Source organism: Typha latifolia, chromosome 9 (assembly GCF_019914945.1).
Source record: "Typha latifolia isolate L0001 chromosome 9, TyphaL0001v2, whole genome shotgun sequence".
NCBI classification, from domain to species: Eukaryota; Viridiplantae; Streptophyta; class Magnoliopsida; order Poales; family Typhaceae; genus Typha; species Typha latifolia.
The window spans coordinates 11,689,227-11,746,726 of NC_133094.1; the positions used below are offsets into that span (position 1 = coordinate 11,689,227).

At 38.8% G+C, this 57,500-nt stretch overlaps 7 protein-coding genes and 1 long non-coding RNA gene across 11 annotated transcripts; 5 read left to right on the plus strand and 3 right to left on the minus strand.

The window, feature by feature from the left end:
- Positions 1-8,087: 8,087 nt before the first annotated feature.
- Positions 8,088-14,647, plus strand: LOC140794814 (glucomannan 4-beta-mannosyltransferase 9-like). Its single transcript, XM_073147038.1, has 9 exons — positions 8,088-8,574; positions 8,732-8,830; positions 9,265-9,517; positions 12,143-12,253; positions 12,509-12,645; positions 12,924-13,037; positions 13,133-13,332; positions 13,549-13,746; positions 13,927-14,647. The coding sequence occupies exons 1-9, from the start codon at positions 8,245-8,247 to the stop codon at positions 14,087-14,089; spliced, it is 1,605 nt and encodes a 534-aa protein (XP_073003139.1). The 5' UTR covers positions 8,088-8,244; the 3' UTR covers positions 14,090-14,647.
- Positions 14,648-15,770: 1,123 nt separating this feature from the next.
- LOC140795670 (uncharacterized) lies at positions 15,771-18,276 on the plus strand. The gene is made up of 2 exons (XR_012110335.1): positions 15,771-15,995; positions 17,899-18,276. It is a non-coding gene; the product is annotated as an uncharacterized lncRNA (long non-coding RNA).
- Positions 18,277-18,876: 600 nt separating this feature from the next.
- Positions 18,877-19,795, minus strand: LOC140794776 (uncharacterized). Its single transcript, XM_073146951.1, has one exon. The coding sequence runs from the start codon at positions 19,563-19,565 to the stop codon at positions 19,134-19,136; it is 432 nt and encodes a 143-aa protein (XP_073003052.1). The 5' UTR covers positions 19,566-19,795; the 3' UTR covers positions 18,877-19,133.
- Positions 19,796-20,997: 1,202 nt separating this feature from the next.
- LOC140794777 (BTB/POZ domain-containing protein At3g44820-like) lies at positions 20,998-29,096 on the minus strand. 3 transcript variants are annotated; one of them, XM_073146954.1, is made up of 4 exons: positions 28,769-29,096; positions 27,805-27,874; positions 25,443-26,631; positions 20,998-24,901 (listed from the first exon to the last, which is right to left on the minus strand). In XM_073146954.1, the coding sequence occupies exons 2-4, from the start codon at positions 27,828-27,830 to the stop codon at positions 24,395-24,397; spliced, it is 1,722 nt and encodes a 573-aa protein (XP_073003055.1). In that variant the 5' UTR covers positions 27,831-27,874; positions 28,769-29,096; the 3' UTR covers positions 20,998-24,394. The 3 variants fall into 3 exon arrangements, with proteins under 3 accessions (XP_073003055.1, XP_073003053.1, XP_073003054.1); XM_073146952.1 differs by having other exon boundaries at positions 25,443-26,648; XM_073146953.1 differs by lacking the exon at positions 28,769-29,096 and adding an exon at positions 28,062-28,638.
- Positions 21,152-23,533, plus strand: LOC140794779 (leucine-rich repeat receptor-like protein kinase PXC1). 2 transcript variants are annotated; one of them, XM_073146956.1, is made up of 3 exons: positions 21,152-22,002; positions 22,046-22,629; positions 22,709-23,533. In XM_073146956.1, exons 1-3 carry the CDS (start codon positions 21,152-21,154, stop codon positions 23,425-23,427), a joined length of 2,154 nt encoding a protein of 717 aa, XP_073003057.1. In that variant the 3' UTR covers positions 23,428-23,533. The 2 variants fall into 2 exon arrangements, with proteins under 2 accessions (XP_073003057.1, XP_073003056.1); XM_073146955.1 differs by having other exon boundaries at positions 21,152-21,966; positions 22,031-22,629.
- A 526-nt stretch (positions 29,097-29,622) lies between the features above and the next one.
- On the minus strand, positions 29,623-40,386 carry LOC140795541 (uncharacterized). Its single transcript, XM_073148176.1, has 2 exons — positions 40,057-40,386; positions 29,623-29,962 (listed from the first exon to the last, which is right to left on the minus strand). The coding sequence occupies exons 1-2, from the start codon at positions 40,228-40,230 to the stop codon at positions 29,864-29,866; spliced, it is 273 nt and encodes a 90-aa protein (XP_073004277.1). The 5' UTR covers positions 40,231-40,386; the 3' UTR covers positions 29,623-29,863.
- A 2,049-nt stretch (positions 40,387-42,435) lies between these two features.
- LOC140794865 (pyruvate kinase 1, cytosolic) lies at positions 42,436-51,718 on the plus strand. The gene is made up of 16 exons (XM_073147128.1): positions 42,436-42,833; positions 43,001-43,097; positions 43,209-43,306; positions 43,573-43,728; positions 44,351-44,428; positions 44,725-44,856; positions 45,609-45,689; positions 45,822-45,893; positions 45,988-46,077; positions 48,276-48,420; positions 48,584-48,672; positions 49,356-49,451; positions 49,597-49,664; positions 49,789-49,888; positions 50,369-50,428; positions 51,434-51,718. The coding sequence occupies exons 1-16, from the start codon at positions 42,765-42,767 to the stop codon at positions 51,584-51,586; spliced, it is 1,584 nt and encodes a 527-aa protein (XP_073003229.1). The 5' UTR covers positions 42,436-42,764; the 3' UTR covers positions 51,587-51,718.
- Positions 51,719-52,188: 470 nt separating this feature from the next.
- On the plus strand, positions 52,189-54,749 carry LOC140794867 (uncharacterized). The gene is made up of 4 exons (XM_073147129.1): positions 52,189-52,771; positions 52,855-52,974; positions 53,066-53,296; positions 54,189-54,749. The coding sequence occupies exons 1-4, from the start codon at positions 52,583-52,585 to the stop codon at positions 54,654-54,656; spliced, it is 1,008 nt and encodes a 335-aa protein (XP_073003230.1). The 5' UTR covers positions 52,189-52,582; the 3' UTR covers positions 54,657-54,749.
- Positions 54,750-57,500: the final 2,751 nt, after the last annotated feature.

Sequence of the window (57,500 nt, forward strand, 5' to 3'; positions counted from 1 at the left end):
CTCTGGCTCTTTTAAGAGAAATTAAGTAGGTAAAAAATTGGTAAATAAAGCGGATAGCCCACGGTTTATGAGCTACAGAATGATATATACATGTGGGCTACTAAATGCCATGCCACCTCACTCACCTGCTGCCTGCCATCCTATTGGTATTGGTATGCATATGTAGTCGTAGTGTCGTCCTCACCGACGTCTCTCTGGATAGTAAGAAAATAGACTTCAAAAGTAGAAAAAAGAAAAATAAAATACAAGAAAAAGTGATAAAAGGAAGATCAAAGCTGTATATTTATCCAAATACATACACATATATTAGAGACATGATAGTTTCGAAAGGATTCTCAAAATACATACACACATTTTTCGCTGCTTTGTTAATTATTATTAAAGCGGAATTTTCTTATTCCAATACCAAACAATAACAATGGAGACACCAATTCCGTCTCTTTGGATTACTGCTCACAATTTTAAAGGCGCCCTACAAAATATTTAATAGACATTTAATGATTTGCAAATTGAGATTACCCAGGAACTATTTTGAAATAAAGTATAGATCAAGAAAAGGTAAATGATCAGATCTTGAAAGGATACGGATTAAATTTTCAATAAATAATGACCTTTTTTTAAGACAATTAACACTATTAATAGTTTTAAAAAAGTATTTTTTTTTGCATGTCAAATATATATATATATAAAGATTTTTTTAAAGAAAAAAATTATTATTTGAGACTTGCTTTCATGGTTATAAAAAGTCTCATTGAGATCTGAGGCATATAAAAGTTTCAACCCATGTACACTTGAAGCCTTGGGAGCGGCCAAGATTTGCAAGTCAATTTGATGCCCTATTAGCCTCGCGGAACACATGGGATATTTTGTTAGGTTGGTAATTTTTTTTTAAGCAAGAGAATGATATTTTCGGTAATGACTTTTATAGTCCAGGAGGGTCCTGTAGTTTCAAGCAACATGTTGACAAGGAGTGAATAGTCCATTTCAATCTAGACTTGGTCCATTGATATTGGTATAATGGCTCCAAAAGCATCAAGCATTGTCATTGCTTCAACTAGAAGAGTTGATCTATACCTTCCACAAAGGTCACTTACAATCAAGAGGCCCTTGTTATGCTACCGAGCAACAAAGCCTGTTCCACCTTTATCCTGCACACCGATGAAAGAACCACCAGTGCTAACCTTTATCTAGCCTAGAGGCAAAGGCTCCCACTGAATGGTAGGATTAGTAGGACGAGGCTATGCCAACATCAAGGCTTTCTGATTATGATATTCCTTTCATAATCGAAGGGTGCGAGCGCAAACCTTATCAATCAGCTCAACTATATTATTAAAGCATATCTCATTATGGTGCTTCCAAATGTGCCAATGAACAACGACCATGGTAATAAGAGCTAAGTTGTGAAGAGGTCCAAAGTGGGCATCGAGAACGTGAACCCATTAACTATAGTCCAAGGAGGTCAAATTAGATATCTCAAGACCGAACTCGACCTCCAAAGAGGCCCAAATAGTCGTGACAAAAGAGCAAGAGTAGAACAGGATGACCAATGTGTTAGGTTTTATTGTTGGCAGTTGTGAACAAAATATTCTATGTGTTTTTATACATATATATGAGCATTTATACAAGTCTAAAAAGTATTTGTTTTGAAGAATTGCAAGATTAATGGAGAAGAGTTTACGAGTTCACATCGCGTTTACACCGCGTTCACAGGGCGTTCACACAGACAGAGAGCAGCGTTCACAAGCGCGTTCGAATGCGAGCGCATGTGTTCGCACAGACAGTAACACTGCGTTCACAAGCGCGTTCAAACGCGAGTGCACGCGTTCGCACAGACAGTAACACCGTGTTCACAAGCACATTCGAACGCGAGCTCACACGTTCGCACAGACAGTAACATCGCGTTCACAAGTGTGTTCGAACGCGAGTGCAGACGTTCGCACGGATAGTAAGTGTTGTTTCTGCGCGAGTTCGAACGCATCCTTGGCCGTTCGAACATAACCTATGAAAATCAAGCCGCTGCATTCGAACACATTTGGGCCCATTTGAACACACCTAAGATCAAGTCAGGCCGTTAGAACGCACTTGGGCCGCGTTCGAACGCACCTACGAAGTTTGTAATTTTTGGACTTTTCGTGAGTTCGAATAAAACTTGGATTTGACTCTATCTTGGAGATCTTATATAAGTATAGTGATGCCCTAACTCTATGGTGGTTGGTGAAGCAATTTGAAGGTCAACTGTTGAGGCTACATCGTTTCTTCAACTAACAAGGTCCTACTCTTCTATAAAACTTAATCTTTCGTCTTAAGGGCTATTTAGACGAAAGATCAATCTCAAGGGCTACTGAGGTTGAATATCAATCACGAGAACCGGTGAATCGTGGGTTCTAGCGAGCAAGACTGAGAGAAACAAAATTGTTTGGATCAACGGGTTGTTTTGTGAGTCAGTCTTGTAACAGCTACTATTCTGGTGATTGGTTTTAATCCGAGTTTGGATCCGTAATTTTTTACCGTTTGTGTTTTTCCACATTAAAATCTTGCCGTTCATCTTTGCTTTCAATTTTTAATATTTCTTCCAATTTTATTTAAGCAAACGAGTGATATCATTGCCTAGGATTTAGATACATATGTATGTCTATGTGTTTTTTTTCACAATGATTTTATTATGAAGACCATAATTTGGGCACATGCATGGTTTTAGGCCCAATATTCATTGAATAGAGAAGGGCAGAAGTGGGAAGGCTGCCCCGAACAAGCTTTCCATAGAAAAACTTTTATTTTGGGAGGAATATTAATTGCCTAGATTTTCTTCCAGCCAAGCTAAGGAGGATCAAGCTCAAAGCTTTTATGAAGGAAGGTGTTAAGATAGTTTTGAGGTCAAATGCCCCATGGGTGGGCATACCAGACCTAGTAATTAAGAAAAGCCATAGGTCCATGAGTAGGTTAGTGGATTTGCCATCTCTAGTAATTTTGAGGAGACTAATGCGAATGGCCCACATAGAATCCCAAATGATCCACCATCTCCAAGCCGAGTGCTTGGGCCGAGAGGTGGCTTAGGGATGCAAGCTTTCATATTTGGCCCTGACCAAGTAGACCCAAGGGGATTGGTCACAATTAAGAATCGAGAGAGCCTTTCTAGCCACAAGAGATAAGCAAACTGTATGGAGGTCCTTAACAGCCAAACCCCATATGTAACAACCTAGCCTTAAAAAAAATTAAGTTTTTTGCATGGGCACGACATTTTCTCTCTCCCTCTACCCCGACGTTGGCTTGCGACCGCCGCCGTCGCCACCTCCACTAACACGATGAGCCTCCTCTCTCTCTCTCACTCTCTCTCCCTTTCTCTCTCTCTCTCTCACTATCTCTTTCTCACTCTCTCTCTCACTATCTCTTTCTCACTCTCTCTCTCTCACACACACACTCTCTCTCTTTCTCTTTTTCTTACTTTGGGCTCAGGCCCGTCGGAGCCGAGCCGCCGACGAGAGGTCGACAGCTGGCTGGCCACCAGCTGCCGGTGCCCTCCCCGCCGGCCCGGGTCCACACCTCGATCCTCTTTCTTCCATTCTTCTCTTCTCTTCTTCTTCTTCCCTCTTCCTCCTTCTTTTCTTCGTCTTCTTCCTCAGCTGCTTCTTCTCTTTTTATTTTTCTGCAACAGTACTAGTGATCCATTATCCTTTTAATTTTATTATTTATTTATTTAGATATTTCTATCTTAATTAATACAATTAGATCTAGACATTATTTATTTTAATAATAATACATATTCATCATTATGATTATTGTTAATTAAAGTTTATTGATGATTAATTAGGTTATAAACTATTACACATAAATATAGGTAATACTTATATTTATTTATTTATTTACTTATATATATACTAGATTAATATATAGATTTGTAAATTATAATTATTAGATTTATATTCTAATATTCTTATGATATACATTTTAAGTAATTCTATTAATTTATTATATATTGTTATTTTTGTAACAAATAAAATACTAGGCTTATGTATTTATTTATTCTTTTATAAAGTAATCTTTAATTAATCAAGATATAATTATGGTTCGGTTTTATCTATATTTTTATTTTTTATCTGTAATTGAAAATCTAGCTAGTTATAAAGATAAGTAGAAATTCTAAAACCTTCTAAATCATCATATATAGATGATAGTTTATATAGGACTTGAGTTGTACCAATATTTGATATTTGTACTCTTTTGTATTAAACGATGAATTGTATAATACAGGTCGAATCATAGTGTACTCTTATATTAGTCATTTTAGTTGTATCTTGATAGTTTGTTGTAGCCTGTGTGGGTCCTGCTAGATTATATAGTGATTTAATGTATATTATTGTGGACTGGGATATTCATATGTTAACAGGTTTATTTGGTTAATAGTATGATTTATCTGGTGATGAATTACGTGATCATGAATAGGTTAGCAGGTTTTATTTGATGATGTTATGATTATATGTGCACAGGAGAGTATCTGTACGTGACGGGCCCCGCTCGACTTGTCGCGTGCGCCACGCGTGCCGTGTGGGCGCGTGGGCGCGTGGGCGTACACGTGCTCGTGCCGGGCGGAGGCGTTACACCACCACTAGACTGAGGCCACAACAATGGTTTAATTTATCCTAGATAAATTCTTAGATAGCTTGGAAATTTGGTCAAAGACAGCAAGCGAAGTCCATGAAGAGGACATCTGATATACTGGCATCGAGTTTAGGATCAGGTTAATGAGGGTAACCCATTCTTGGGACAGAGAAGCATGTTTCTAATCCGCTAACTTGGCCTCCACTCTAGCTACGAAGTCTTCACGCTCATGAATAAGCAAGCATTTAGGAGATAATCGAATCAAATTTTATAAATAATATAAAATACATTATTAATAATAATATAAATATTCACCTTTTGAATAAACAAAATAAAAAATTGCAAATCATTCAAAAACGATGTAGGTAAACGAATGTTCTATATCTATATTTGTATCTGAAAATTATATCCGACCCATATCATTATTCAGGTTTTTAAAATAAAATTTTGTATCCGAGTATTTTTTTTTTTTCAAAACGCCCACCCGTATCCGAGTTAGGTAGGAAGTTTTTACCCGAATTCCTTACGAATTAGGTTAGATAGTGAGTCTGTTCGGAGTCAATCTCACCTATTTTCACTCCTAGTAAGGTACCATTGTTCTATTATTCATTCAATATTTCTATAAAAGAAAACATCTCATTGATAGTTTTCTGATCCTTTTTGTTAGAGATATTTCAATTTCTAGTCGTCCCATATCTACTGCATTATGTTTTAGTATTTAGGATTAAATCCGTGTATAGGTTTTCAATGGATCTTTAGGATTTGATATCACTCAGTAGTTTTCCCAATCATATTATTTGTTTGTGAGGATATATATATATATATATATAGTTTATTAATTACACACGTACAGACGTACTAGAATAAGTGGGGAACTGCATATAGGAACTTTTTTTAAAAAATACATAGATAAATAGTTGATTAATGCATATCTCATTTTTTCACTATTTATTTTTCGCATATTATTATTGATAGCGTGTAATAGATTTTATTTTTAAGAGATATTTATTACGTTTTGTTAGGTTTTTTAATTGTTGGTAATTGTGTACAAAATATTCTAAATGAATTTATACATGTATATGAGCTTTTATACAAGTCTAGAAAATTTCTAGTTTGAATAATTGCAAGATTATTAGAGAAAAGTTTATGAGTTCACATTCCGTTCACACCGCGTTCACAGTACGTTCTCATGCGTTCACACAGATAGAAAGCTGCATTCATAAGCGCGTTCAAACGCAGGCTCACGCGTCCACAAAGATCGAGAGCTGCGTTCACAAGTGCGTTCGAACGCAGGTACATGCGTTCACACAGATCGAGAGCAGCATTCACAAACGCGTTCGAACGCACTTAGGCCCGTTCGAACGCACTTAGGCCCGTTCGAACGCACTTGAGATCAAATCAGGCCGTTCGAATGCACCCGGACCGCGTTCGAACGCACCAACAAAGTTTGAAATTCTTGAACTTTCGTAAGTTCGGATAATACTTGGATTTGTCTTTCGTCTTAAGGGCTATATAGACGAAAGATCAATCTCGAGGGCTACTGAGGTTGGATATCAATCACGAGAAGCAGTGAATCGTGGGTTCTAGCGAGCAAGACTGAGAGGAACAAAGTCGTTTGGATCGACGGATTGTTTTGTGAGTCAGTCTTGTAACTGCTATTATCCTAATGATTAGTTTTGATCCGAGTTTTGATTCGTGGTTTTTTTTCGTTTGAGTTTTTCTACGTTAAAATCTTGGCGTTTATCTCTGCTTTCGTTTTTAATATTTTTTCAGACTTTTATTTAATCGAATGAGTGATATCATTGTCTAATATTTAGATACATACTTATATTTATGAGGTTTTCATATTTTTTTAATTAATATAATAGCATACCTAAGCATTAGTAAGTACTAATTTTTTCAGCGACGAAAGAGGAGTTTGGTCGACGAGAGTAGTCAACCACAATCTATATGGATCCTCGTAAGACTCCTCCTATGCCACCAACAACAGATCCTGCCCCTAGTGACACGACCAGAGAGAGAAGACAGATGATTAGGATCACGATGATGATGAAAGCTAGTGACGATGGGATGATAGACTAGCTAGTGGTAAGGCGGGGAGGGAGAAAGAACGAAAGAGAGAGGAGGGAGAGGAGGAGGAAAGCTTTGATCATAAATGAGAAGGGAAGCATCTTCCGTCCCTTGCCCATTGGGCTAGAGGATGGGAGAAGGGAAAAGCTCGGTGATGACGAGGAACCCTGTAGAGAGGAAAGCAATAGCTCAAACAGTAGGAATTATTTAATATTGTGAATTGTTTCTCTTATAATTTTGTTGGCCGTTTACAAGAAGGGCCACGGCAATCGCCCACTTGTTTCAGAAGGCATTAAACGATTAATTGATGCATGTGCTACTCTATGTTTACTTTTCCTCTATAGTACCTAACACATTTGAATCCTTCCCCTTATTTTTATTTTTAATATATATATATAGAAGAACCATTTCTTTCTTCCCTCGTGGGGGCTATTTCATTCTTTTAGAGATTCTCTCTTCTTCTTCTTTTTCTTCCTTTTTCTTTCTTAGTACTATTCAAATCATAACACCCTAATTTTAGTTAAAAATAGTATTTACTGATCAAAATTAGCCTACCATGTTAGAAATTATTAAGGTACACCGAGATTTGGCCTCATTTTTGTTTGACCCATATATATTTTTTGAAAGAATTGTCCTAAATGCGAACTAATTTTTCTATTGTAAGGTGAGAGCCTACCTTCTTGTCTAGCATATGATAAGCTTAGAAGCTCATTAATGAGGAAAAGGAAAATTCAGTAACATAAGTGAAAAATAAAGAATTATTTAATTTCAATCATTTCAATGAGAACTGTTCGTTAGATAAATAGAAAAATAATGTTTGTTGGGTAATAAAAGTAAAAGACAAGTATTCAACTGTGAAGATAAAAATGACAATAAATATGAAAAGGTGGAGTAAAATTTAAAATCTGCCACCAACTCAACAAGGAAGTAAAATTATTTAAGTAGCTAAGGATTGGCAGTCAGTCTTTTATTTATAATAAATTACTATTATTATTATTATTTTTATTTTATCTGGTCGATAAATCACAAGTAAATTTGCTTCCACCGACAGGGTCAGTTCGTCGTAAGTGGCAAATGTTACGCCAATGTGCATCCTACGATCTCCCCTTTGGCACCTTCAATTTCTTCGATCCATTCTCAACAACCCAGGTCGTAGGAACTTCCCACTATCTGCACAAGTGGCAGCCTGTGCTGGCTGGACAATCCTTGCCATAATCTTCTCTTCTTAATTCAGCTAATCATTGAGTAATATTATAACTAACCAACTAACTTACGGCCAAGCAACCAATAGGGGAAAATTTTAAATGTCAGCCATTTAATTAGGTTGTATATGATTCGTCCGCCGTGGGTTGTATATAATCAGCATTAGAAGACTTATTTGTCAAGCTCTGCTGTCATATAAAAAAAACTTCCGGGAACACTTGGCATATTGGACTCACAAATTACTACCCACATCACTCCCCCTCCTCTCCTTTTCCTTCTCTCCTTTGCTGCAAAGAGAAGAAGCAAAGAGAGAGAGAGAGAGAGAGAGAGAGAGAGAGAGAGAGAGAGAGAGAGAGCTAATCAGAAGCAGCAGCAATGGATAGGCTCTCCTCGACGGCGCTTCTCCCAGAGACATTCCAGGGAGCGAGAGACGACATGACGGAGCAGATTGGTCTATTGTGGCAGCAGATCAAGGCGCCGGTGATCGTGCCGGTGCTCCGTTTGGCGGTGTTCTTGTGCTTAACGATGTCGGTAATGTTGGTGGTGGAGAAGGTCTATATGGCCATCGTCATCGTTCTCGTTAAGCTCTTCCGCCCGAGGCCAGAAAAGCGCTACCGTTGGGAGCCCATGCGGGACGACTTAGAGGTCGGGAATTCGGCATACCCCATGGTCCTCGTCCAGATCCCCATGTATAACGAAAAAGAAGTACTAGTCTCCATCGTCTCTCTCTTTTTCATTTCCCGACCGATTACTTTCCTTGTTCCGTATCAGCATTAATGCCAATGTGGATTTGGGTAAACTTATGTGCATATTATTCATGGTTGTTTTGACTTGGGTTTCTGGGCATTAAATGGATTACCAGGTCTACCAGCTGTCCATTGGCGCTGCGTGTGGGCTCTCATGGCCATCAGACCGCATCATTATACAAGTGCTGGACGATTCCACAGACCCGGTTATTAAGGTAATCCACAAAAACCATACCGTCATTGCAATATTACTTACATACAGTAACTATATAGCGAGTGATCTTTAATTCTTTATTCTCTTCTGTCTTAATTCTTTTACCTAGCTAGCTAGCTAGTTAGTTAATTTTATCGCCACGTATAGGATCTATGCATTAATTTCTTTCTCCAGTCATATATACATATTATATTAAATATTATATGCCGATTAAGCAGCTATATATTTATTTTAATCTCAATCTTTGTATCTTTTTCCTCTTAAGATTGGTATTCTCTCTGATCCGGGGTCTCGTCCTTTTCCCTTGAAAACCCATCTACCGAGGTGCAGCAGGCATCGATATTAATCTACATATATCAAGATCAAAACATTAATTAATTAAGTAATTAATGCTTAAACGTACATCATCCATGGGTCATTTAATTATTGGTGCAGGACCTGGTGGAACTTGAGTGCCAGAGGTGGGCGAGCAAAGGGATCAACATAAAGTACGAGATCAGGGATAACAGGAATGGGTACAAAGCAGGGGCGCTCAAGGAAGGGATGAAGCACAGCTACGTCAAGGAATGCGACTACGTCGCTATATTTGACGCCGACTTCCAACCCGAACCCGATTTCCTCTGGCGCACCATCCCTTTTCTCCTCCACAACCCCGATATTGGTCTGGTACAAGCCCGATGGAAATTTGGTACGTTCATTTATTCAATACTTACTGCATATATATATATATATATATATATATATATATACGTACAGAAAATGCCTCCTACCTCTCCCACCTCTTAAAGAATTAATTATCACTAGCTATAAATTAATTGCAACTTTCTCTAGTTATTAATGTAGCGCTTAATCATCCATAATAGAATAAATTGCACCATTATTTGAGCCACCAACCACAAATATTTGTTTCAATTAGAAATAGTCAACATGTTCAAAATCCGGATGGTCATGATCATGCATGTGTCAGCTAGCTAAATAATAATATTTATAATTAACAAGTGTCGGTGGAGTTCGTTCTTGCAGTTAATTCTTTTCTGTAACCACCACAAATATGTTCCCTTCTCACTTTGCTCCGGGGGTCCCTGCTAAGCTTTGCTTCATTGGCGGCATTAATTGTGGACTGAGAGTTCCAAGATAAATTTACCCGACCTCATCACACCTATCTCCTCTTAAATATATGTAATATATATTCACAGAGACACACGCAAACGAATCATATAAATAAATATCTGCCGACAAACAGTTTTCTTTTTCACCTCCTAATCATTTATTTATCTCTTCCTTTTTTTCAGTATTTTTTAATTTTGTCTTTCTTTCTTATCGGTCTAGGTCTAGTACAGTGGTGACTGTAAAAATAGGATGTCTAATTTGTTCCGGTGGCGGTAAATATGATGCAATCACGCCTATATATCCCCTGCTTTCGTCTTAAATTCCTAAACTATATATATATATGATGTAATCCAATCTGTTCTTAATTCTTCCATTAATTCCTTTTTATTCCAACTTCTCGGGCCCACGGGCCTCCATCTCTGACGACCGACGCTTGATGGGGCCCATGCTTCTCCTCGCCGACAAATAAGAGGGTCCCACCACGATGTGTGTCCTGTGGAGCCGACAAAGACCACCCGCCCCCTACTATTCCCCTTCCTTTTGCTTTTAGCTGATTGAGAAAAAAGAAAAGAAAAAGAAGTTCATATATATATATATATATATATATATATATATAATAATATACCACCTATTACGTAATTCTCCCTTCCTCTTACACTTACAATATTTGCATATGTTAATATTCATCGTCTTCTGATCTGAACGCCGTACTCCTTCTTTTCGTTTCACCTGATTTTTATAAATCACACTGTCATTGTCATTTGCATGAGTATTTTGTAATTCGAATCATTCTTTTTTTTTTTCATATTATTATTATTTAATATTTTAATTCTAGATTTATTTAGATGATATTATATTATAATATAAAATAATTTAAATTCTCATGTATTCTTCATACTTCTTTTTTCTTTCCAGAAAAAGATTGAAAAAAAAGGATGAGGGGAAGGGGACGGGGGAAGATGAGGAAAGGTAGCGGTAGATGAAGAAGATGATGGGGGATATAAAAAATGGGAGAAAATGATGAAAGTATTTTAGTAATTAACTTGGTCGACGTTGATTAGATGTTAAATAAAAATTATAGAAGAAAAAAAAGAGTCGGGTTATAAAATTTTTAAAGATAAGGTGCGAATCATAAAATATATAAAATATAAGGTATGTGATATTTAAAATTTCTTAATATTTTATTATTTAGTGTAATTGTAAAATATGCGACTACGTGTATGAGTTGCGTGCTCGATAGAAATTAATTAATTGGATAAACTCTTTATCCAACGAAACCTTTTGATGGAATTATTAGCTTTCACGGACAACACTACCTATCAGCGGTAAGTCTTGTTGCTTGCTTTGAGAAAATAAAGTGCACCATAAAACATAGATCATATTGATATAAGAAATAGATAATTAGTATTAACATGCGTAAATAAAGACCAAGGAGGTTTAACTGCCTTTCTTGTACTTTTGTCCACAGGCGGGGGTAGTTGTAGGAACTACGGAGAGTTTAATTATTATTATTAGAGGTTCCAACTGATGAGCAGTGCACTGGGGATTTCAATCACGAGCCACGTACACACACCACATCTCTCTCTCTCTCTCTCTCTCTCTCTCTCTGTTAGATGCGTGCAGCCAGCGAATGAGTCAGTGGTCCCTTTCCCAACCAACCTTGCTGTCCATTTTAAAGAAAACAATCTTCTACCCTTCTATTGTTACTCTTTACTACCATATCGCTTGCCACTTGCTAGCTAAATAGACTTCAAGAGATGTAAAAGATCCTGTCTAATCTCCTCATTAATTGTCCCGGATGATTCCAGAACACGATTCAGGCTCGTGTCCAAGGAGGGGGCCCCTTCGGTTGTCACAAGATATATAGTACTTACTTATTCCAACCACAAGAGGTTTCAAGTCGTTTTGTTCTGTTTAATTGGAAGGTTGATACTATTAGCTATTATTACAGTCTACAGATGCCAACGTGCTTGTTTCATTACTTCCACCATCTCTCTCTCTCTCTCTCTCTCTCTCTCTCATGTGCAATTATTCTGTTCATATCGGCGACTGCCTTTTGGCTTTAGCAAAGTTACTTAGACAGGCATGTCTCGTAGCTGTAATTAGCTTAGATATATACATATTACAGTAGTGTAAAAGTTCATGCTGCTGCGCTTGGTTACCCACTCCATGAATGCGTTAATCTGATGTGTGCTTGTTGCAGTGAACGCGGATGAATGCTTGATGACGAGAATGCAGGAGATGTCCCTTGATTACCACTTCACTGTAGAGCAAGAAGTGGGATCCTCCACTTATGCCTTCTTTGGCTTCAACGGTAAGCCCTGAATCCTCATCAGTTTCTGCACCCTCGCAAGGACTGGCAACTACTGAGAACGAGGACTACAAGACAAACTGTTCACGCGCAGTTCTGAGTTGGCCAACTTAATATGTTAATTTGCATACCATAAGCATCTTACAAATATTTTAAGATACCAACATTAGAAATTAATTATTAAAAAAAAAGGTAGATATATAACCCGAATGATTTTGGAATTTGCTTCATATATGTGATTAAAGTTGTACTATGCAGGGACTGCCGGGGTATGGCGCATATCCGCTCTTAACGAAGCAGGAGGATGGAAGGATCGGACAACGGTGGAGGACATGGATTTGGCTGTTCGAGCTAGCCTTAAGGGGTGGAAATTTGTATTCCTTGGAGATCTCAAGGTACTTCAGATTGGCCAGTTAATTTGTTCTTTCGTGTCATTCCAATTCCACATTACAACTGCACCTAACTAGCATATATTCTTTTATTAGTTTCCATCATTCCATCACTTTAACGACCTACCTAAGACTTTCCTAGCAGGTAGATTAAATAATGAAATTGTTACTATTTTAGGAATGAAACGACTGAATATAACGAATGGCACTAGGCTGCAGCCAACTGACACGGACTGATATATCGGATACATAAATTGTTCAATCAAAATTTTCATCATTCTCAGGTTAAAAATGAACTTCCAAGTACCCTCAAGGCTTATCGTTATCAGCAGCACAGATGGTCTTGTGGACCAGCAAACTTGTTCAGAAAGATGGTGATGGAGATCGCTAGAAACAAGGTCAGTGCAAATTAATGACAACAAAACCAATAAACAATTTTAATTTATGCGACAATTTCATCTTATCAGGCAATTCCTTTGTCCTATAAATGCAGAAAGTAACACTCTGGAAGAAGATTCATGTGATCTACAATTTCTTCTTAGTGCGGAAGATTGTAGCACATATCGTGACATTTGTTTTCTACTGCTTGGTGATCCCTGCAACTGTCTTGGTCCCTGAGGTAGAGATACCAAAGTGGGGAGCTGTCTATATTCCTTCCATGATCACACTTCTCAATGCTGTTGGAACTCCAAGGTTGAGAAATGGACTCCATTCACTCCGTTCGTTGCATTCAGTATATTTGTGCTTGATTCTTCAATTTGGTTTTACTGTTTCTGATAATACTATAGAGAAGAAAAAGAGAAGATCATCCAACTTACTCTTAACCCACTCCACTACTCATTCCACCATATATTACACTAGAAGCTCATGTTCCTCATTTAACTTTCAATTGTATATGCGCGCATGCAGGTCTCTTCACTTGCTCGTCTTTTGGATTCTTTTCGAGAATGTAATGTCTTTCCACCGAACAAAAGCCACATTTATCGGCCTGTTGGAAGCAGGGCGAGTGAACGAATGGGTGGTGACGGAAAAGTTGGGAGATGCTCTGAAGACAAAAGTGTCTAATAGCAAAGTTTCTAGGAAGCCACGGATCAGGATAGGGGAACGGTAAGTCCTTCCGTTTCAGAACTACTCATTTGCTTCTACTTCAACTATAAACTGCTCCATCTTAAAGGGGAGGACCGAAGGATCTGTCTCTGTTCCTCCAAATCAGATCAAAACCAAATGTCCCCTTGGCCGACTTGTTCCTTATATTATATTTGATCTATTAATTTACCTCAAAAACAGGTTACATCTGTTGGAGCTTGCGGTAGGAGCCTATCTGTTCTTCTGTGGATGCTACGATGTGGCCCTTGGGAAGAACCATTACTTCATCTACCTCTTCCTCCAAGCAATTGCTTTCTTCATTGTTGGGTTTGGCTACGTTGGCACCTTCGTCCCGTACACATAACTAAAGTTGGTTCCGCATACGCCTTGGATATACAGTTTCAGATCAGATCATTTTACTATTTTAGCTTCCCAGGATAAATGAAGTAGATATAAGCAGCCTCCTCCTTTCATATTTGTTTCTATAAAAGCTTGTATAAAGCACCATCAATCCCGCTAGTGGAAGATTTGTACCACATAGGTTTCTCCTGTAAACACACAGTTGCAGAAGAAGCTAGCAAGCAGAAGTAATGTTGCTTATAGGAACTATTAGATATAAAGGAGAAAAAAACCAAAAGAAAAAAAAGAGATCATGTTGTAGCAGGAAGTTTTTGGTCTCACCGATCATAAAAGCATGTCATGAGCAATGGCAGCAGCACTGTTGACAGCAGTCCGTGAAAGTTAATGATGTGTAAACAAGCATCGCTACTTGTTTTTTTTTTTCCTTTTCGACTGTAATTTCTTTGCAAGGTAGTATTTGAAAAGGAAAATAATGTGACGTCTAGAAAGTAAATTAAACATGAATTCCTTATTTCTTTCCTTTTTGTATTAGTCATTCCTTTGAAATAAGGAGATTACACAATCCCTGGCTTTTGTGTAAATTCTTTGACTACCTTCTTTTGATTTTCTATAATAAAATAAACTCGAACCTTTGTGACAAAAACTAGAGGAGTTATCTTGTATTATGTGTTTCAGTGTCATTTTCTGTTTCCTCCCAATAGAAATTCAATAGATACGTAAATGACAGAGTTCTAAAGCAGAAAAATATGAACCTCCAAGTAGGATGACTATCTTTGACGATTAATAAGATAATGATCTCAAGATATATATTCTTCATGCATGTACTGCAGCAAGATTGCCAAAAGCTTCACCTATTTTCCTCCCAACCACAGCCTTCGCCGAGTTTTAATTTGGACCATCTACTCTAGGTCTCGAGCTTTTTCTTAGACCTATGACTATGAGATATTTCAGAGCGAGGTTCAAAAACTTAAACAATGATGTAAAAAATGAGTCAGACTCGTCTTATACATCTCAGTGTCACTTTAGTTCAAGAATAATTCTGTAGCACATAGGATTGGCTACACCAACTTAAAACATCGCAAGAAAATTTCGACGATTGATTACAAAAGCACAAATCTGAAAGTAGGGGGACATATTGACGAATAAACACCTGTTTATGGAAATTGGCATATTCTTCTCCACTTAGAATCCAGTACAAAAAAATAGGAGCAAAATAAGTTCTTCTCAGTTAAACAATAGTTTACTAAATCAAAATACGATGCTCTTCCATTTATGACATTTATAGGTTTTATTTCATGCATAAGGCATATCAACCGTAACGAGAGAGTATCTTAATATAAATGCCAAACAAGAGGTGAGTTTTATTTATTTTCTTTTCCTAATAAAGAGTTAGTGCAAAACACCAACAATGGTAATCTATCCTGGTAATAAGATTTCAAAGCCATTTGATTCTAACCATCAAATATTGAGAAAGAATAGCTGGTTGAGTCCATTATATATGCTGAGGCACAAAACGGATGTTATCATGATACGTCGGCAAAGAATGATTAAGCGTAATCAACCAAGACTTTAAATTTGGCCCGGTAGCGAAGAAAGGTGTAGGCACTTGGTTTTGGGCCGCATTAAGGCCCATGTTATAATGAGAGCCAGCCTATTTAGGTTTGCAAGTTATTGGGGCCATGTCCATTCCGAAGGCCTCTCTGTCTCTGGAATCTCGAGTCTCGAGTCTGCCGAAGTTGCGGAATCTTTCCAGCTGTGGGTGGTCATCGGTCACCCAGCTGCTTCTCTTATTCTCTCGGAAGGGCGGACGGATCTTCTGATCTATCTATCGTCTTCTTGCCTTCTCCTTTATCCGGCGAAAAAGGCGGCGGATTCGAAGAGAGAGGCGCCACCGTAGCTCTTCACGAAAGGTCTCTTTTTCTCTCTCTCATGCTCTCTTTCTATGCTAGATCCGCATCTCAAACTCCGATAACCCACTTAATTACCGCTTCGATCTGGCTGTGTCCAGCAATTAATTCCCTCTTATTCTTCTTAAAACCTCGCAATAACGTTTGGTAATCCAATTGCCGTCTTTCTGCTCTTCCTTTCTTGTTGATATCTCTGAAGATGTCTCAGGGCTTTCATATCCTTCAGATCTGTTGATTAACGAGTACAATACATACGGAATCAACTGTAAAATATTGTCAATTTATAGCTTTTGGCTGTGTGAAGCGAATAACACCGTCCTTATTCCTAATGTTATTTAGTCTGTAGTTAGAATTGACCTCATCTATGAACAATTCATCATACTGTAACGAAGATGGGAGGAACTAGCTTCTAATAAGTCCGTTGCCTTCTCCTTGGTCCTTCTTGGGCAATCAGCTTGAGGTGGACAATATACCACTGCTAACAAGGTGATCATTTTGTACTTTGTTAAATGCTGCCTTGTCTTAGCCCTGGAAAGTGGTTTAGCGGGATATTTTGAAAAGCTAGTATTGAAAGTATACTAGCTTGATGTGCTTTTCATTGTCATCCTTGTTTACTTCTAGGTAGACATGCTATAAAGAAATGATCAGTTGCCCTTATTATTATGGTACAAATTTAGTTTCTTATTAAGACTTTTCAGAAGTAAGTTTTTATCATACGATGTGATCTTTTCGTTATGTATATAAACCGTTGGTTTTTCAAATTTAACAGCGTAGCTGGAAGGAGGAAAATTTAGTTTGAGACTTTGGGCTTTGAGTATATAAGCTTACTTGAAAAGTAAGAGTTCTGTCTTCCCTTTTGTAAATCTACGAAGTATTAAAAAAATTAAACAAGTAGGACAAGCAGAGTGTTGTGACTTTTGACCCATTAGTTGCATCATCTACATGAACCCTTTTCTTTTTCTTGCTAATTGATCAGTAAGTGAAATGGACGTAACTTGTGCATGTCCAGGTCTACTATATCACTTCCGTGAGTGTTGAAACTTGAAAAACTGTAAAATTGAAGGGATTAAAAAAACAATAATTAAATCAGAAGAACTTTGTTGGTTTCTAAGGGACCTCATAAGAAAAGTGGAGGATTCTGAACTAAAAAGAACTGTGGGTGCTCATAGTGTCAATTGGTATATGAATATAGGTTGATATCTTCTATTAATATGAAAAAGTGCAGTAGATCGATCATTTTTCTTTGATAAGAGTTAGTAAAATTTGCTAAAATATGATTGTTCACTAGCTTGCTCCTGCTTGTGTACTTATTTTATGCAGTTTCCTCATTTTCATAACTTCTAGGTAAACCAGGAATGTAAGAGCACCTAATGATATGTTGCTTCGAAAATCTCTGTCGTGGCTTGTGATCTCTTCTCTATGGATTCTATAGAACCTCTAAATAAGGCTAAGTATCTGTAATTTGCATAGGCAGTATCAACTCATGAAACAGGATTTCCAACTCTACACTCAGCTCAATATAAACTTCTGTTTTCATATTTCAATGATAGTAGATCTTGCTTCACTATCGGGCATTAAGCTTTTCTTTTTTAGCATCTAATTTGCTATTATCTGAAGATCCTTTGGCAAATCGTTAACTCAGCTCCAAATTTTGTAACCATGAAGTCATAAACATGATCAATGTTTTTTTTTTTTTGCATGTGAAAATCTGTAAAAGTTTTGCTTCATGCATCCAGAGTCTGGCCCACTTCTAGTATAGGCCATGCAAGATGGACACTACTTCTGAGCAATCCCGAACTTAGGCACAAGTTTTGTTTCTAGGATGTCCTTACACACTACTATTTGTGATATTGTCACCTCAATCTTTTTAACACTTTTCTTGGACCATGTGTGATAAGCAATACAGGAGGACAGTATGGCTAAAATCAAGCCTCAAGCATTGCTTGCACAGAGCAAGAAAAAGAAGGGCCCATCTCGAATCAGTATTACTACTATCATCACGTACCTCCTGATGACCATTTTGATAACAGTAGCTCTATATGCCATCTACAAGCGCTGGTATAACATCTGAGCATTTCCCACGAAGCATTCAGTTCAACCCATGTGATTTACAGTTGTTTGTATGACCAGCTTAATAGTCCTATTTTATGATGAGGCAGCAATTAGAGCCGAAAATTTATCTCTGAAAAGATGGTATTAGTAACTCAGTTGCTGTATTCTATTGTCTTGTAACTTGTTAGTTATCATTTTCTGGAATGACGATTTTTGTTGTTTGACCAGTCAAGATTTGGACTTAATTTAAACCTTACTCCTTGCAGTTTCTTTTGCTACCATCTCAATCTTGGTTTTGCTACTTCCATCTGCTAGTAGTAATCTTTTTCTACTATCGACTACTATTTAAATTTTTCATTGATATTCTGTTTCAATTTTAAACAAGGTCTGAAGCAATTGCTTGTACCTCTTTTTTTTTTTACTCTCTATTGTGCTCCGTTATTGAACTACTGAGAAACATCTGGAGAATCAAAATGATCCGATATAGTTTCCTATGTTAGTTCTTATACATGGTTCCAATGTATAGTTGCACCCTAGATTTAGTCCTCCTTATCCCAAGTCATCGTTGATGAACATGTAATTGAATGAATACATAGAAGCCGTCAGATCGCAGATACCGGTATTCTGATAGCTACTTAGTAGCATATCTGATTGGAATAAATCTCTCACTACAATTTCTATCATATTTCGAAATTGAGAAGCCGAACAGATTTCCAACGAGGAAACAGAGTGATGCCACCTGATGTGTGTATTACGGAACTGGAATACGTTTTAACAGCAACAAGCAACAAAAAAGAAAGGATAAATCGTTGAAAGTAACGATGAACAAAAGTTTTAGATTAACACGCACTTAATTAGTTTGATTGATGCCCAGTTTTACATATGGATCTAATTGGGCATTTAGAAAGGCTAATCCTCAAAGCATTCTTAGATGCGAAACGCCTCCTATGAGTATCTTTAGTTCACTAAACAAGCAAAACACAGTAAAATCAGATTCTGCAACCTAAGAAACATATCGTAGAGAGATGGGAGAATAGAGAGAAGGAAGGAAGGAAGGAAGGAAGGTGATGCGAGTGTGTAAAGTATTAATTAAGGCTGGAGAGGTGGTGGTAGGATGTCAATCCTGGAGACTCCTTCTTTGGCCTCCGCCACTTTTGCCACCTCCACTTCCCCGATCGGCTTCACCTCATCATCTCCTTCTTCATGCAGCCTATCTTCTTCTTCCTCTTCGACGTAGTTGGGATCGTCCGGATCGATGGCGGGAGGAACGGGCTCGAGATCACTTTCAACCAAGTCTTCTGGTCCCTCCCAGGTGAACTTACCACCATGCCCAGATTTGGGAGGAGGCATCCTGACGCCGCCGTAGCCATCGACGGGGTGGCGCTCCAACCTCTGGATTCCTTTGTCTACAAGCTTCTTCTGGAAGTGCCGAACGCTGTCCGGGTTCCGGGTCTTCGGGAGCCCCACCCGCACCACCTCCTTCTTCCTTTCCTCATCGGCGCTCACCGCTCTCACGTCCATCTATCTCTCGCTTTCGATCGATCTCTTGTGTGCTCAGGAATTAATGCTACGCGTCTAGAAAGTGACCGGAAGCTGGTAGAAGGTTTAGTAATGCCACGCGTCTCTCTATCTGTTCCTTTCATGTATCTAGATCGTGTCAACCAGTGTTTATCTGGAAAATGCTCGGGAAGTGGAAGGAGTAACATTACACTGATGTCTTATTATTATATATCCGGTGGAAATTAAGAAAAGAGAGTTACTACATTCAACTTGGAAAGGAAGTTCACGAAGGTTACCAACTATTGCTAATAAGTAATAACAAAAATGTTTGGGCTTGTCAGTTTAACAGAAAAATGTACTTAAGAGTTTCTTGCATCTTCTGGAAGGTGCCAAACTATCACTAGCCTGATCCTCTAATGCCATATACCAGTGGTTTGCGACCGTCCTTTCGTCTTCCAACTGTGGAGAGGTAATACTTTAAAGGGTTTTCTTCTCCTCGGCAAGGGCAAGTTTAGTGGCGGCAATGGATTTGATCATATGCTACCTAAGATAGCATTGCTTTAATTATTGAGGCACGGTGTGAGTAGTATAAATTAATAATAAGATAATCCTCCCTATGATAGGCTAGCGAGGCGGGGTCTGCTAATGTGAGCTGACAGCGGCATGCCCGGAGCTCTCTCTCGCTATAATCTATTGCTTCTTTTTCACGCTTATGTTTCCATGGACCTTCAGTCTCTCTGCACCTTTCGCTTTTTCTCCAGAAACCTGTCTCCTTGTGCTATGAATATGATCCACGGATTGGAGGATCTCCTTTTTTTCCCCCCCCTCTCTCTCTCTCTCTCTCTCTCTCTCTCTCTCTCTCATTGTCCGTGTGGGCCTTTCCTGACAGCTTTAAATTAATTAAGCGAGCAGTGAGTCCACCAATGTCTAACGGGATGGGTAGGTAGGAATGGCTCCGTTGCTCATCTTGCGATCCGATAAGATCATAAGAGGGTAAAAAGGAAAGTGCGCTGCCGTACATTATAACATTGGTTTCCGCCGGACTTGTAGTTGTTCAGCGCTATCTACGCTAAATTGGAAAGCTTTAATAAAGAACTTTTTCAGAGACCGCCTGATAAGTAATGGGACCGGTTTCTGCTTTAGTACGGATTATTTGGCACTATTAGTTAAAATATAGCTTCTATTGCCAGTGTGGCTATTATTCTCTGTTTTTGTTTGATGATATCTGACAACAGTTCATTTTGGCATAATCTTAATTATGCTGGGTTGGTGGGAGGTGTTAACTGTGTAAGAAATCATAAGGGTGGGAGTATTGGGTCTTATCATTTGAGCTACAATTAAAGTCCTCTTTATAAACAAAAGTGGCCAATCTCTCTCTTTTCGTCTCCGCTCTATGTAGTTTGTTACTAAGTCTGACCTGCGATGTGTTGTTATTATAAAAGCACATCAGGCAAGCGTCAATTCCAGTGCCTACTCCTTTTGTTTTGTCTTGTTGTTTTGAAACTTGAAAATAACACAAATTCCCGCCGATCAGCGTCTAGGGACAAAGAAAGGTAAGTCCTTTCGACGAGCAAGAACACTGCTGCCCTTGCTCTCGCCTCTCGACGATGGCTTCCTTCCTTCTGCTGCTCGTCCTGCTCCTGCTCCTGCAACAGCAGCAGCAAATCCCCTTCCAATGTTTTGCCAGCGACACCGACGCCCTCACCATTTTCCGCCAAGGGGCCGACGCTCATGGCAACCTGGTTGCCAATTGGAGCTCCCCCGACGCCTGCTCCGGCCGCTGGATCGGCGTCGAGTGCTCGGCCGGAAGGGTAACGTCCCTCTCCCTCCCTTCCCTTGATCTCCGTGGTCCTCTCGATCCACTCTCCCAGCTCGACCGCCTCCGCCTCCTTGACCTCCACGGCAACCGCCTCAACGGCACCCTACTCCCGTTCCTCTCAGCCTCCCTCCCCAACCTCAAGCTCCTCTACCTCTCCCGCAATGACCTCTCCGGCGGGATCCCTCCTTCCATTGGCCTCCTCGCACATCTCGTGCGTGCGGACCTCTCGGAAAACGATCTACGAGGGCCCATCCCAGGCGACGCGCTCGTTAACCTCACCAGACTCCTCACCCTCCGCCTACAGAACAACCTCCTCTCCGGGCCCCTCCCCGATCTGTCCGCTCCTCTGCCCCGACTCGCCGAGTTCAATGTCTCCAACAACCAGCTCTCCGGGAGGGTGCCGGACGGCATGCGTAACAGGTTCGGCGTGACCTCCTTCGGGGGGAATGCTGGCCTCTGTGGACCCACCCCTCCACTGCCGCTCTGCTCCTTCATCCCGCGGGATGCTTCTCCCTCGGCCTCCTCCTCTCAGTCGGTGGTGCCCTCTAATCCTAGCTCAATTTCTTCTTCTTCTTCTTCTTCTTCTTCTTCTTCTTCTTCTTCTTCTTCCTTCCTCCTCGGAGGCAGCAGGGGCCAATGGTGCAGGAGGAGGAGGTGCTAGGGCCAACAAGGAGGGATTGAGCACCGGCGCAATCACTGGGATTGCTACCGGGAACGTCCTCTTCTTACTGGTGCTTCTATCTTTACTGATAGTCTACTGCTGCTGCTGCACTGGTCCATCGTTGGGGGAGAAGGACGATGACAAGAGAAATGACGCTGCTGGTATGGGTGATTCTGAGCACGAGCATAAGGCGGAAATAGGCAGATACAGCGACGGTGGCGAGAGCGACGGAGTGGAGAACAAGCTGGTCTTCTTCGGGATCAAGGAGGAGGATGGAGTTAGCAACAGTGGCGGAGCCACGAGGAGGAAAGGAAGGACGAGGTTTGAGTTGGAGGACCTTCTGCGAGCTTCTGCGGAGATGGTGGGAAAAGGGAGCCTGGGAACTGTTTACAGGGCTTTGCTGGACGATGGGTGCATGGTGGCGGTGAAGAGGCTGAGGGACGCCAACCCCTGCACCCGAAAGGAGTTCCACAAGTACATGGATCTCATCGGCCGCCTCCGCCACCATAACCTCGTCCGTCTCAGGGCCTACTATTATGCCAAACAGGAGAAGCTCCTCATCTACGACTTCCTTCCCAACGGCAACCTTCACGCCCTCCTCCACGGTCTTCCTCCTCTTCTTCGTTACAGAAAATGATCACCCTTTTCATCACACGTCTCTCATGTTTGGTCCGATTGGAACAGGAAATCGAGGGGCGGGGCGGACCCCATTAGACTGGACCACGAGGATCGCGCTTGTGCTAGGCGGCGCTCGCGGGCTGGCGCGCATCCACAATGAGTACACTCCGTCTGGAATCCCACACGGCAACGTCAAGTCCTCCAACGTCCTACTCGACAAGAACGGCGTGGCCTGCGTTGCCGACTTCGGGCTCGCGCTGCTTCTTAGTCCAGCCCTCGCCATTGCACGCCTCGGAGGTTACATGGCCCCCGAGCAAGCCCACTCCAAGCGGCTCTCTCAGGAGGCCGATGTCTACGGCTTCGGTGTTCTCATCCTGGAGGTCCTCACCGGAAGAGCCCCCACCCAATATCCCCCTCCAAATCCTCCTTCCCATAAACATAGTAAGAAGAAGGGCGAGGAGCCCACAAGTACCATGATCGGGGTGAACCTCCCTGAGTGGGTGCGGTCTGTGGTGAGGGAAGAGTGGACGGCAGAGGTGTTCGACGCAGAGCTGCTGAGGTATAAGAACATAGAGGAGGAGATGGTTGCAATGCTACATGTGGGGCTCGCATGCGTGGCCCAGCAGCCGGAGCAGAGGCCCACCATGACGGAGGTGGTGAAGATGATCGAGGACATCAGGATGGAGCAATCGCCGCGCCCTGAAGAAGAAGAAGAAAACATGGATGATGACGAGTCTCGACATTCGGCTGCCACCACCACCGAGGACGGTCGCTTGAGCTACTAATTGATATGATATTCATATATACCTCCTCACTCAAAATATATGAATTTGAGTATTTCTTCCTTGTTTTATTAACTTGTTATTTTACTGCAAGTCTGCCTTTCTACCATAATTGCGTCTCCCAAGCTTACGTTCGCCGGTTGAGCAAAAATTATATATATATATATATATATATATATGCTCGTCTTTGAAAGGGGTCTCCAAGGACAGTGATCTAATGCTTTGACTTGCTGGCTAATAAGTGTAAGCACCGATAACGATAAACCGACCCAGTGGGAACTAAGAGGTACAGCACTGTGGCTTTGTCATTGAGGAGGAATCACCAGTCTTAGGTAAGGCCATGGTGTAGATGTGGAAGCTCTTCCAAACTGTACCCAACTAAGCAGCTGCTCCAAATCTGTTGTTCAACTCACCATTATCCACTTGAAAAAACTTCTATCATTCTATCCTTTCTGTACATGAATAGCTCAAGATCTGTCTTTAATCACCAACCATTAAAATTTCAAGAAATTCCACGAACACTGAAAGTATCTCTCCCCTTCCACCTGTTGCATTGGAGTTTCCATATCCCTGCCTCTCTTCTCACAGCATCTCCGCAACCTTGTTTGTTCAAAAGAAACCTCTTTCTCCAGCAAACAATGAAAATACCATGAGACAGGCAGACAGCCATATGAGCAACTCAAGAAGAAACAGAATCTGCTACACATGCGACACAGGTATTCACTATGGAACATCATCCTTTTGTATATCTTCAAAGAGATATGAATCGCTGAACATGCCAAATGTGCAAACGTAGAATTACTCACCACTAGCAGCACCCCTATTGGTAGAGCATCCATAGTTCACCAATGAACCAAACAGCAAAACGTTTTATAAGATTAAGCAATAGCCATTCGCAACATATCATGCAAGAATTGCAACATCATGTTATCTACAAGGAAAAAACACTCCCTAGGGAAAGACTTAATTGTTAGACCGACTGTCTTGGATTTTGGCTAGTGCTTAATACTGCAGTACTGCGCTGATTGTTCATCTGTGGAACATGGATGCACCCAAGTTTTCTAGACATATTACTAGCAGAGCTGATCAAACTGTGAGATCTGCTGACTCTCCCGATACCTTGCTTTATATTGACAACTTCTTGCTCCAGTCCCCTTACCCTAGATCTCATATGCTCCATGTCTACTCTCAGAACCTCATTTTCACGGACAAGTGAAACCCATCCATCTCGCTGAATGATCTGTCCCACCATGTCATCTACCATACCAGTCACACTGTCGTCACTGTCTATGACATTATGACAGTGAGAAAGAGCTGCTCGAAGCTGCAATTGCTCAAAAAATAAAACCTGAAGAACTATCCTGAATGGCAGTCGCTCGTTTTGTGATGCATGTGCACATGCATCAATGGAAAGCTTACTGCAGTCTATGACACTGAAAAGCTTGACTCTATCATCCTCTGAAATCCAAGGGTGTGCCTACCAAACAAGAGACCAGTCTATGAAAACACTGATACACTACCTACATTCAGAACTTTGACTATGTTCTGGTTCGTACTGATTCTTCATATCAAGCTACTATATTACAGTATACTAACATTTCGAGTCTTTGAACTTGCAGTTATTTTCTATTTGCCATGTAAGTACAATAGATAATTATTGGACTTTCATCCATGATCTAAGTATCCAACTATTGCTACAGTGTACTTATTGGAAAAAATGATTTATCTTACATAATTAGAGTTGCTACAAATAACACTAAAGAAGGTACATGCATGGCTGACACGCTTCATGATGAAATTATCATTTCAGAGATTCAGGCATTTAACTTCCTTGAGGAAACTTAGTAAAAGAAACAATTATATAAGTTCAGTGAACAGTTTGATTGAGTTAAAATCTAGATGAAAACTTCTTTTTGAGATCTAACAAAAACAGATGCCAGTATATATGCACAGCTAGAGCTAATGGCATTCCAATAAGAAAATTCAAGAAGAGAGTAAATAAATCAAAAGTTGCAAACCTTGAAATATATATCTATTGCTCTATATAGTCCATCATCAAGGGATCTCAGGCTTTCTGGAAATGCCATCAGAAGATAATGCATCTTTTCAGGTATCAAATTAATATCAGGAGCAACCTCAGCAAGGTAGTTGTCTATCAACTTGCTCACTTCCCTAAATTTACTAAAGGATGGAGTAGCAGGGTCACCTGTGAATGTTGAAAAAGATGCAACATTTATTTTCTCTGAGGACACAAAATGAAGAATAATTCTCTCAACAGAGTCAGTGTCATATAAGTTATCAGAATCTTGGAAGTTTGGTATCAAAAGACCATCAAGATTTGCCAGTTCAAGTTGCACTCCTATTCTTCTCTCAAGGGAATCCTTACAGTTACTGTGAACATTTAACAACAGAGCAATACGCAGAAGTCCCAACAAGAAGCAGCAATAAGACTTTTCTATCTTATCAGGAAGTAGATTTTCAATGGCTTCCAGCAATACCCTTTGATCAACTATAGAAAAAGTGACACTGAAACTTCCAAGATTTCTTGTTCTATCTCCTTGCTCTCTGTGCCACCGATCAAGACCGGGTATATACTTTCTTGCATAGTACATAAGGGCACCCGCTATACTTTCAGATCTCATTCTTTGTTCTCTCATTGTTTCTATCAGTCTCTTGAACATTGCCAGACCAAGGCATGAGATATCTTCAAACCACCAGTCGGACAATGAACTCCTAATACTAGCCCCCGTGTTTATTCCATTCCAGAGAATGCTACCACCAGGGCTTTGTAAACTGCCATACATCATCATTGGCCATCCAAACAAACTAGAGTCAGTGCAAGCCATCATTGAAAGAGCATTAAGACATTTGCGTACTATGTGGATGGTCTCAATATTTGAAATCAAAACCTCAGCACTTTGCAGAGCCAATATGCAATCTTTCCAACTATTAAGGATGACTTTTTGAATGAAACTTTCTGCCTTTACCAGTAAATTGTCCTCGTCTAATTTCTCTGTCATTTCAAGATATTCGGCAGCACAATACACCATTAAGATGTTTTGGGATGTCAGCTCAACTCTTGATCCATAGCAGAACTTTGATGCAAATAAAAATGCTTCAGATCCTCCAGGGCATCCAACTAATGAATAGTGTGTACGTTGGTCAGTCTTTTGTGAATCTTCTAACAGATGCATGATCTTCCCACATCTTGAAAAAAGAGGAAACTGAGGCATGTGTAGCGTGCATTATTGATTTATTTCAACAATTAAGGATAAAATCCAACTGCTTATTACATGAACAAAGCACAAAAATGAAAATTTTGCAGAATACCTCTTATATGTTTTTTTAAGTATTTATGAGTAAGGAACCCCATATTGTCAAATAATGAGTAGGATGAAGGATGTAGAATGTAAAAGTGCAATAACAACATATAGGCTTAGCACTGTTTCAATAGTTTTGTCGCTTCCCAAATTTTCAACAAAGTAAACTAGAAGTATAAAAAGGAAATCACAACGTGGAAATGTATACCTTAACCAAATCTTTCCAAAAATCTAGAAGCTTGAACTCAAACAAACTTACAATTGAGATGTCTTCTTCTAACAACGTGTTTTACACTTGCAGCACCTCAATATAATTGCAATATCAACCAACTCAAATGTCAATATAATTGCAATATCAACCAACTCAAATGGGATAACATCACTTATCACAAACTTTGAATGGCCCAGACTTTTCTATCTTAAAATAAAAATTCAAAATGGAAAGCCACCCAACCTGATATATAAACCTACTAGGCATTACTAACCATTGAGCTTCAAACCAGCTACATTTCTCTATTAATATTTTGCTCGTTTCCCCATAACCAACATATATCCAAAACAGAGCCCAAATGTGAACAGTAAACTTTCAATTCCTCAGCAACATTTCTTTATGTCTATGCTTGAAGAGCATTGATAATTACTTGACTCTTCCCAATTCCTCTATGGAAATTGGCAAAGGAACTTAGAAGGCCTTCTCATGTTCAACATATCAGAGCATTCTATAACAGAAAAAGTTAGTAAAGAAGAAGTTCTAGTGCAGTCATCTATGGCATCAATTAACACATGGATTTACCTGCAACTGCTTAGATTCTGAGGACAGATTAGGTCAAGACTTAAAACTTAATAATACCAAATTTTATTCTCGTCAGTATCCGTTGGGTTGGAAATCTAATATAGAACCATAATAGCATTCATGTTGCTAGGATCGCCCGTGAATTTGGACTCAGATATGTAACATTATACAGCTCATTATTTGTAGTGTCAAAGTAAAGTTAATATGCAAATGTTTTAAAAATCAATCGCTAGAATGAGCACTAACTAATCTCTTATAGACACATACCTTGTGTAGATGGAAGTATATGCCATCAACTTCAATGATAATATTACTTGGGAGACCACTAGTATAAAACCTGCAGTGCACCAACATTTAATCAATGTAACTTTATGAACTACAAGAGGTACTTCTCTATTAGAACCATAACTAAGGAAAAGACTCCGGAAGAGTTAACATCATAACCCAGGAAAAGTAGTAGTAATAAAAGAATGGATGATATTCTTTGCTTCAACTTTATTAAAGATACAAAATTAGCATCTTACCACCTTCAATTCTGGAAAAGACTGGTAAATACATAATAAATCAGCAAAAGTAAATCCTGGATGCTTTCTTCTGATGCCATGAAAGCTAAGCAGATATCATGTATGAAAAAAACAATCAGCCGGCAGCATAGTTTGATTAGATCTGAGACCGAAACAGGAGTGCCAGTTAATTAAGGACTCCCAAGTCCCAATGCTAAGTAAGTTTATCGACGTATGTAAAATATCGTTAACCTCAATACTGATAGCTCTTTTGTGAACAAATCGAAGGTTGGTGGGGCTGGTTTTATAGTTTAACAGACCGATGGTCAACCTATTCTTGTATGTTATAGATGCGGGCCCTACAAGTCGGCACTAATTGCAGAAGCAATAACAATGAAAAAATCTCTAATTTGCACTGTCCAAAGGGGTTACTTTAAAGTTTAGCTTGAGGCTGGCTCAAAGAATCTGATCGACATTTTAAATTCTCATCGATGGCATTAAAAATCTAAGTAGCAATATAAAAAATTATAAAGTTATTCATACATCTCGTCGAGCTATTCTTGCGGCCTTGCAAAAAAAGGGCATTTAACAATTTAATATAATTTCGCTTTTTATCAAAAAAAAAATTTGAAGAAAAGCAAGTGTAAGAAATAGATTAAGCGGAGGACGGGAGGGGGGGGGGGGGGGGCAAGAGGAGGGCAAGAGGAGGAAGAGGGAGAAGGGTATACCAGTGGTCGCCTTCGCGATAGAAACGGCAGGTCCTCGTCCTCGTCCTCCTGTCGCACGGACTGGAAGCCATCTTCACACCTCAAGACTAGAGATACAGAGGCGAGGAGGTTAGGATGGGAAAGGGAAAAGGAAAGGGCAAGGAAGGTAGCCCGTCACATCTTGATTCTTGCGGATGAATCGACAGGATGTTACGAATCCGGTGGTGCGTCTTACTCACGCCATACATACTTCCTTGACCGCCAGTACAATCATGACGACAAATCAAATGAAGAGGAGGGAGAGGAAAGGAAGATGGTGAGGGGGAAGACGACTCCCACTACCTCCCACTCCCCCATTCCCCTCCCCCCCCGCGCCGCGCCCCCTTCATGATGACGCCAGCAAGGCACCGCTTCCATTCACACCTTTTAGTCAAAATTCGTTCGGCCTACCGACGACACGAGTCAATAGATAAATTCCAAGTGCTTTATAGGAAACCATTTAAACAGAAAACGTGAGATATTTGTCGTCATTATACCTAAACATGACGGTATATTATTATAGAATACAAGTTTGGCAATTGCCATTCCATTACTGATGTTGACCTTGTAATGATAACCCTCGTTTCGCCTCCCACTTATATCAACGAAGTCAAGAGAAAGAAAACAAATCTAGAAAAGTGTATAGATGGTTCAACAACCTACTCACGTCAACAAATATCATCTTACTATAATTCAACAGATCCATGATCCATCCAATCAAAGGTCAATATATAAGCGCTGACACATAAGGAATTCAGAAGCTCGATTTTTCTCTTTTAGCTCAATCATTTTTCCTCCTCCAGCTAATTTCCAAATAAATACAACTTATAGTAAAATTTTATCGTAAAGAAAAGTAAATTGCATATATGCCACGGTAGTTTTGAGTGGTTTCAATCTTCACGAGCTTAAATGCATAATACAAAGATGACCATGCATTTTGACATCGAAAATATAATTTTTACCAACGTCATGAACATTTAGCTTGCAATATATGACAATACGTGTGACGAGCATTCAAATGTTTGTCTCGCATCAGAAATGATCGTCTGAAATGCATCAAACGGTGCCATTTTCATTTTACGCAGATGAATCTTCAGGAGAACTTCCCTTATCTTTCCTCTCCTTCCATCTAGCCCAAATCCACCTCAGAACCATGAAGCCTCCAAGAGCATACACCTGAAGAACAAATAGGCATGAAATTTAATTAGCCAAATCATGCATATCGAGTTCACTGTACTAATAATCATGTAAAAACTTATCCACAAATTCGAATTCTGTTAAATCCTGTGGATGGATGGACGGTATGTCATGCAAAAGCACAACTATTTAAGGCCTATATGCATCAGTCATTTGTTTATAATAAATCCCAGAGTCACAAAAGCAACTGCATTCTTCAGCAGTTGGAAGTTTGCTTCACCAGGCGACCTTTGATATGAAACCACATGAATTTGCTGTGTGTAAGTATTTGAAATACAATTTTGCCCCAAAATTGTTGATCCAAATCTGGAGGGCAGACCGGCACCTGTCCACCCACCCTTTAGGACATGGTTATTAATTTATTATGAAACAGATAGGAAAAAAAAAAAAAAACTAAAGAGACCACTTTTCACATGGTTATAGAGGAACCAGTGGACTTCTCAACACTTGCAAATCGTTAATTTACAAAGAGAGGGGAAAAAAAAAGAAATCCTGAAAAAATGCACATAAGGAAACACGTGTCATTTTAATCAACAACAATTCATGTTTATTGAATTTCCTTATAACGAGATTTAAACAAATTCAAATTTTGAACCGAGTGCACCAAATAAGATGAAGCAAATGAAGCAATGAAAATCTCTTTTGTAAGCTGTCATATAGACATCATATGACGTAACTCCCCTTCAAGTCTCTCTTTTACCTTAGATAGGACATTTAACTTCTCACTACCTCGACTTATATAAATCATGAGCAAACCAGTTAGCAAGCTTCACATAGAAATCCGACTCTAGGAATATTATTATTAGATCTGGAAGCTCTTAAATGCCTACAGTACATGACTAATAAAATAATTAATACTCTCAAATCTTCTTTACTCACATGCCTAGGGTTTGGATCTACTCATGCTTCTCGCTTTAATATTTTTACATAATTAATACTGAAAACTTTTAAAGTAGTATAATTATTACTATATTCTTCAAAATATCATAATTATTATTACATCATAGTTGCCATTAGGGGTGGCAAATTTGACCTAATCTGATAATCCGACATGATAACCGGCCGGATTGGGGTTTAGTCCAAATCGAGTTCGAATCATAAACAGGTCAATCCCCCTACTTATTTTAATAATCGAGTCGTATTCAGGTTTATACTACTAACCTATTTGACCCATTTAAGTATACAAGTCTAGTCAACCCCGCTAACCCACCAACCCAATATATATATCCTCACTCACTCACTCACTCACTCACTCACTCACTCACTCACTCACTTACCCCTCTCCACTCTTCCCTCTAGCCACCTCATCGAAAGGGGGAAAAAATTTGCCCGCCTTCGTCTGCCCCGAGGGTCTCTGTCTCCTGCTCTGTCTGCTTGTTGCGGTGCCTCCTACACCTTTGTCTGTCATCTGCTACACTACTTCAAAGATAGAAGAGAGAGAAAAGAGAAGAGAGAAGGAGAAAGAGAGAGAGAGAGAGAGAGAGAGAGAGAGAGAGAGAGAGAGAGAGAGAGAGAGAGAGAGAGAGAGAGAGAGAGAGAGAGAGGGTGACCCAAACTACACATGCAGTTCCTTTTCTTGAACTACTACATGTAAACCCAATATCATTAATCCTTCTCATGTAAGACAATAAGAGAACAAATTGCACAGAGACGGACACAAAGAGAGCACTGATATGTATCCTTGAGGATTTGTATAAAGGAGCGAGTAAGAAGATGAAGATCTCATGGGATGTTTTTGATGTGAATGGTTGAGCTAGATCTTCACTAAGAGTGTTCTTATGCAGTTTTTTTTTTGTTTCTGGGTAACTTTTAGAAGAAGACCGTGCTTTTTTTCTTTACTTGCCATTAATCTTAGATTGAGAGGAAAATGGGACAGGCCTGGAGCTGCAGATATCTACGATGGAGATGGATTTCTCATGTCTTCCTCTAAGGCCAACTCCATCACTACCACCAGGGACTGGTGACACGGGTCTTCTTCCATTGGATCATTAAGGGGAATCTAATAAGAGAAAGGTTTGTGTGAGTATGCAAGAGGCCATTGGAGGCCAAGGGAGGATACCAAGCTCAGGAAGCTTGTTTCCCAATATGGCCCTCAGAACTAGAACATGATTGTTGAGAAGCTTGAAGGGAGATCAAATACACCACACTCATCAAAACTCTTAATTTTTTTTCTTTCTTTCCATTTATTGAATCATAACAAGTTTGCTCTTTTTATCATAAGGAAGAGCTGCAGGCCTAGATGAATCAACCAGTTGAATTCAAGGATCAACAAGAAGGCCTTCAATGATGATCCAATGATCTTTTTTTTTTTTGTTCTTTCAGCTTTGCACTGTTGGAATGCCAATTTTGTTGTTAATGATTAATATTGTGCCCTATCTAGCAGTTGGATGTTGTTGTTACGGTTGTATGGATTTGTAGGGCTGTCAAAACAATCAAGCAAGCTTGAGGCTCGGTAAGGCTATATATATAATATGAGTAATTTTTTCTATACTATACTATAATTATGTTATATTATAAGATTTACTTAAGTGAATTATTATGACTCTAATCTTATAGAGTTTAGTTCTAAATTTTGATTATATTAGTTTATATTTTATAAATTAGCCCTTATTTTAAGCTTAATTCAAGCCTAAATTAAGCTTAATTTAATTCAAGTTTTGATTATGCTCAAAATTTGGCTTGAATTGAACTTGAGCTCAAAATTGACTTTAATTTCAATTCAAGCTTGATCACAAATATAGTCTCAAAATTAATTTCAATTCAAGCTTTGATCAAAGCTAGGCTCGATTATACCCCTATGAATTTGTGTTAATATTGAATGTATGGTTAATGGCTTAATCCATTTTATGTTGTATAAATTTTAAGTTGAAAAGATAATATTGTATAATAGATTATTTATATAGGGTAAATTAGTAAATATTAATTTTTATATAGGGTAAAATGGTAAATAAATAAATATCATTATGTTATTTTGTGAATACGACCTGTTTATTTAACGAGTTACATAGGCCGTGTTGTGTTAACATGACCCGTTTATTAAATGAATTGTAAATGTCATGTCATTTAACTCATTTAATAAATAAGTCGTGTTTGTATCTATCAAATGTAATCCGTTTAATAATCGAATCATTTTTGTGTTATAGTGAAATTGACCCAACCTAAACCTGCTTAACATAACCTGATTGCCATCCCCTAGTTGCCATCAAAATTATTATGCTATTTTAAAAATATCGTTTCGTCAATTAAATCTAAAAAAACATAATTCAAATTGTCATTCACATGCTTACTATCCCCTTAATTCTCCGAAAGAATTTTATCATGAAGGACTCGAGGCATATAACAAGCTTAATAAAGCGCTGATAAATTCTAATATTCTCTCTTGTTCATGTCACAAATTAAAGAGATGGAATTCAAGCTTCTCCATTTCAACTACACGACTGCAACTTATCTTGGACTTCATTATAACATATTAGCATTGACATTTATCACACCAAAACTAAATAAATCTTAGTTTAAAGTAAAAAACCTTGAACACGAGGTTCTCGATTAGGTATTTTACTAGATTTTGGTGACAAAATATTAGCCTTGGCCCTTAAGCCTTAGACGATATCATACTAGATCTAGGGGTGTCAACGAGCTGATCCTGAGTGAGCCGGCTCCGGCTTAGGCTCTGCTCAGCTCAACTCGAATTGAGCTCGAGCTGACCTCGAGCTTAAAATAAGCCTATCATCAAGCCTCATTCAAGCTGAGCTGGATTGAGTTGGACTGAGCCGGATCGAGCAAGACTGAGCTAGATCAAGCCCAAGCTGAGCCACAAGAAGAAGAAGAATAAGAAGACCAGGGCCCGCGGGACAGCGCTGGGGGACATGTCGGAGAGCGTGGTGGAGGTGTTGATCCACCTTGATCCGCTAGAGATTTGTCGGCACTGCGACAAATTAACGAGGTTGCACTGTGGCGGCATGCCGTTGCCAAAGGAGGAGGAGGTGGCATTGCAACGGTGACTTGGCAAAGGAGGATGAGGCAGCACCACGACGACAGGTTGGCGAAGGAGGACGAGGCAACACCGCGGCGGCGGCTTTGCGGAGAAGGACGAGGCGATACCAAGGCGGCTTGGCGAAAGAGGACGAGGCGGCACTGCGGCGGCGGCGAGGAGGAGCACCGAAGGAGAAGGCGGGGGTGTGAGATGTGGGATGTGGGATCTAGGAATTAGGGTTTTCTCACCCATTTTATACCAAGTCTATCGAGCCGAGCCTGAGCGAGCCAGCTCTAGCTTAGGCTCGGCTCGATATTAATTTCGAACCGATTTTGACAGCTCAGGCTCAGTTCATCTTTAACTAAGCTGAGTCGAACTGAGCTTCAGCTGACCCTGAGCCGCTCATTTATTTTGACAGCCCTAACTAGATCTCAACAAGGCATGGTTAAAGCCATCTGACACAAAGGCCTCGTTTTTATCCTAACTCACTGTCAATAATATTTCTTTGAAAATTTCATCTCTTATCACTGTCTTTAAAATTCCTGTTTGATAAGACCATTAACAAGACCTAGTTTCAAGAAAATTCCCAAGTATTTTATTTCAATGCCTTCAACATACAATTCACTTTTTGTGGACTGAGAGAAACTGGTCAACACTAAAAAAAAGTCAGATACAGTTCAAACTAAACTGTAATATCGATAATTTTGAGCATGAGAGATGGAGTCATCTAGCTCTGGTAACCCTAATTGTCCCTAGATCTCTTTCTCAACCTCAGGTTCTGGATTTAGACTAGAGTCTAGGAGTTTTCCATCTCTATCTCCTTTTTCTTCTTTCAGATTGGATGGGAGACAAGGAGATAGGGATCTAATCCCTAAATTAGTGGCAGATTTGGGTAATATCTCATCTAACATGATGACGAATTCCAATGCCTCTGCGTTGAATGCGGAGGAGAAAGGGAGTGTAAAGAAGGGCAACTTAGGATTTTCCCTGAAGGCTATGCCATTTTGAGATGTTCTTTTGGGAAGACTAGATTCAAACCCTTTCCCCCAGCAAACTGAATCGCCAGAGGGAAAAATCGTCATATCTAGAATCATATCCGTGCTTCCATCGTGGGGAAGAGGCCATTGGGTGACAAAGTGTCATAATTTCGTCATCTGTTTTTGGTGCAGGAAGCTTGGACACTGGTCTTTTTTGTGTCCATGAAGGGGAGGAGAGATGGGAAATGCAAAGAGATACTTCTAATGGCCTCCTACTCATAATGTTAGAGGTAGCTCAGGTGAATGAGGTCCAGCTAGGGAGATGCATGGTGGCTAGCATATCCAGAGGATAGATCTTGGTAAAGGGGTTGGAAATGGTGATGAGAAATTTGTGGAAATGGAAGTCCGATTGAAAGCAAGGAGCATTAGGCTAAAGTTTTTCTGGTGAAGTTCCCAAATGAACAAAAAATGGAGGAGATCAAAAGGAAAGGTAAGAATAATTTTGGACCTGCATCTCTTTCTTTTGATCAATGGAAAAAGGAATAGATGCGGTAGGGAAGGACATTGTCTAGATTACGCTATCAAGATTTCCTTTACAAAGCTGGTAATTGGAAGAATTTGCTTAGTTTGTCTCCACCTTGTGATTGATAATGGAACTCTGGTCCAAGCGAACCTCAAAATTGTTAGACATTGGGTGATAGTGCATGATGCTCGCTGTATACCTCAAATGGTGAAGGTTTCTGCAAGTGGTTTAGTTTATGAGGTTAAAGTGGAGGTAGAGAAAGGCCCTGAGATCAATGTGGAGGAATGTAAGGCTTACAAATAGGTAAGGAGAGATCTGAGAGCAGAAGTGGGAACACTAGAAGTCCTTTGATAAATCCCCTCTGGAAGATTGTTCTCACAACCAAACTCCAAAAGCTGGTGGAACAAAGGAGAAGAACATCTCCTTTTGTCCTTTTTTCAGTGCAACACAGGACCCCAGGTCCAGTGCTTTGCTGTGAAGCAGGGGTTTACTGAAAAAGGGAAGGAGATTAGATAGGAATCTTGACAAGCTACAAAGGCTGATGGGAAAAAGGAAAAGATTTCTGAAAGGACTGATATATGTGCCATAGAAAAGGTTTGGTGGGGGAGAACTATTTGGTTTGAACTTTGAACCTAGCTTACGGGAGAAGGTGATGACACTGGAAAAAAAGAGGAAATTTTGAAAAGACAAGATGATGTGGAGGATGGAGGGGATGAGGGAGACCATGGAAATTGACAACTGACTGTAAAAGCTTTGGAAATACCAAAAAAAAAAAGCCATCCTCTTCAGGTCTGAGACCAAATTTCCTTAGCTACCTTACTTTCCCTAATAAGTCAGTTCTAGAATTAATGCATATTGTTGAGATACATGGGTTTGACTTGGGAGATACTGGACATGAAAAGAATAAAAATATTTGTATTCTAATGCACTTAGAGAAAGAAAGAGCTCTGTCTTATTTGAAGTTTGCTGAGAGGAGAGAGAAAAACAAGCGGGCTAAAATGGTCACTCATGGAGGGCCTCTTTTGGAATATAAGAGGTCTGGTAAAGGCTAAGAAAAGGAGGCATTTGAGAGATATTAATATACAAGAGCATGTAGATTTTACATGTATCCAGGAGACCAAACAGGAAGACGAAAGAAATAATATGCTTAATTCAGTTTTTTTGGGGGGAAAGGAGGTCTGCATAAATGGTTAGGTCATGTTACCTGCTCAGGGGTCTGCTGGTGGTGTTCTTGTGGGGGTACAATGATAATGCTCTAAATCAGCTCGATTGCAGGATTGATAAGAATGCTGACTGATAAGAATGCTGTCATAGTTATATTTAAGGATAGTTCCAACTGCCTGGGTTGGATGCTTATTTTAGTTTATGGCCTCCTATTGATTGAGGTGATAAAGAGAAATTTGGGAGGAACTGTCTGAGATCAGGGATGCAGGATGAGTAGCACTATAAAGAGAAGAAGATTCAATTAAGTGCTGAATGCTTTAGAGTTGATGGAGCTAAGAATGGTTGGAAGGAAATATACCAAGTGTAACACAAGGGAGGATCCGGTGATGGCTTTGTTTGATAGAATCTTTGCATCCACTGATTGGGAGGATAATTTTCCCTTAGCTACTACCAAAACTCTCCTTAGATATGGCTCGGATCATGTGCTGTTACTTATTAATGATGGTGATAAAAAACAGCTTCCCAAACCTATGTTCAGATTTGAGAATTACTGGTTACAAAAGGAAGGGTTTAAAGAATTGGTGCAGAAGTGGTGGAGTGAAAACAGTGATTGTAATTCTACAGCTAGAAATTTGACTTCAAAAATGAAAAATCTCAGGAGGAAGATCATAGGCTGGAATAAAAAAATTAAAAAATCTGATCTTGATGAAAAGATAAGGTTATTGGAGACTATTGATTGTTATGATAAAATCATGAAACTTGGAAGGCTTACTGATGAAGAAATGATACTGAGGAGTGAGGCTTATCTCTTGTTGGACAAGCTTTATAAAGAAGAGAAAATTTGCTGGAGACAAAACTCTCGAGTCCAATGGTTGAAAGAAAGGGATTTAAGTACAGCTTATTTTCATAAGATTGCAAATGGGAGGAAAAGGAAGAACAGGATTTAAGTATGAATTTGCTAGAAATGATATTTATCAAGTGCTTATATAAAACCATGTGACTGACTTTTACACAAAGCACCGAGATTCCAAAACTTAGTATCGAGATCGAGATTGACCATTCGAAAAAATAATACGTATCGACTGTATAGGCCACCTATATCAAATCAAACTATTTTTTAATTACATAAAATTTAAAATATAATTTAAAATTGCAAATAAATTTTTAAAAATTTAGAAAAATAATAAGAAAATAATAATTACTTATATATAAAGTCTAAAAACTAAAAAATGTATTAACTTACTCAAAACTTTGATGAATACCGAGTTAGATCTTCCTTCTCTTTCCCTCTTTCTCTATTTTCCTCTCTCTTCCTTTTCTTTCCCTCTCTTTTGTCTCTCTATCTCACTCTATTACTGCAACATATTTTCTCTGCTGCAATAACAGAGAATAGAAGAGTGAGAAAGACAGACAAAGAAAGAGAGGGAACAAGAGATCGGAGGAAAGAAAGAGAGGGAGAAGCTAGAGAGAGTAGAAAGAAATGAGAGAGATAAAGCACCAGAGAGAGAAAAAATGAAGAAAAAAATAGAGAGAGCGGGAGAGCCCGTATTGGGTGGGATCAGCCGATAGGCCATAGATTGGGATCGTTGATACCTGGCCGATCCCACTCGGGATCAGCCGAAACTTAGAACCATAATCTGCAGTGTAGATCAAGATGAGTAATAATGCTTGGACTAATTATAAAAATTTGGACGGTGAGGATGTAGTAAATTTGTTCAGTAAAAAGAAAGTGAAAGAGTCATATTTCAAATGGTGGTTGACAAGGCCCTAGGTCCAATGGCTTTAACATGAGATTCTATTAGTCTTTCCGGGATTTCATCAAAGATAAAAATATGGCTATTTTCTATGGTTGCTATAACAGGGCTTTGAGTATCCACTGCATATATTATGCGATGATCTATCTAATTCCTAAAATGATTGGTGCAGAAAATGTTGGGGAATACAAACCAATTATTTCTCAATTGTAGCTTCAAGATTTTCACTAAGGACTTAACCAAAAGACTTAATAGATTAATGCAGAGTTCAAAGTGCGTTTATTAGGAACAAATACATACTAGACACGAGGTCCTTTTTTCATGCCAAAAAAAAAAAAAAGGAATAGCGTCTACTTCTGAAATTTGATTTTGAGAAGGCATATGACAATGTTCAGTGGGATTACATTGAGGAAGTGTTGCAAAGGAGGGGTTTTGGCAACAAGTGGATCAACTAGGTGCATTCAACATTGGTAGCATAGAAGAAATCCTGTGTTTTGTTGATCAGACTGATTTGAAGATAGACAAGTTGTGAGAATTAACAAGAATCCCAACATTAACTTAACAGTCAAAAGTATGAAAGTAAAAAAATATTAGAAAATTTACCCCACATCAACACATGATATTGTAGAATAGACATCAATTTTCTAAGATATCAATATCTTTCCTAGATAAGTCTTGAAAATTAGCAGGAAGAACAATATTACACAGAAGCACGGAAAACAAATAGTAGAAATCTTGCTGCATATTGACGGGAAAAAGAAACTAGTAATACATCACATTTGACCAGTAATTGTTAATTTCAATGACAATTTGGGAATTATTTTAAATGCCAAAAAGGTTTGAGACAAAGGGCCCCTTGGCCCCTTTCTTGCTTGATTTGGCTGCAGATGAACAGGATTTCAGAGAAACCAAGTAGCAAGGAATCCTAATTGGTTTAAGTAGTGCGATCATAAATGGTGGGGTTGTGAACTTACAACATGGGGATGATATATTGATCCTTATCAAAGCTAATGACAAGGAGTTATTAAGTGTTAACATTGAAGTTTCTGCTACATTGCTTTGAAAGGATTTCAAGCTTAAAATAAATTTCAATATAAGCTCTATAATTTATTTGGGAATTGATGAGGAGGCTGGGAATAAATTTGCTGGGATGCTGAACTGTAAGAGTGAGAAGTTGCTGATAAACTACCTAGGACTCTTATTGCATAATAGTACCATTAAAAAACAAGATTGGATACCAGTGATTGAGAAAGTGGAAAAACTTACATAAGTAAATCCTAAACAGACAACTCTATAACTCATTAATTGTAAATAAAAACTCACATAATCGCAAGCATTATAGACAATAGTATCCACCTTGAGTAGTCCATTGTATTTAGCATAATGTGAGTCAAGATTGAAAGGGAAGACGTGTTTCCTTAGTGCAATACCAAGTGCCTTTCATCTATTTTGTCTTGTTTCCAAATGAAACTCGCACTAAATAATGAGAACGAGAACCATGGCAGGGGCTCTAATGATGGTTTCCGTTGGGAATTCTCCCAAAATTATCATGGTTATCTCGTGAAAAATTAATAATCATGATGAGGGTGTGTGGAAAGCACCACAAAAGGGGGTTATGATCTTAAACTAGTCTACCCATGGGATCTGTTCTCGAGCAAAGATGAGTGAGAGGTAGTGTGTACCTGCCACATATTGCGAGGGCTCATATCGTCGGCGGATTCTTCAACCTCCAGTTTTATTGGTGGGACATCGAACTTCTCCCGGCGGAGCGCGTCCGGAAAAGTCACCGTCAACGGAGGCCTCCTTCCCTCTCCTCCATCCTTACTTCGCTCCACCGGCGTCACTTCGCCCATCATTCACGCCTCTTCCTCCTTTTTCCTCTCGCGAAAGCGTCCCTGGGACTTGGATGCGTTGCGAGTGCGACCCTTTCTATCCGACTGATATCTACAATGCGAGACACGTGCGACGGCTTTGGCCCTGCACATATAACCCCAATATGAATTGAAATCATTAGCCCTCTTAATTTCATGAATATCTCTTTTCTACTAAACGAGGCATTAGACTATCACGCCTAAAAACGTATCGGACGGACTCTAATCAAATGGTTAACCGATTTTGGTCTAGGTTCGCTTTTGGCTTGTTAAGAATAAGATTGATCCAATTATCCAAAATTAAAACTTGCCACATCTACCTGGCCAACTGAAGCCATACAACTAAATGGCATCCAAATTAAATGGCACATCTACGTGGCTGAAATTACTTTCAGTTTTTTAAATAAGAAAACTGCTTTCTGGATGGATGTTATGAAATAGAAATATGGTAAATATGAACCCTTGGCTAAAGGGGTCCTGACTCCTGAGAAGTATTCCTCGTGTGCAGCGCTGTGGGCTGCGCGGCAAAGCACCTTAAGCTAGACTTTAGACATTGGTTGGGGTGCCTCATGTTAATATTCTTAATGATTATTAGTGCTATCATATTTCTCTCGGTCATAAATTTATTTTTGTCCACACCAACATGTTGCTCGATAATATGTGTGTCGTCGATCTAAGACTAAACAGAATCTAAGATACTGCTCTAATTGACCAGATGGTCTGAGTCTTTGATAAGCAACCACATTCTGGGCTTGGGTAATATGGATAAGGAGAATGATTAGATATGGATGACAAACCTTAAAAGGCAAGGCTTTGGCTAAATTAGCCTATGGTTTTGTCGGACACCAATGCTTGGATTATTTGTGAAAGGCCAAGGTGTTCATTTGGAAAGTGGTTTGAGGCATTATCCTTATTCAAGTGTTCCTCAAAAAACCTATATACATTGGATCGAATGAAGTTTGCCCAATGTGTGGCTTATAGGATAAAACAATTGACGACATTTTTATGAATGTCACTGCACCCTTGCGGTCTAGGAGGTAATTACCCAGAGCCTTGCTGTATCTTTTAAATTGGATGTCCACTAGTTTGAATATGACTGGTCCCATATTCAGAGCAATGTTGATAAGTTTAAAGCAATCATTGTTACAAGTATTTGCATGACATGGAAGGCTAGAAATCGTTACCGTTTTGATGGCCTTAAACTAAGCTCAGATACAACGGGCATCCAGATGGCCAAAAAAGAATACGATCATGGCATGGAAACCAGCTCGGCCAAGAGAACAGTCGTGAAGGTCTGATAGACCTTGCCTCTACAGAACATGACTAAGATTAACTTTGATGAGTCTTTTGACCAGGCCAACAACTCTGCTAGGATTGGAGTCATAGCAAATGGTTCCTCATCTTTGCTAGAGCAATAGTTAGTACCTCCTCCCCTCTGGAAATCGAAGCACTGGGTCTTAAACACAACATTTCTTTTGTCATCTCTTTCCAAGTTCTAACTGAAGGAAGTTATCTCTGAAGGAGACTCAATTGAAGTCATAACCATTATCAGCGGTGCAGAACCTATTCCGTGGCACATAAGGATCCATGAATGCTCCTCCTTGTTACTTTTTTTTTTTTCTATTGTAATTTTAACCACTTCTATAGATAATATAATTGGGCAGCCGACTAAGCTACCCATTTTGATAGGATTAGACATTTTTTGAATTGGGTCGGGGGTTGCTTTCCTCAATTCCCCCGAGCTCTCTGTATCCTTTTGGGTGACGCCTCAGGCAGCTTATGGGATTTTGGTGGCCTGGGGGAAGGACCAAGGCATCAGAGTGTAAAAGAAGAACCGGCATCTAGTACTAAGAGAATTGGGGGAATGGCATATGCGTGGTGGGACCTTTATTTGGTTCTTCTTCTAGAATATCATCAACGCTTTGCAACAGAAGAGCAGTCCTTTTGCGCCCGCGCCCACGGATCTAATTTTCTATTGGCATGACCAGATTGGTGGAGTGAGGACCACGCAATAAGACTCTTCTTTCCAGGTTTTTTGGTTTTCGTCTTCTCAGCGAGCGCGCCAACGGCCCGTGGTTTCTTACTCCGTCCACCAGTTTCAACTTTAGACCACCACTATAAAATTATTTGTTAAAAAAAGTCTCTACGGGTTAAATATAAAATAATAATCGATGAATCGATTATTCTTTTGATCAACGATGATGAAAGATGTGCACTATTTTATCATGCGGAGGAGAAACTGAAGTCCCTGGAACGAATCAACTTGTTTTATTTTTACGACGACAATCGGTGATAAAGACGAGAACATATAAAAGAGAACGGAACGAAGAAAACAGAGAACAGCACGCAGCCAGCGTTCCTTTTATACTGGACGCCTTCTGGTAGACCTGATAGTTTAATTTTAACTTGTGCTGCCTGCCTTCCCTCCACCTTGTCTGAGAGGGTTTCGATATTTCTTCCTCGTCTCCATCTCCATCTCTATCTCTGGTCATCGGAGCAGTCGATAAGCGAAGGAAAAGATGCATTCGACGCACCTGCTGCTTGAAGAGCCTATCAGGATGGCCTCCATCCTCGAGCCTTCTAAGCCCGTATAGTTCTTCTCTCTCTCTCTCTCTCTCTCTATATTTATATATATATACATATATATATATATATATTCTCCATGCTCAATAATCTTGTTAGTTTGAGAGTATTTTCTTTACCAGAAGCCTGGATTTGATTTTTTCCATTAATAAAGCTGGTTTGATGATCACAGAACTTCTTCCCCGCAATGACCAAGATCGTCGGGACTCTTGGTCCTAAGTCACGCTCGGTCCAGGTTATCTCTGCCTGCCTCAAGGCAGGAATGTCCGGTATGCGTTCGAAAACAATTCCTTACTCTTCTCCTCTACCTTTATTATGTTTCATGAGGTTGTTTTCAAATGATTTTTTCCCCTTTTGGTTTGGAAACTTTCCTTCGTCAGTGGCACGCTTTGACTTCTCGTGGGGGGACATCGATTATCATCAGGAGACTCTGGAAAATCTGAAGCTTGCCATCAAGAGCACTAAAAAGCTGTGCGCTGTAAGCTCTTCATCCCCCTCTTGACATACTAAAGGTGGAAAATATGTAGTTTTTTTTTCTCTGTGCTTGTAATCAATACAAGTGGTTGGATGTGTTGTGTTTCAATCTTTTTGCTACACTTTGAGCTGTAGCAAAACTCTATTTCTTATTTGCCATGCCTTAATAACATGTTACTATTGGAAACATTGATCTTGACTCTCTTTTGATGCGGGATATGTAAATTAAATTGCTGAAAAGAAATTCTCTTTATTGCCTCCTTGTTCCAGGTCATGTTAGATACTGTGGGTCCAGAGTTGCAGGTTGTGAACAAAAGTGAAAGTGCAATTTCACTGGAGGCAGGTGCATTCGTTGTTTTGACGCCTGATCAGGAACTGGAAGCATCATCTAAGCTGCTGCCTATAAATTTTACTGGACTATCAAAGGCAAGGAAATATTCAGTCCCAAGCCTTTATTATGTGTCAAAGTCTCATATCAGTTTTACTTTGTTTCAATGTAATCAATTTCTTAAATAGCTACTTGGTAAGTCGGTGACTTGTATCCTCTCCCCATTTTTATGCTTCCACTTCCTACATGTTCATGGCCTTTGTACACCCTCGCAATATCCATATCATCCTATTTAATTTTAGGACTCCTGTAATGTTGTCTCCAATATTAACCATCTGTCCAGCAAACTCCTAGCCACTAGATTGTGAATGAATGGCAGTGCACATATTTACAAAATACAATAGATGTCGATTGTTTTATTTGTGTGTGTTAATCTTCTCCACCTTATATTGTCATCAATATCATGGCGTTCATATTGCTGTTTCCTGAAACTTGAAATCCTTTCTAAGCATAGATAAGAAACCAACAATCAGGAAGTAGACTTATACTAATATTTTCAGTAAATGCATTATTTAGGGGCTTAAGTTAAACTAGTCTGAACAAGTTCAAGCAGGGGCATCAGCCATTAAGGAGCATTAGAATTGTGATATAAAAGAAATCTAGCATTTTTTTTGGTTATATCTGGTCATGCAATTTTAATATTTTTCTTATTCTTTGCAGGCAGTGAAGCCAGGAGACACGATATTTATTGGGCAATACTTGTTCACTGGGAGTGAAACTACTTCTGTTTGGTTGGAGGTATGTTATTGGTGGACTTACTGGTCAGAGTTTCATAGTGTAGCATTGAAGTGTTAGCCAACTTAATATTAATTAGCTTGGCTGCTGGACTGCAAAATTATCGACTTTGGTATGTTCTTTCTTCTCTTCGAAAGGAAGAAAAATGGTTATGATTTGCTCACAACGTATGAGAGTGGGAGATATTGGCATGCCATTTAGTCGCCTGAATTTAAAGAAGTTTCTATGTGCTTTAACAGCATAGTATTTATTCATGTTTGTTTTCTCTTTAATGTGAATACTGGAGCTGTACTTTGCAGGTTTCTGAATTGAAAGGGGATGATGTTATTTGTGTGATTAAGAACACAGCTACTCTGGCTGGATCTCTATTTACGCTGCACATTTCTCAAGTCCACATTGATTTGCCAACACTTTCTGATGTCGATAAAGATGTAAGAGATGCTCTCTTTTGTAAATTTATGCTCTCTTCTGAACTCATAAGGTCGTCTCTGAAGTCTGAACATGACATCCATGATAATAAGGATCTCGAGTAAATCATGGCTGTTGGTTTTATGTGGTGAGGCCAAGGGGGGCTGAAATGCATATGTGATTACATATACAGGCACATAGACAACATTTTAGAGTAGTAATTCTTCAGTAGTTAGGTTACACATTATTCTTATCTGCCGTGGAGCCAGATCTAACTCCAAGGAATTTTCAACAGGGTCCAGCAATACTTATCAAAATTTACTTCTAACTGGTCTGCTTGATTCACAACAGTATTATGAAATCTAGTGCTGCTAGATTATGTTAGTTCATGATTAGAGCTCCAAGATATTTAAACTTCTGAGTATTGCTCATAACTAGTGTTCATTGGCTCACTATTGGTTTGTATCTCGCTTTTTGCCAGCTGCTATTGTTGTCTCACTCTGGCCAAACTTGTTGGATTGCTTGAATACAATCGATATATAAGTTTAGGTCATTGTACATGGATCCAATTGATATATAAGTTTAGGTCATTGTACATGGATCCAATTGTTATATAATTAGAATACTGTATTTCATATGATTTCAAAGCATGTGAATTTGTACAAATCTACATTTTGTTGCATGTTTTTCTTTCCCATGTAGATTACCTGAAGCCTGTTCAAACTTCAAACTACTAGACTTTCTGATCAATGTGGCATGCTATCAATTGTTTTAGGCTATCAGTAAGTGGGGTGTCCGCAATAAGATTGACTTTCTTTCACTGTCATATACGAGACATGCACAAGATGTTCGACATGTAAGTGAGATAGCTCTATATTACTTTGCTTTTTTTTCTTTTTTCTAATTGTGTGGTACATGTTATTTCCACCTAAATTTGTATATGGTGATGGTACTAACCAATAAAAATGGTTTTGTCTATACAACACAGGCTCGGGAATTCCTCTCAAATTTGGGTGATCTCAAGCAAACTCAAATATTTGCAAAGATTGAAAACATAGAAGTAATTTGCGGAGTCATTTATAGCTCATTGAGAGTGTTTACTTGTCTAACTGAATGATGTCTAAACTCATGCATACTCTGCACCCCTTTTGCAGGGCTTGACCCATTTCGATGAAATTCTGCAAGAAGCAGATGGGATTATTCTTTCACGAGGGAATCTGGGTATTGATCTCCCTCCTGAGAAGGTTGAGATTTTTAGATTCATGGCTATAACTATTTAACAGAATATATTGCCATTTCATCTTGCCATGTTAAAGCATTTTTGTCTCATTCATAAAAACATTGGGGTTTCCTTGAAGATGAAAAGTAGCCAGGCTATTTTGTGATAAGCAAGCTAGAAAAAATAATCAATTCAAGATGTTCTTTTAACATCTTTGAGCTTGTCCATATAGATAATAGATGGTGACTCATGCCTGTGTGTGATAGCAGGGAAAGATGTATGAGCATGTAACATGTTAAAAGCTACTTGAATGTTGCAACTGGATGATTTCTTATTTCTATAAGCTGATTTGCTATTCTGGGTGTGATCTCAATGTGCACAAGTATCACACTTTGTTGCATTTCATAAAAATGCTTTTTCATCAATGTTGCATTTTAATGGAGCATGATAATGTATGTTCTCTTAGAAGTTCAGCAATGTAATACCGGAGTCATTTACTTTTTTGCTCTTTATAAACAAAACCTTTTTCACTGCATTATTATTATGTCTTTTGGTGAACCTATAATTTTTGGGGCATAAGGATCTGCTGTGAGTTTTTTTCATCTTGTTCACAAATGGGGGATTTCCTTTCGAAATCTTGGACAGGTATTTTGTAAGTTTTTGAATGGTTAGAGTGTAATAATGTAAATTTCAGCAATTAATCGAGCTGAGCTTTGGTCAAGCTTAAATTGAAATTAATTTCGAGCCTAATTATAGAATTAAGCTTGAGTTTAAATAATTTCAACTTAAGCCAATTTTAAGCTCGAGTCTAAATAAGCTGATCAATAAGCAATTTCAAACCTAAATTGAGTTTGATCAAGCTTGAAATGAGGGCTGATTCAATTGTGAAGGTATAAGAACTATATTAATATTATGAGCCTTTAGATCTTGATCTAAAGTTTCATATAAGTCGAGTCTTATCAAGCTGAGATTGATCGAGTTGGTTCATGATCAAGCTCGGTTCAAAATTAATTTCTAGCCTAGTCTATAGATCAAGCTTGCATTGGCTCACTTTCAAGCCGAGTTTGTTAGGATCTTAGCGAGTTGAGCTCAAGCTGGCTCGATTGTTTTGACCATAGTTCCTAGTTTCTGCCGATCCTGAGTGGGATCGGCCGTAGCCAATCCCGATATTGATTGGTTTCGGTCGGGTATCGACCGATACCCGATTCGTTTCGGGTTGGGATCGGCCGTATTGGCCGATCCTGCTTGAGACGAGCATGGGTAAGAGAGAAAGAAAAGGAAAAGAGAGAGAAATTGAGGGAAAGAGAGGGAGGAAGAGAGAGAGGGAAAGAGAGAGAAAGGGAGAGAGATGGAGCAAGAGAGAGGGAAAGAGAGAGAGAGAGGGGAAGAGAGAGACATGGAGAGAAAACAAAAATTAAAAAACTATGTTAGAAGAGGGAAATAGGTGGTAGTCGGTGAGGGATAGGAATAGTTTTTAAGAGAGAGAGTTAGTAGAAGAGATAGTTAATTAGGGAGAGAGTTTGATAAGATAGAGTAAGTGGGAGAGTTTAATAAGAGAGAGTTAGTGAGAGAGAGAGTTTGATAAAAAAAAGAGTTAGTAGAGAGAAGGTAAGAATTTTTTAATTTGTGTGGGAGAGAGAGAGTGTGAGTGGTAGAAAGGGGGAGAAATAGAAATTGAGAAAATAACATTTATTTTTTAGTTTTTAGACTTTATATATGAATAATTTATAATTATATCTTATTACTATTTTTCTAAAAAAATTTAAAAAATCTGTATTTAAAAAAATATTTTAAAATACAGGCCGATACGGACGGCCGATACGGTCGATATGTATCATTTTTTCAGATGGCCGATCCCGATCTTTATTTCGATACTTGGAACCTTGGTTTTGACAGCCCTAGCTATCAGAACAACGAAGTCCATTAATTTTTGTTGCATTTACTTAAGAGACCTTTTACATTAACTGAGCGACGATAAAAATTCGTTTACTGGATAAATGTTTCAGATGGATGATTGAGTAGACATATAGAATTGAGCATAAGAAATGGATAAATGGAAGATATGAAGCATGAGTGAAGCCTTGGTTAAAACTTGAAAGAACTAAATAAAATTCATCAGTTTTTTGGAAAATATTGAATGCCTTACCCGTGTTATCTACTTCTACTCTGTGTTATTCTTTAGATCCTATTAGCATTGTAATGATATTCATATTCTTCTTGCAGGTGTTTTTATTTCAAAAGGCTGCTCTCTATAAATGTAATATGGCTGGAAAACCCGCAGTGGTTACTCGTGTTGTGGACAGCATGACTGACAACCTCAGACCTACTCGTGCAGAGGCAACAGATGTTGCTAATGCAGTACTTGATGGTATATTTAGTTAGACATGAATTACTCTATTTGGTTTTCTGTCATGGCTCATCTAGATTTATGTTGACTAATCTATTACTGTGTGGAACATTGGAGTTCATTAAGTAAATGGAGCTTATATGCAAGACCTCTGAACTTACTTTCATATATCATTTCAATCCAGGTAGTGATGCAATTCTACTAGGTGCTGAGACTCTTCGTGGATTATATCCTATTGAAACTATTTCAATTGTGGGTAAAATCTGTGCAGAGGTGAGCCTTGTACCATTTGTACAACATTGTTATAAATGTTTCTATCTCTATTTTGAGGTTTTGGATAAAGATGTGAAAAGTTATATGTTGTTGGATGAGATAGTTTTGTATATTTGGATGAGATAGTTTTGTATATTTGTATGTCTACATCATGAAGAAGTTTCCTTCAGATCTACAGAACTTGGATGGGGCTTTGTTATCTGTAATGAACTGATGAAGGAATGAATTTACTTTATACTTGAACCTTTGACTAGTTGTCAACTTGTCATGCACTAATATATGTTTTGAATAAGATTCTTCATAACTTGATTTTTTACTTTTTTAGTTATGATAACACAGCAGAGGCCTGGAATGTGTTATAATCTGGCATCTTTTCTTTGTCTAACTTCGCACCTTGCATGCCAAACTGCCGGATTTGATCTTCTAATGTCTGATTATTCTATATAGAAAAATGATATTATAAGATCTCATCAAATTGACATCATTACCTAATAAAGTCGGACAATATCATGTATTTTGTGCCTTTCGGAAGAACAAACTGTTTCTTATTCCATTCTAGCAGTTTCTAATTCTTTAATATCTTGAGTACCAAATAGTATGTTTTCTCTCTGGGTGACGTGTTCATCCTTTTGATTGGTTTGCCTATTGTTGTGTAATTCATTAATCAAGATCTAACTTTGCAGGCAGAGAAGGTTTTCAACCAGGATATATACTTCAAAAGGACGGTGAAATATGTTGGGGAGCCAATGTCCCATTTGGAGTCTATTGCTTCATCTGCTGTATACTCTTTTTCTCTTTAATCATTCTTTTCATTTGCTACCTTTTGGATAAATATCTGATTCCGATGCTTTTTAAGCTTATGTATAGTGGTAGGTGACTTCATTTCTTAAAGCTCTTGTAAGTTAACTTTTGGTTTTTTCCTAGGTACGGGCTGCTATTAAAGTTAAGGCTTCTGTCATTATTGTCTTTACTTCATCTGGAAGGGCTGCCAGGTACTATTATGAGTTTATGACCAAATGCAAGCTGCAGTCCTCCATTAGCTCACAAATTGATATTGTTGTCACACTGTTCATTTAATTCCACAAGATGTCTTTTAATACATTTCATGTGATGCAGATTAATTGCTAAGTATAGGCCTACTATGCCAGTATTATCTGTGGTCATCCCTCGGCTCAAGACAGATCAGCTCCGATGGAGCTTCACTGGAGCATTTGAAGTAAGTGCATGACATATTTTTCTTTCTGCTTATGCATTATGTAGATTTCTACATTATGCAATTAGGTTGTCAACTGACTTTATAACTGTCCAAACTGGACTGAGTTCTCATCTTTCCATCCCAAAAGATTACAGTGGATATGACTACCATGTTAGGTCTTTTATTTCGAACAAGATAGAACATAATATAATACCTGATCTTCTTGCCAGGTTAAATCCTAGAGAGAGATTATCCTATATTATATATGAACCTACAGTTGCAATCATTTCTGCAGGATCTCTAGATTGTGTTCCATGCTTATAAAATATAGCAAGATGATATTTTCTTCCTACTTCAATTTGGAAGATCTTGTTGTGTCTTTCGATGGTATACATGCCATAGGAGGGTTTTGTTGGCTTGTAGTTGTCCTCTTAATTCTTTCTCTTTCTGTTCCTTGGATCCAGTTGAATGAATGCTGATGATAACTTATTGTATGTGCAGGCAAGACAATCCCTCATAGTTAGAGGCCTCTTTCCCATGCTTGCTGATCCTCGACATCCTGTAAGTTGTACTTCGTTCTCTTCATACGCATAAAAGTAACTCGTAAGTGTCGACACATTCAGCATGCATGTTAGCAAAAGATAGAAATTCAGATATCCTCAGACAGTGAGGGATACAAGCACCGGAGTGATCTTACACCCTGCATGTTTTAACTTTTAAATATTATAGGATGATGGAATTTAATCCCCTGTGGAATGCAAATCTTTGGTGTAATAGTGGGGATAAGCATCCTTTATCCACTCTTACCCGAAAACCAGATAGGGCATAAAGATTCTAGTATGTTGATAATTGTAGATTGATCATTAAATTGTGGTGCATGCTTAACTTTTTCTTTCCTCATTCCCTCAAAAAAGAATTCTTACTTGCCTTGGGAATCCTAATTTGTGTATGGCTATTTTCAGTTTCCCTAGGTCTAGCATATTTGCATGATCCATAAATGGTTTGTTTCTTGCTCATTCACACTATGTTTGTCCACTTGGTAAACCTAGTGAATGAGTGTGATAAATCTAACTCAGCTGAATGTGTTATCTATGGAAATTTGATGTTGTCCCAAGATCATAACTGTAATGGAGCAGTTAGTTATGCCAACATGGACTTTTTGCTGAGATCTGTACTAGTCCAGAGCATTGCTGAATACGTTTGGTAGTGGGAAGTCATGTTGCAAGTCAGGGTTATGTGAATGTGAACAAGATGTGGAGTGGAACTTGTGCTTAATCAAGGTGACATCAATATCTGAGTGAGCTCACATCAAACTAATTTGATGTTTATGTCCAATAGTTAGGAAAAGAAATCAGATAGACAAACAAGGTGTGGCATTTAATTTTGCATCTAGGTCGAGATTTTTCTTTTGAGCTTTTCCTTTTCAAAGTTGATTTTACTGCACCTTTCTATTGTAATTAATCATCTTTTTTATTTATTTTTCACTGTCTAATTAAGCATGTATAATGACGCATATATTTCTTGGACCAATGTTATCGTTTAAACTTTTCTTGTTGGAATATGTAGGCTGAGTCTACTAGTGCAACCAATGAGTCGGTTCTGAAGGTTGCCCTTGATCATGGCAAAGCATCTGGCGTAATAAAGTCGCACGATCGCGTTGTTGTCTGCCAGAAAGTTGGAGATGCTTCAGTGGTGAAGATTATCGAGTTGGAGGATTAAATGACTGCATTTTGAAGGACATAGTTTATAAATCAGTTATCTGTATTTTCTTCAAGTTGGGAGATAGTTTCTGAATTATGTATAATTTTTATTGATGAGTGTGCACTTATTCATGAAGCAGTTTTGTTCCAACTTGTAGTTGTTTATCTTTGTGCTTCGGTTAGAATAAGATCACAAAGAGCTGCGACCTTGATGTCTGACTAGTCGTTTTCCCTGAATATGACATACTACTATTATGGGTCAAGTAGTTACACGCTAGCATAAAAAAACATCGCTAGCCTTCTGCCACTTTTAATTACCTCTTGTCATCCGTCGACATAGTCATTAGGATGGACGAGAAAGTGTACTGTTGAAGCATGTAATGGTCGGCATTATTCTCAACTGTAGGAGACACTTTAATAGTGTAGAATATATCTAACCTTTGCTGGTTCCTATCTTGTGTTAAATTTGTTACCACGAGTAATTTAGAGTTCGGTGCTATCTTTAATATATGTCAAATGCTCTCTCTCAACCCTAGAAGATTCTACCTTCATTCGTAACGTTATCTATGGATTTCCTTATGGGAGCGTCTCTTCCCCTCTCCCTTTTGTGATTGTCAAACTGGAGGCCTAATCTTTGCCACCACCTCCATCATTTTGCTTTCCAACAAGTTCTGGCCATCGATGAGGGCTGAATTATTTGCTTTCGTGTCGGCAACTGAAGAAAGACACAATTCTTACGACGAGGTCGACATGAAGACGAATTTGAACGATTCTCTTGTCTCCTCAAACCCTTCCATCAAGCTGCTAAGCTAAGCCGACCCGAGCTAAACTTTTCTAACTTAATCGAGCTCGATAGTTGAATAGAAAAAAAATCCAACAATCGAGCCGAGCTCGTTTACAAATTACAACCTCGGGATAACTATTAAATCCAACCCAATTACACCACTAACACTTTGTGCCAGACCCAAGAAAGCGACACGCGCGGACTGGAGTTGGGGAAAAGAAGAAGAAAAAAATGGATAGCGGCGAGACGCTGGTGGAGGCGGCGTTGGAGGTTCTGGAAACCCCCGATCCGGTAGAGAAGGCTCGCCTCGGTGAGAAGGTGGCGATCCGGTGGCTGGATGGTACCATCAAGCTTCCCTACCATTACCATCATAATCATCATAATGATCTGCCCCCCGATCGTCCTGCAAGGCTCTGCAATGTACTCATTCATTCTACTGTTCTTCGAGGTTCGCTGCATATTGTTATTAATATTATCAATCTTAGCGCTTTCGAGTTTGGTAGGTGAAGCTGCTGCCTCCGCAAAAGATGCCCAAGCTTGGCAAGGGCGGAAGCCTTCAGAGTCGGCAGGCCATACTCCACAGTCTCGTCCACATCGAGAGCTGGGCTATCGACCTCTCCTGGGTTTGCTTTCCATCCCTCTGAGTCCAACCCACCCCCCCCCCCTTTTTTTTAATGTAGTCTCTCTCAGTCTTACCCTTGGTCCCTGGGGCAGGACATCATCGCCCGCTTCGGGCGACAGGAGTCGATGCCAAGGGAGTTCTTCACCGACTTCGTGAAGGTGGCCGAGGACGAAGGTCGCCACTTCTCGCTGCTCGTCGCCCGTCTTGAGGAGCTCGGTTCTTTTTACGGCGCTTTCCCTGCTCATGATGGCCTCTGGGACTCTGCCATCGAAACCTCCAACAACCTGCTCGCACGCCTCGCCGTCGAGCACTGCGTCCATGAGGTTCGCAAACCCTCCTTTCTCTTATTTGTTTGGAAACATATTTTTGGATTGCAAGAATGTTTCTTCTCGAGTTTATATAATCACTATGACAGAAGCTAAAAATTCAGTTAATTTCAACTAGTTGAGGGGAATAATTGACAGAAACTACACATTCAGTAAATTTCAACTATGAGAGGAAGAATTGGGGAATACTTTTGTGGTTATAACTTCTAATCTGAAAGAATAGAGTGGATGAAAAATGTGGAAGGCTGGTGGAGAAATGCCGAAAGAATAAGAAAAAGAGGAGAGTTTTGATTTTTGAAGAAGACATCGATGGAATCGTTTGTTTTCAACAGCATTAGTCGAAGATACAAAAACTGCAGTTTATGAACGTCATTTGAACATAAGTTTGAAAGCAAACAATCTTTAGTATGCTTAACATTTTCTTCTTTTAGCCCTGATGACAGTTCTTATCTATATGCTGCATATCGAATGTCGAAAGTTGTAGACTCTACATTCTCTTTGCATGTGGACATTCAGGCGTGTCTTGGTTTGACATCCAGAACTGATGCCTTTTGGCGGTATTCCTTTTTCCTTTTTTCACCGAAACTCCGAAGCTTATCAATAGAACGTACATGTCCATGCTTGCATATTTTTAAAGCTAAATAAATATATAACTTATTAATGCAATAGGTAGACTTTTAAACATTAATAAGAGATCTTTGTTGACAATATCAACTTTAAATCTAACAGGATAAAATTCTTTCTAATGATCATCTAATGCCATAACACCCTTTATATAGAAAATGAGATCGTTCCCTTTTCTGCTTTTCTTTTTATGGAACAGATTACTTGCACTTTAACACTGTCTAATATCTTATGTTTGCTCGTTGGCCAACACATTTTAATGAAGGCAAGAGGTTTAGATGTCCTTCCGACGACTATTTCTCGTTTCCGTGATGGAGGGGATGAAAAAACAGCAAAACTGTTGGAAACTGTTGTATATCCTGAAGAAATAACACACTGTGCTGCTGGTATCCGATGGTTTAATTACTTGTGCCTCAGGACATCTAGGATATATGGATGTGCAGATTTGGTTCTTACTTCTGTTAAACCTCAAATTTCCTCAACTGTGGAGATCATCTCGGATGGCCTGACAGAAGACAGGTCAGTTGAATCTGGGGAGGAATCTTTAAGAAGCTCGGTGATAGCCGGTGATGATCAGCATGAAATAGTAATTCGAACTTTTCATGCTACTGTTAAAAGATATTTCCACGGACCACTGAAACCCCCTTTTAATGCTGAAGCAAGAAAAGCTGCAGGATTTGGACCTGCCTGGTACGAACCCTTGGCAGTGAAAGAGGTAAAAATATGCAAATGATCTGTCGTAGTTGGATAATTTGTTTTCTTTTGCTGACATAGGCAGCAATATTTTGACTATAATCTTAGCATTTTATTAATTGTTTTCCTCTTATTTTTTCACTTGCCATTTTGTTGTCCTAGGTTTCGACTTTCTTTTGGTGCCTCGACATCTCATAACATTAATGATACTATCTCAATTCTTATCCACGTAGCCTAGGAGCCATATTGGCATTTTTAGCTGTCTAGCAACTTTTCAGTGTGCTGATTCCTAATCCTCCATTTGGTAGACGGTTAAGGGTGAAAAAGGGTGAAAAAATATTCTAGTTTAGTTATTTTTATTTTTCATTCTTAAAATTAGATATCTAATCTAGAGGAGGAAAATAAGTTGTTTGGTTAGAACTAAAATAATAGTGTAATAATTATCTTTGTAAAGTTGAACTAAAAGATAGTGAGAATTGCTTGTCTTTTGTAAATTAACACAAATACCCTTATATGTCTTTCTCATTCTAGTTTAATGAGTGAAGATTTACACGTGACACTTGGTATGCGGTGCATATACATGTACCTGTAATCTAGAATATGTAAATATGATGTTCGACTATAAACTAGCATAGAGATGTAATAATTATTTATATTTATAAAAAATATGCTTTGATAAGAGGAGAGAATTTTTGACATGACGTGTGAAATAATTTTAGTTAAATTAAGAGTAAATCTGAAATAATAAATGGATTTATGTGTGGAATAAGATTCAAGTCTGGATGGATAATATTTCAAATGTAGAATTAAAATAATTTAATGTTTAATTACAAATTTAGGCCCCATTTGCTTTGAGATTGAAGGAAAATCTAAAGTAGCTATTCTATATTCGTACTTTTAAATTATACCTCTTAATTAGAGTAAGATATTCAAATGTTCGCTTGTAATATAAAATAATGGTGTGATAATTATTTTTGATGTAATGTAAAGTAGAGTAAATACAAATCAAAAATAAAAATAACTCAATACCCTTGATTTAATATATACATTTGAATTAAGATTCTTATTTCTTATAGGTATGCATTATATACTTACAATGCATACTTGGGTAAGAAATGAGATACAAGTAATAGGAGAGGTGATAGGTAGGAGAGGTGATGGGTGGATGGTGGTGGCAATGAGGATGGTAATAGTGGATTTGAGAAAAATGAGAAGCAAAGATGAGGGAGGAAAGGCCAGCCCTACGGGTCTACGGAGGTGCGATAGATGAGGAGAGAGGGAGGATGACGTCTTTGAACAGAACAACGGCTTAGATCGAAAGATCAAAAGATAAGGAGAGCGAGAGAGAGTATGGAAGGAGGCTAGAGGAAGAAGAAGATACAAAAAAGGGCAATAATCTTCGATTCCTTCTAAAACAATTGCCTTCTAAAATTTTAGAGGTTAACGAAAATATAAAATAATTCAAATTAACCCTAACACAATGACTTTGGTGTTAGGCATTCGAATGGCGTGTACCTGTCATTCAGGCGTCGTTGGAGGGTCGCACTCTCGGGTCGGGACGTTCGGACGCCCCTGAACGACTTTTGAACACCAAAACTCGAGAGCAGATAGTGGTTCTGACATTTGAATGCTAGGCCTTGGCTGTTTGAATACCAAAACCCAAGAGCTTTATTCTTCGATGAGGATGTGGCGTTCGAACGTTAGGAAATGCATTTGAACGCCACCAGTTTGGCATAGCGAACCTAATCTTTCTCGTGAAGTGACCTGATTAGGCTCAAATCATATCAGAAAATTAAGTGAAACTTTTGATTTATGGAATGAAAAAAATGGATGTTAAAAGAGAGGTGAAATAATGAGATAGGTGGGTAGTAGGAGAAAAGAGAATGAAATATGTGGGCAGTAAGAAAGAAGATTTTTGAAATAATTTTAGTGAAATCAAAGGGTAAAATTATAATCGAGTTTATCTGTGGAATAGTTTGAATAGTGTTCCTAATGTAGAGTAAAGAAAAATCTTTATGATGCAAATGTAGAATAAAGAAAAAGATATTTATGATGCAAATAATAGCTTAGAATAATTTTCAAATCTAGCTTAATATAACAGTAAGATTTTAGATCGAGCCGAGCTCAAGTATCATCGAGCCAGAGTCGAGCTAGATTTTTCCACTTCTCGAGCCAAGCTGAGTTGGGCCTAGCTTGCTTAAGCGGCTTGTTTACACCCTTACATAATAAAAATTTTATTTTGAAAATTTATTTATCTATTCAAAAATTGACTCTATTTCTAAAATAAATGAGGCATAATAGAGATTACTAATTTAGACATAACTTTCATCAAATAGACTCTTTTCCTTGCGTGGAGCTAATATATACATTTTTCATTTGATGAAATAGGGAGTGGAAGAGTATCAAAATATAAATGCATTGTTCCTTTGTAACGTCCGAACCTTTCGAGGTTAGGAGGCTTTCTTCCAGTATTTCCGCAATGCGGTAGTCCGCGCTAATAGACGTAGTAGTTAAACTTAACCTAAGTATTTAAAAATGTTTGAATATATATATTAAAATTTATGTTAAAATCATAAGTAATATATATTAAGTTTTAAATATGTTTGTATATATCTGCAAATTTATAGAAGAAGTAGACTACAAATTTATGTTAAAATTTTAAAAAGATAATAGCTTTTGAATGCACCTACTAATTAATTTGCATCTCATCTCGAGGTACAAAAGTTTACTTTCTCTGTCTCGTCGAATTTGTTTTTACAATTTTGCAGAAATTGAAATCATTAGTTCACTGCCAAGATACTCTCTCGCAGAGAATCTAATCGTCAAACCATATCTATAACATAGTACCCTATAGATATGACAGGGTTTCGTGATAGATGCCGTA

What these genes read in the sequence shown, in the direction of transcription:
- LOC140794865 (XM_073147128.1), top strand. Translation starts at nt 42,765, where the DNA reads ATGCATTCGACGCACCTGCTGCTTGAAGAGCCTATCAGGATGGCCTCC. An exon ending in ATTTTACTGGACTATCAAAG is followed by an intron (nt 43,729 to 44,350) that starts GCAAGGAAATAT and finishes TATTCTTTGCAG; the next exon opens with GCAGTGAAGCCAGGAGACAC. An exon ending in AGTCTATTGCTTCATCTGCT is followed by an intron (nt 49,452 to 49,596) that starts GTATACTCTTTT and finishes GTTTTTTCCTAG; the next exon opens with GTACGGGCTGCTATTAAAGT.
- LOC140794779 (XM_073146956.1), top strand. Translation starts at nt 21,152, where the DNA reads ATGGCTTCCTTCCTTCTGCTGCTCGTCCTGCTCCTGCTCCTGCAACAG. An exon ending in GGAGGCAGCAGGGGCCAATG is followed by an intron (nt 22,003 to 22,045) that starts GTGCAGGAGGAG and finishes GGAGGGATTGAG; the next exon opens with CACCGGCGCAATCACTGGGA. An exon ending in CCTTCACGCCCTCCTCCACG is followed by an intron (nt 22,630 to 22,708) that starts GTCTTCCTCCTC and finishes CGATTGGAACAG; the next exon opens with GAAATCGAGGGGCGGGGCGG.
- LOC140794777 (XM_073146952.1), bottom strand. Translation starts at nt 28,839, where the DNA reads ATGGCTTCCAGTCCGTGCGACAGGAGGACGAGGACGAGGACCTGCCGT. An exon ending in TATCGCGAAGGCGACCACTG is followed by an intron (nt 27,875 to 28,768) that starts GTATACCCTTCT and finishes GGTGCACTGCAG; the next exon opens with GTTTTATACTAGTGGTCTCC. An exon ending in CAATAGATATATATTTCAAG is followed by an intron (nt 24,902 to 25,442) that starts GTTTGCAACTTT and finishes CTTGTTTGGTAG; the next exon opens with GCACACCCTTGGATTTCAGA.
- LOC140794814 (XM_073147038.1), top strand. Translation starts at nt 8,245, where the DNA reads ATGGATAGGCTCTCCTCGACGGCGCTTCTCCCAGAGACATTCCAGGGA. An exon ending in CCACAGACCCGGTTATTAAG is followed by an intron (nt 8,831 to 9,264) that starts GTAATCCACAAA and finishes TTATTGGTGCAG; the next exon opens with GACCTGGTGGAACTTGAGTG. An exon ending in ACAAGCCCGATGGAAATTTG is followed by an intron (nt 9,518 to 12,142) that starts GTACGTTCATTT and finishes TGCTTGTTGCAG; the next exon opens with TGAACGCGGATGAATGCTTG.
- LOC140794867 (XM_073147129.1), top strand. Translation starts at nt 52,583, where the DNA reads ATGGATAGCGGCGAGACGCTGGTGGAGGCGGCGTTGGAGGTTCTGGAA. An exon ending in GTCCTGCAAGGCTCTGCAAT is followed by an intron (nt 52,772 to 52,854) that starts GTACTCATTCAT and finishes CGAGTTTGGTAG; the next exon opens with GTGAAGCTGCTGCCTCCGCA. An exon ending in TCGAGCACTGCGTCCATGAG is followed by an intron (nt 53,297 to 54,188) that starts GTTCGCAAACCC and finishes ATTTTAATGAAG; the next exon opens with GCAAGAGGTTTAGATGTCCT.
- LOC140794776 (XM_073146951.1), bottom strand. Translation starts at nt 19,565, where the DNA reads ATGGACGTGAGAGCGGTGAGCGCCGATGAGGAAAGGAAGAAGGAGGTG.
- LOC140795541 (XM_073148176.1), bottom strand. Translation starts at nt 40,230, where the DNA reads ATGATGGGCGAAGTGACGCCGGTGGAGCGAAGTAAGGATGGAGGAGAG. An exon ending in GCCCTCGCAATATGTGGCAG is followed by an intron (nt 29,963 to 40,056) that starts GTACACACTACC and finishes TTTGTTCTTCAG; the next exon opens with GTGTATGCTCTTGGAGGCTT.